The sequence below is a fragment of the Setaria viridis genome, chromosome 3 (assembly GCF_005286985.2).
Source record: "Setaria viridis chromosome 3, Setaria_viridis_v4.0, whole genome shotgun sequence".
Classification (NCBI taxonomy): domain Eukaryota; kingdom Viridiplantae; phylum Streptophyta; class Magnoliopsida; order Poales; family Poaceae; genus Setaria; species Setaria viridis.
This window is the reverse complement of record NC_048265.2, coordinates 5,085,835-5,147,679: the sequence shown is the minus strand read 5'-3', so window position 1 is coordinate 5,147,679 and position 61,845 is coordinate 5,085,835. Positions and strand designations below refer to the sequence as shown.

The 61,845-nt window shown below is 46.1% G+C and overlaps 6 protein-coding genes and 1 pseudogene across 9 annotated transcripts; 2 read left to right on the top strand and 5 right to left on the bottom strand.

Moving 5' to 3' along the window:
* Positions 1–1,511: 1,511 nt before the first annotated feature.
* Positions 1,512–2,808, bottom strand: LOC117847840 (uncharacterized). The gene has a single exon (XM_034729126.2). It carries the CDS (start codon positions 2,716–2,718, stop codon positions 1,789–1,791), a length of 930 nt encoding a protein of 309 aa, XP_034585017.1. The 5' UTR covers positions 2,719–2,808; the 3' UTR covers positions 1,512–1,788.
* Positions 2,809–11,030: 8,222 nt separating this feature from the next.
* On the top strand, positions 11,031–11,561 carry LOC117849693 (prolamin PPROL 17D). Its single transcript, XM_034731335.2, has one exon. The coding sequence runs from the start codon at positions 11,031–11,033 to the stop codon at positions 11,442–11,444; it is 414 nt and encodes a 137-aa protein (XP_034587226.1). The 3' UTR covers positions 11,445–11,561.
* LOC117849690 (uncharacterized) lies at positions 11,169–17,009 on the bottom strand. Of its 2 annotated transcripts, XM_072292586.1 has the most exons (11): positions 16,775–17,009; positions 16,136–16,672; positions 15,965–16,047; positions 15,405–15,758; positions 14,552–14,806; positions 14,238–14,480; positions 13,937–14,158; positions 12,814–13,378; positions 12,465–12,732; positions 12,012–12,133; positions 11,169–11,440 (listed from the first exon to the last, which is right to left on the bottom strand). In XM_072292586.1, the coding sequence occupies exons 1-9, from the start codon at positions 16,932–16,934 to the stop codon at positions 12,527–12,529; spliced, it is 2,625 nt and encodes an 874-aa protein (XP_072148687.1). In that variant the 5' UTR covers positions 16,935–17,009; the 3' UTR covers positions 11,169–11,440; positions 12,012–12,133; positions 12,465–12,526. The 2 variants fall into 2 exon arrangements, with proteins under 2 accessions (XP_072148687.1, XP_034587223.1); XM_034731332.2 differs by having other exon boundaries at positions 11,169–12,133.
* A 3,077-nt stretch (positions 17,010–20,086) lies between these two features.
* LOC117849691 (S-type anion channel SLAH2) lies at positions 20,087–26,512 on the bottom strand. 3 transcript variants are annotated; one of them, XM_034731334.2, is made up of 2 exons: positions 26,370–26,512; positions 20,087–22,288 (listed from the first exon to the last, which is right to left on the bottom strand). In XM_034731334.2, exon 2 carries the CDS (start codon positions 22,255–22,257, stop codon positions 20,356–20,358), a length of 1,902 nt encoding a protein of 633 aa, XP_034587225.1. In that variant the 5' UTR covers positions 22,258–22,288; positions 26,370–26,512; the 3' UTR covers positions 20,087–20,355. The 3 variants fall into 3 exon arrangements, with proteins under 3 accessions (XP_034587225.1, XP_072148686.1, XP_034587224.1); XM_072292585.1 differs by lacking the exon at positions 26,370–26,512 and adding an exon at positions 24,513–25,115; XM_034731333.2 differs by lacking the exon at positions 26,370–26,512 and adding an exon at positions 22,494–24,477.
* A 3,140-nt stretch (positions 26,513–29,652) lies between these two features.
* On the bottom strand, positions 29,653–34,078 carry LOC117850177 (uncharacterized; annotated as a pseudogene).
* A 6,685-nt stretch (positions 34,079–40,763) lies between these two features.
* Positions 40,764–41,593, top strand: LOC140222331 (arabinogalactan protein 16-like). The gene is made up of 2 exons (XM_072292584.1): positions 40,764–41,126; positions 41,268–41,593. The coding sequence occupies exons 1-2, from the start codon at positions 41,012–41,014 to the stop codon at positions 41,372–41,374; spliced, it is 222 nt and encodes a 73-aa protein (XP_072148685.1). The 5' UTR covers positions 40,764–41,011; the 3' UTR covers positions 41,375–41,593.
* Positions 41,594–42,299: 706 nt separating this feature from the next.
* LOC117849525 (ubiquitin-conjugating enzyme E2-17 kDa) lies at positions 42,300–45,511 on the bottom strand. The gene is made up of 5 exons (XM_034731099.2): positions 45,354–45,511; positions 45,126–45,212; positions 44,460–44,587; positions 42,837–42,941; positions 42,300–42,656 (listed from the first exon to the last, which is right to left on the bottom strand). The coding sequence occupies exons 2-5, from the start codon at positions 45,193–45,195 to the stop codon at positions 42,513–42,515; spliced, it is 447 nt and encodes a 148-aa protein (XP_034586990.1). The 5' UTR covers positions 45,196–45,212; positions 45,354–45,511; the 3' UTR covers positions 42,300–42,512.
* Between the last annotated feature and the right edge of the window lie 16,334 nt (positions 45,512–61,845).

The following is a 61,845-nucleotide window of genomic DNA, read 5'->3' as shown; positions in this document are numbered from 1 at the left end:
CATAGTCTTTGTGGACGAGACGACATCGAGATCACCTGCTCTGCTCCCTACGAATGCAGCGGCATTCTTCAATGTCTTGCACACCATGTACTTCACCGCGACGGTTGCACAAACATAGGTCGTTGTCTTTGCCTTCGGAATCAGGGACGATGAGCAAGTCCATGGAGTGATCGTCGTCCTTCTCCGGCGCGATGACCTGCAAGCTCTCATCCACTAAACCTGCATTGACGAACGCCGGTGCGATGACCTTTGAGCGCCCATACATGGAGCCTGCGTCCATGGTGCAGCTAGCAACGGCGCGCAGCGAGCGAGAGAGGGGCGAAGCAGCGCGCGGCGCGGTTTAAAGAGCAGCGGGGAAGACGAGAGGGCAGTGTGGCGCGGTTTAATGCTGCCTCGGGAGCGAGCACGTCCAGCCTCGGGATCGAGCTACGTCAATGCACGCGCGAGGGCAATATAGTTCAGAATGGACGGAAATTATGAGAACGACCTGTGATTTGAAATCGGAAGTTTCTCCTGGACCACCTCTAATTCGAAACCGGAGGGAGTACTATGTAGTATGTTATGGCTAATGGCTTGCTTTTCTTTTTCTCTCCTCTCATGCAAAAAGCAACAAAAGGAAGATACTCAGGTACTGTACTGTAAATGCATGCGTAGAAGGTAGGTACAGGTTTCGAATATGGTCCACACGGCGTGCACACACCAAATATGGTCCATGTCAAACCACCCGTCCACCCCCTATTAATTGATAGTAGTAGTAGTATTTGAGAGGATATACGAAAACAAATCCGGAGAGAGAACGTGCAGCCTCCGCCACCACCTTTCAAAACTCGGCTTGAAGCAAACACGTCTCGTTTTGCAATTAAAGTTTGAATGCAAACCTGTCTGTACCAAGCCACCGGTTTTGGCGCCAGGTGCTAGGCGCTTGGAAAGGAACAGGCACCAGACTGGGAGGCCTCATTTATGTCGTCGCCTCTCTTGTTCTTGTTCACGATGTGATGGCAGGGGATCTGATGCGTAGGCATGGAATGGAGAGCTCGGCTGGATGTGGATTGGCTCAAATCCCATGGAATGGAAGCTCGAGCTAGCTCCTAGCTGAAACTCTGTGCCACCTTGGGAGCCATACTCTATTGCTATCTTCAAATTCCATCCACATGCTCTTTCTCTGTTTCATGCAGGTCATGTTTCCATGTTTCCCTGAGACTCTGACGACCCCTTATAGCTACCGTAGAATCTTGCATCAGCACTGGTATTGTTTTTGAATCAAGCTTTTGGTTTTTGGAAATGATTTGAACTGAACTTTTGAATTGAAGTTGTAAACATACTAGCTAGGCGTGCCAAGAACACAAAAGTTGTCATACTATTGTCGCAAACATGCATGCCAGAATTTCCTGAGACTGCACCCGCCAGGATTTAAAGGTTTCAAACCATTGCTGCGACTTGAAGCAGTACTACACTGCTTCATCAAAATTGTCATTCAAAAGTACCCAAATTATATATGCCCAAAAAAAGAAGAAAAAATATGTATGCCCATAATAGAGTCTTATTTAACACAGAGGATATTGCCATTGGATCAAACTTTCAAACGTGATAATCAATCAGGCACAGCCAGGCAGCCAGCCATCAAGCTTGCTAGCCTCACAATCAAGTACAGCTACCGTCTCATGCTCATCAACAAGCATAGTTAATACTCCACTTAACATCCCAACTAACCACTCTCAGTATGACTGGCTCCTACGCAATTAAGTTCAGGCGCATGCACTGGATCCAACTACGCCGGCGACCGCCCGGCTAGCCGCCGTGGAGGACGACCCATATGTCGGAGAATGCCTGGAGGATGACGGGGTGGAAGCGCGGCGCGTTGAGCGACAGGTACGACCGAAGCAGCCGCTCCAGCTCCGCCGCGCCGAACACCTGCCGCCCCACGATCATCTCCACCATCGACTCCCGGAAGTCGCCGTACGGGTCCCGCGACCGCTTCACCACCGCCAGCCCCCTCCGCACCTCCTCGGCGGCCGCCGCCGTCGTCGTCGTCGCCACCAGCGGGCGGAACCCCGGCTCCCTCACGGCGCCGGCTCCGCACGCCTCCGCCACGCAGCTCGCCGCTGGCCGCCGACAACGCCGCCGCTTCCTCCGCTGGCGGCGGCTCTTGTTCGTGGGTGGTGGCGGCAGCTTCCTGGACGTGTAGAAGCTGGAAGAGTCGGAGGACATGAGGCTTTTCGAGGACATGAAGGCCTCCGTGTCGCCGTCGCCGTAGCAGTAGTCGTCGGTGTCATCCTCCTCCTCCTCGCCAGAAGAGGTGAAGCCGTAGGGGTTGGACGAGAGCGTCCTGACGCCGCCGGCCTTTTCGACGACGCTCTTGGAACGCCGCCGCCGGCTGCCGTGGCGGGAGGAGGAGTTCCCCTCCTTGTCGTTGCTGCGCGTGCGCTCGGGAGGAGGGTGGCGCAGGCGGTCGAGAGCGGCGGAGAAGGGCTCGGCGCGGGGGACGAGCTTCAGGGCGCTGGCGATGGTGTAGTTGGCAGCGGTAGTGGAAGTGGAGGAGGTCGACATCGTGGTGATGGTGGTGGTAGTGGCGGCAACGGTGGCCGTGAAAGCCTTGGAGGTGGACGACGTGGAGCTGCAGGGGGAGCGGAGGAGAGAGTTGGCCGGGCGGAGCAGCTCGGCGAGGCGGTCCTTGAGGCGCCGGCCGCCGCCTCTGCTGCCGCAGTCCATGGATTGCATGGAGGAGCTTGGCTGCTTGGGTGGGTGACTCTCGAGGGGTGGTGGACTGGTGGTGATCCAATTCGCCGCGCGCCGAGGTTGGAGGCAGATGCTAGTGATAGTGAACAACATCCCAACGGTATTTATAGCCAGCTGCACATCAGGCCGTTTGTTGGGCTGATCTCGGTGCACTGTTAGGCCACTTCATCATGCTGTGAGCGTACTAGAAGTGGGCCGCGACCTACTACTGGGCTGAGCTCCGTTTTGTCGAGCCCACCCTCTCAAAAAGAAAAGGCTGTGAGGTATTTGGACCTTCTTCTGTCCGAACTTAGGGTGGGCCGCGAACTACAACTGGGCTGGGCTGTGGGCTCCGTTTTGTTGGGCCTATATGCCTGATACTGGGCCTTCCCGGTCCATCCCCTAAACCGCTCGCTTAAGATGGCGCGAACCCCTCTCAAAAAAAAGAAAAAAAAAGATGGCGCGAACCGCCCGCCAAACGTCGCGTCCCGTCGCGCGCGCGGCAACTCCACCAGGCAACCGCCCGCCGTCCGCCCCCTTGGCGCCGTACGTATAGTTACAAACTTACAAATACCCTCCGCGCCGCCGCTGTCGTAGGCCAGGCGCTCGCTGCACGTGTCCACATTCAGAAATGTCGCTGCCCCACGCATAGTACCCTCTCCATCGGCCTCCGCATGCGCCGCCCCTGCAGCCATGTCCGACGGCGACCCGTACGACGCTGACAGCGACGTCGACCGCTTCCTGAATTTTCCTAGCCCGGAGGATCATCCGTACGGCTTGTCTGAACCGGAGGGCACTGTCGGAGGGCCTTTCCAGTATGCGCCGGCCACTGAACAAGCCTTCCCGGCGGCGCCACAGACGCTCCCGGCGCCGGCCACCGAAATCCATGGCCAACCGCCGCCAGATTTTGGCTTCCAGTTGCCGGCAACTGAAATCCATGGCCACCCGGCGCCGGATTTTGGCGTCCAGTTGCCGGCAACTGGTATCCACGGCCACCCGGCGCCACAGAAGCAGAACGTGGCGCCGGAGGCGCCGGCAATCTACGGCGCCGAGCACTATGAGACGGCGCTGCTCATGAACGGCGAGCACTATGAGGCGGCGCCGATCAACAACGCCGAGCACTATGAGGCGCCGGCCATCAACACTGACGACCATCATATGGCGGGCATGTACGTAGAGCCACAGTACGAGGAGATGGCCATCGACGTCCAGCCGACGCACATGCTGGCCCCCGAGATGCAGCAGGGGTACGGCATCCCTGACCCGACGCTGAGGCAGGGAGACGGCGTCCATGGCGACCACTATCAGTACCACGCACCGATCATGGACGCATATCACCATGTGGCGCCGCCGCCCATCAACGGCGAGCACTATCAGCCGCTGATCATGATAGCCGAGCACCATCAGGTTCCGGCCATGGACATAGGGCAGTACGAAGCGATGGCCGTGGACGTCCAGCAGACGGCGCACATGCTGGCCCCCGAGACGCAGCAGGCGTACGGCCTCCCGGACCCAACGCCGATGCAGGGCGACGGCGGCGTCGACGCCGTGCACTACGAGGCGCCGCCCATCAACGCCCAGCACTACGAGGCGCCGGCCTTCAATAACGACGAGCGCCATCAGGTCCAGGCGATGGCCATTGAGGACGTCGTCGAGCCGCCGACGCACGCGCCGGCCCCCGAGATGCAGATTCCACAGGCGCACGGCGCCTTCCCCGACCCAACGCCGATGCCGCAGCAGGGCGGCGGCGGCGGCGTCGACGGCGCGTCTTGGTTGGAAGGCGAGAGCATGTTCCCCCCTCCAAGCCCTACTATGTGCAGGATGTTGGACGAGCTCGCCGCCATGCTCCAGGCAACTGACGGCGCGGAGGGCAACGCCGGTGGTGGCGCCAAGGCTGCTGCGCCCGATGACGACGACGACGACGTGGGCCCCGCCGATGAGGAAGTCACTTTCAAGCCCATCGTCCCAGGCCGGCTGGACTGCGCCAGGTGCCGCTCCGTCCGGGAGGTTCTTGCTCTCCATGGTACGTAAGCAAGCAAGCATGCATCATGGTTCTTTACATATACGCACATCATCTTCCTCAGATTTATATTCCAGTAACGACTTGCTATAATGCATGCACCGGTGCATCAGGGGTGTCGAAGATACATTTCGCCGTGCACAGCGCATACCCGGGGACTTACGATCATGCGATCATTGATCGTATGATCATGGATGCAGACGGCCAATTCCGCACGAAAGTGCTGCTGTATTTAGAGTAAGTGGCTCGATCGATCAACCACATTACTGTGCTCAACACACAAAAAAAAGGAAATCACTTCTTATTGCAGGTAGGTGGTAACATCATCTGGTTGTTTCTTTTTTTCAGTCTCCGCGGCCGGAGGCACGAGTGGGTGCAGAATTTCATAGCAAAGAGCGTGGAGAAGATGAAGACGAAGAACGCCGGGCTGGTGCAGGACACATGCGGCCCCAGCACTAGCTACGGCGCGGCAGCCGGCGACAACAACATCAGCGTGCCACACCCGAGCGCGGCAGTCGTCGACAACTATATCACCGCGCCACAGCCGAGCAACCATGGACATATGGAGCTCGAGGTTGGCATGTTGAACAATTTACTGTCGGCCACTGCTCCAACTGGTGAGAGAAATGAAATTCTAAAATGGATTATATATTGGTTGTTCATAATATCCATGCATTTTTTTATATTAAGGATAATCTCCATGCATATATATGTATATGAGTCTATGAACATTGGTATTGCATGTGCAGCTCATCAGGCAGCAACTCCTGAAGCTGCTCAACCTGCGCAGGCGCAAGGAAAAACTGATGCTCCAAATGTATCTGAAGCAGCAATAATCCCTGAAGCCGCTCAGCCTGCAGTCACACAGGCGCAAGGAAACACTGATGCTCCATCTGTAGCTGAAGCAGCAATACCTGAAGCAACACCTTCTGAAGCTGCTCAGCCTGCAGTCACACAGGCGCAAGAGAAAACTGATGCTCCATCTGTGGCCGAAGCTGCTGCAGCCCCTGAAGCATCTCCTCCCGAAGCCGCTCAGCCTTCAGAAAACCCTGATGCCCCATCGGTAGCTGATGAAGCACAAGTGCCTGCAGCCGCTCATCAGCCCGCAACCGATGCTTTGGACAAATTCCCTCCTTTTAACTGGGAGGGTTTCAAACCAGATCATATACTCGAATCCTCTCAAGTTCCACCGTACGATCCAGCTTCCGGTGTCGATGTGTTGATGTACCCAAGCATGCAGGAGCACCTACGCGTGGAAGCTCTCAAAAGGGAGGAAGGCAAGAAGCTCTCCAAGATGACCGTCCAGGACACTCCGGACTACCTCAACATTAACGACGATCATCTCGCCAATGCGCCCAACTTTGCATCAGCATTGTTTAAGCTCCTTTGCCAAAAGGACCCGACGTATCGCATGTTTAAGCGCAGAGTATGTATTCCAAATTCATGCATTATTTGAATTTATAAATTTATGGTACTGGATCGGTAGCTAATTCATGCATGTCATCTGCTTGTTTTGCTGCCCCAGGTTAGTGGTCTCAACAGAAAGATCAAGAAACTGGAGCAAAGTGCGACCAAGGTTGGCACGGGTGGGCTGTTTAAGATCAAGCAGAAGATGGAAACCTTCAAGGGCGAGAAGCAAGAACTATATGACGTAATCAACAGAGGTATGCAGGAGCTGGAGAATGGAAGGCGTAACGACGGTGCTGGTCCTTCCAACCGTCCAGGTCCTTCAAACAGTGCGGGGCCTTCCAATGGTGCCGGTCCTTCTTCAAATGTTGCTGGCACTTCGAATAACAATGCCGGCACTTCAAATGTTGCTTGTACTTCAAACGACGGTGCCGGTCCTTCGAATGTTGCTGGTACTTCAAACGAAGATGCCGGTCCTTCAAATGTCGCTGGTACTTCGAACGAAGGTGCCGGTCCTTCAAGCACTGCCGGTCCTTCCAACGTTGCTGGTCCTTCCGGCACCAAGTAACTAGGACGATGGCTAAACAATGGTACGGTGCAGTGAGAGACGCTGAATAAAGATTGCACATTATATGTGGTGTTTATTTAATTTATTTGGATTTTATACCGGTCTGTAATAATGTCGATCACAATACTTTTGCCGATTTATGGGAAAATTGGAGCTTTGGTTTCGTGCATGGTTCGTAAATAATGATGATATGATCATGATAAAACTTACGAGGCAGACCTTATCTAATTAACTATAATCAGAAAATACTTCGTTGCTTTCTCTCTTGTGCCTGTGTTTCATTTGCAGAATTCATCTATTTCTTCGGTCGAAAGCATCATCATCATCATCTGCCCTGAAGCTACATAAAAAATGGCAAGCTTCATCTTCCTCAGCATTCAGCAAGGTGAAGACTAAATCCTAACACTTCCAATTCTCATTGATGATGGATATAAATTTCCTGTAAAAATAGTTTTGTGTATAGAATAAAAATTACAGTGCTTCATACATAGAGACTCTCCACTACATCAACATATCATGTATGAAGTTCTTTCATTTGATTTTCTATCTGGTGTTTAGCAACCACCATAATCTATACACAGTTGCTTCAATATTATTCTGACAAATATACTATCCCACACCTATGTTAAGTTGTATGCCATGACCAATCACATATACTATAACATATGGAGACAACATTTGCACAAATGTAACTTAAATGTTTGTTAGATTAATACTGTAGGAAATAGAGGCAGAAATTAAACTTTTAGTTTTGTACATCTTTAACTCCCACTAACGGCCATGCCATGCTGAACTAAATTAATATAAAGAACCACATGTCCTTTCACGTTTACAGTTTAGTGTTGCTCCTTTCCCAAGTCTTAACTGTGGATTTTTTCTATGCAATCCCTGAAAACCAACCGTACACAAGTAAAGAATAAGCCAGGCCATCCTATAAAAACAAAAACCAGAACAGTTTGGCCAATTGTCCATAATATCAAATCGATCATTTTCTTCTTTAGTTACTAGTCTAGGATTAATGATCCTTATTCAATTATTACGTCAACCATTTCCATGTGCACCTCAATGCATAAATGTCATTCATGTCTCATGTTTTCGTTGATTATGTGCATGGTTAACTAATCCTCCTATATATTTGTACCACCTTGAAGCGCATTATTTACAATTTATTTTTTCCTGATCCGTGGCATGGTAAAATTCGTGAGATGGCACCTATGTTTGTAGGTGTAAACTATTCATGGTAAAATGATGTGGTGGTTTACCACCTAACCGGTCACATGTCAACAAAATATTCTCATAATTTATTTGGTGATAATCTTGGGGATGTGATGAATTAGCAATGAATTTGGAAAGTATCCCTTTTGCAATTTGACCCTTAACTTGATGGCCATTGGTTTGGTATATCTCTTTAATAACTGGCTTGGTTTCAGATTTTCTAGAGTTTTAGGGGCTTATTTGGAAATTTACAGAGCTTTGGGAATTTATGGGATTTGATAGAGCTTTGCAGGGATTTGACTGCATGCCTAGCCTCATTCCAAGAAATATATCTTATCCATCTTTTATGTGTCACTGTAGCCATGAATGGTGGAGAAGCTTTTGAAGTACATGATAACAATGCATGACTGAGCCTGAAAATTCTTATATTTTGTGCCTGATCATGTAATGGGTCATGTTGCACAGATACCACTATTAATTTTGCATGCCTTGAGGGTCCTCGGATCAATGCGATGAGACTATGAGGGTGTTTTACACTCTACTGCAATATTAGTGATAATTTTTTTTCGTCATCCTTGCATTGAGCTTCCACATCGTGGTATTCGTGACCAGTTGTTTAGTCACAAGAAATATTTTGACATGAAAATTCAATTTATTTTGTACATTATCCATGCTTTGTAGTCTGATTTGTGACATTCCACTCTACATCAAATGACAGAAATTATCATCATACATATAATGTAACATACACATCTTGTGACTATAACGCATACATACATTTCATGATGATAAAGTAATTGTCGTGAATGTATTACATCCTGTGACCATTTTCTAAACATTGTCACAAAGTACATTCTATATGACAGATTCTGCAACAATTGTGTGTTTGTGTGGTCCAAGAAAAACATCATTATTATGCATGATATGAAGAAATTGCATCACTTTTGTGACGATAATCCATCATCATAGATTAGTGGATTATCATATTCCTTATAATGTTATGTATGTATGATCATGTAACCCTGCACACGAACATTTACGAGGAATACATGCACTCCTATATTTTTAACTGCATGGATGCATGGATGCTTAATTGTAATCAAGGAGTTTGTGGATACCGGTTTCTATGAGCTACAATTGCATCGTTGCAAGTTCTACGTGTTCATAGGACCGCTTGAACATCATTAACCTTAAAAAGACTACCTAGAACTTAATATTACATTCAGCCACATATCTAGTAGGGAATGCAATTGTTGTCCTTTTTTCCTCAAAGGGGTCAAGCGAGAGAACTCCTGAGTTTGCAAAATCCTGCGAGTATTAGATACACATTTGAATCCAATACGCACGTGCATTATATTTTCCTTATGGGTATGTCTAAATATAAAATCCACTTCACTCTACATATTGCCTACCTAGGTGCACTCCCGAGTTTTGTGTTATCCAAAACATTTTCCACTTAGACAGGCAACAAAAGAAGGGCAGAAATGTCCATTTGAAGCGGTGGTAGTTATGTTTAATTTATGCACTATTCAACATTTTCGACATTATCCTGCCCTATAGGCCAGGAGTAAAATGGGTACCCCTAATACCTTAATTAGGGAGAAAAGAGAGCCTCCAACAGCTCCTCCAATGACACCACAAAAATACAACGATGCGAATCCCGGATTCGTCGCTCTGCAAATTTTCGCGAACCTTTTCCTCCCCAATCACCCCACAGCTACGTGTGGCGGCCGCTAAGAGCTTGAGAGTTGACAGTTCATGAACTAATCCAAATAAAAACATAGACTATCCATGAACGAAGAAGCCATGTGTCCAGAATACAGTGGCAGCTCCCTAGCCTGGCAGTCCATCTCCGGCAAGAGGCGGATGAGGCGCACGTTCTTGCCCGCCTTGGTCGGCCTCAGCGCGGTGGTGGTGACAGAGGCGCACAAGCTGGGGACGCAGGATGGAGACAATGGCGGCGCTGGAGATCGCGATGAGGGAGAAGGTGATCGTGACGGGAGGTGGTCAGCCCAACTAATGTGCCAAATTTTGAGAAACTCTTGGAGTTGCTCTAATACATCAGACCTCTTCATCTTTTTTAGCGACTAGGTGGTGATTAATGTCCTACATCTACTAGGCTGATACATCTTGCATGTCTCCCTGCCATGGCAAAGAGATACCAATCCATTAACTTATTTAACTTATTCCCTGACTAGAAATAATTTTAAGTTCTATTCATGATATACATTTTCTGCGCCCGGTCTTCTACAAGCTCAGTTGAACCAAAACCTGGCAATAACTTGTAGAATATTGCAATCGTAGTTCAGTAATATAGAATGTAACGACCCTAAAAATGTAGAGGAAAGTGAATTATTCACCTAAAGCTTGATTTCAGAGGAACTGAGTGCTCAGGAGTCCGGACAATGCTCGCCATGCACTCTCTTCGTCCCAAATTACTATTCGTTTTAGCTTTTCTAGATTTGTAGACTTTGCTATACATCTAGATATATGCTATATCTAGATACGTAGCAAAAATTATGTAGTTAGAAAAAGATAAAAAATTTGGAACGGAGGGAGTACGTTTTGGCAAGTCATGTCAACTATACTATTATGATTTATCTCAACAGCTTCCGGAACATTACAAATCTAGTTTTCGGAAACGAAAGAAAAACCGTGGGCTAGAGGGAAACGAGAGTAGAGTTTTTCAAGCAGAACAGTTCAAATGCGTGAAGGGAACCATAGAAGCCATAGCAAGCTATCTAATCAGAAGCACCTCAACAAGTCAAGTACAGTGACGAAATCGTGTGAAGCTCTCCATGCCGTTCTCACGTGCTGTAAAGTAACTTTGATGAACATTCAAGTGCACCTTTATTTCCAGCTATTGCAACATTCCAAATGTTCAGTTAAGTAAGCATCCAAACGCAATGACACCCCACGCAGAGATAGCAACTTAGCAAAGCAAAGCAATGCAAATGCACAAGCAAAAGCAAACCCAGAACGCATTCGGCGTGCCATCACCCTTATAAATAACCCTCTCATATGATCCTCTAGCACCATCAACCATCAATTCCTTCACATAACATAGAAACCAAATCAAAGTAGCATCCTACAGGAGCAGCCGGCATGAAGATCTTCATCGTGCTCGCTCTCCTCACTCTCGCAGCTAGCAGCGCCTCTGCGCAGCAGCCAGGCTACTATGGAAGCCTGCACCCATGTGGCGAATTCCTCAGGCAGAGGTGTCCCGCGGTCACAGGGTGGCCCTACGCCTGGTCGCGCACATGGCAGCCAAGCAGCTGCATGGCGATGCACCAGCAGTGCTGCCTGCAGCTCAGGCAAGTGGAGCCGCTCCATCGATGCCAGGAGGTCTGCAGCTTGGTTGAAACTACAGTACAGCAGATGATGCTGCAAGGCTCCGAGTATTATGAACTTCAGCATGCTGCTCTGGGTGCCAAGAACCTGCCGGCCATGTGTGGCATTTCACTGCCCAGTTACTGCACCACTCCGTGCGCCATCGCTGGTGGCGGTGCCTGCTGCTGAAGAATCATAGAACAAGTAATAAAGTGCTGAATCATCATGTATGGGCAATGAAATCACAATAATATCAGTTCAATAAAATCTTTGGTTCTGGCTGGCCCCTTCCCTGTCTTCACTGTGGCACACAACACAACCCTGATGCTCCGTTTCTTCTGGTTAGCTGATAACTAGGTTGTCTAAAATTCAAGAAGATGCAAGCTTTTTTTTAGATAATCGAAATAAACATCCCGGCCTCTGCATAGTGAGAAAAGGCTGAATGTTTTAACCCACCACAAAATATTAATCGGTTGTATTAAATGTTCTTCAGAAGATTATTAGCTTAGCAATCTAATGCATATGGTTAAGTAAGGATGTCCTAGTATGGCAATAATGTAATACTGAGATAATTCGTAGTTGAATCCTTCAGAAGGAACAACAAATTGAAAAGTTGGTGGACTTGCTCTTCAAAAAAAGGATAGCTGAAAATTGTAGCTTGTTTTTTGTTTCATCCTATTCCTCTTTTTTCTTTTTAGAAAAAGCAGACAGCAAGATGGCAGAACTAATAAAATTGCACACATAGAGATCACTTGCCTAGATTGTAGATTTCAAGAATTTATCCATGTAACCATAACTTGCAAGGATCAAAATAGTACTCTGTCCCCACTTCAAAAATATACCATCATATTAGTAGTAACACATGAATTCCATTTGTCCTGCATCAGTTAAATGAGTTTTATTAGATTTACACTATCATGTCAGAGAACTGAAACAATGATAAGAACTGACCAAATAATTATATTTGTTATTTTGTTCTACAGTCTCGAACAAAAGAAATATGTATCTAATCATAATTCCTTCAGGGCAAGCATAACTGTCACCATAATTCTGTACAAAAAATTATCTATATAATACTAGTTTATTTTATTCAGAATAACATTATTGCACAGCCATGTAAAGGGTCACAGCTCATAACTAGGCAGTATACATAAGGATAAGCAAACACAATGCTACAATCTAAAAACACATGAAGATGAATACACAAACCTGCATGTGTCTGCTTGCCTTGCATCAACTGGCAATGCTTTGCTTCTTGTTTCTACAGCATTTCAGCATTTTTGTTTATTGAATTTGAAGAACTGATGCAACAGTCTATGAACTTCTCCATAGTTTTGAGCACAAGAGAGTCGTGCTTTTATCCATTGAGGAAGCTTATCAGTTGGGCAGGGAAAACTCTTGCTTGATGAAGCCTGTGCATAACGTGAGTCAACCAACAGCATTGCAGCATAATCATTTATGTGCCTGATTGCTCTGCCTGCAATTGTTTCATCTTATCATATAAGAAAGTATGCCAATAGTGAATAAGCATCACAAATGTTAAAGTGAAGCAGCTTACCAATAGATTGATTCACAGCTTTCATGCACAGGTTCTCATAATACTCTCTTCCACCTTTAGTGCACTTCCGTAATATATCATAACCAGGCTGAAGTTCACATTCTTCATCATATTTTCTCCCTGAGGCCTTATCATCTCCAACCAAAAATGAGCTGGAAATAGTTTCGATATGCTTTATCGTCTCTACCAGCTCAACGTCAGAGGGACTTGGATAAGGCAAGCCAACCATTATTACACAGCGGCCCATCCCATCACTGAAGTTTATGCCTTCAGAAATCTTACCACCAACAACGGCTAATAAAAGTGCTCCATTGATGCCTTGGCCTTGGGAATTTTTACTACAGGATTGGATTGTCTCCTTGTATTTGTTGAGGACAGACTCCACATCAGCACTGTTCCTTGGTTCTCTGAAAACATGTTTCTTTTTACAAATCTTGGAAATTGTGCCTGCAGTCATCCATGCATCATATACACGCCTTTCATAATCATAAGAAGAGAAAAACATAACAACGCCCTCAGGCACAACTGTTACAATATTGCAGATGAAACGTCCAAGCTCTTCAATCTGCAAACACAAGCAAATAAGAATGAGCACAAAGATAGTGCATTCAAGTAGAACATATTGCACAAGGATCAGGAACGAACAAAGCAACAAAAGAAGCTGCAGATAAGCTGCACTTTAAAAATTTCAGAAAAAAAAGAATTTCGCTGTTATAGATAAGTGTAGATGGATAGAATGAAGCAACCATGTAGTAGTTATATTTCCAATTAAAAAACAAAGAAATGAAGGGATAAATAAGGAATTATGCAAGTGCATTCAACAAAGATTAACATTACAAGGTAATGAAACAAAAAGAAACACAGGTATACAAAAGCAACTCATAAATACATTTTGCAGCAGAGTTTATATAATCCTGGATTGCTAACGATAGACAAGTTGACTAAGGGAGGGTACATGTTGTAATACTGCCAATTAAACATGTTTTAATTGATGATTAGTGGAAAGAAGATGCTCTGCAAAATAAATACATATAAAAGTAAATACATACAATTAGTATTTTCATAATGTATGCTAGAGTGGCAGAAGCTAGGGGACGTGATATATGAGGCAGAAAGTGCAAACCATGGAAGGAGAGCTCCTTGAATTGTAGCTGAAATCAAATGTCATGCCTGAGGGTCCACGTGTAACTGCTATTGGAAGAATACTCTCAGGAGGAACAATATGGCTGCACGTGAAGAATTTTATATCAGTTGGTGGTAAGCTTGGACACAAGCGTAGCCTAGTTTCTTCAATAGGCTGGAGGGTTCCACCAGCCAGGATAACAGCATAAGCATCCCGAGTGACCTGCAAGAGGTAAGGAGCAAAAATTCATAGGTAGCTACAGCATAAACTTTCGGCGACACAAAAAGGCAAGGTGTAGTACCTCTGAAAATATTTTTTCCGCACAAAGCATCACAAATTTAAGATATGCCTCTTCAGGTTGTCCACTGAGCTTTTGCTTTGCAACAATGATTCTTCCATCATCATTGCTATTCAGAAGGGAGCGCAGAAAGTCAACCAATGCCTGGAAGCATGCTATACTGCTTCCTTCATCATGTTCCCGCTGGAGATTGAACTGATTTACACCATCTTGGATGCTAGTTATCTTGTTGGCATATCCACTAACCTGATAAAACAACAGTCAGATGGCATGTGCATCGGGCAATTGAATGAGTACATTGTGGAAGAATTCTTCACCTTGTGAATTATATTGCTTTCTTTTACATACTGACAAAGTTTTACTATGTTTATGTTATCAATGTCAAGCGAAAATAAGAATTGGTTTATGGTCATAGAAGACATAGTGCTGGCACCATCCTGATTGTTGATCAAAGCTCGTAGGAAAGACCTTGTTAAAACTGTCAAGGTCTGGATGTATCGTCGATTCCCAGCTCCCAAAACATTGTCAAATCTATTAAGGTATGCATCCAGGTGGGAAAGAACTGCCTTCAACTGCAATCCAAAAGGAAAATGAATATCAGGAAGCAAAGTTTGGAACATGAGAATCAGATAATGAAGTTTGTTTTCTGAACATCACTATTTTCGTAATTGTAAGCAGCACATTACAGAAGCAATGCTACAATCCCAATTTTAGGCTAGGGAAACACTAAAAAGGCCAATTTAGAAGGAATGCTCAAGTCATGTACTGACTGAATTTTGTTTTCAACATTAAATTCTGAACATGAACCGGACAAGACCATATTTAGAATTTTATCATGTGCCATACAACCATGTCGGCAAGCCACGGTAAGTTTCACCACTGAAGGATCCTCCTTGTTTAGGACCCCTTTATATGCCTAAATTCCTAAATTCCCTTTTTGTGTTTTGACAACACTACTGAATGTGCATCAGGATACAAAACATGGAGCTATATGACATTTGTCCTAGCAATGAATCGTAAATAATAAAAAGTGTGGATCGTAATAGATATTTATGCTTCTTGAAAGAAATGGAAAGCAATACGATTGCTAGCAGATACAGATATCTACCACACAGAGCAAAATACTATTGCCAGATTGCGATGGAAAGGTGAATAAAACGTGAGAGTAACCTGAGATGATGTAATCTTTGAATTGTGCATGTTGGTCAGGGAATCAGCTAAGTTGTGAGCCTCATCTATGATGACAACACTGTTCTTCAGATTAAGGCCAAGTGATTCTCTAGCAGACTTCAGTAACAAAGATTGATAAGGAAGGACTACAAGGTCAGCTGAACGGACCATGTCCCGCGAACCATAGTAGGGACATGTTCCGATCTTCTTTCCTATATGTGCGAAATCCTCAATGTCTAATGCACCCTGGTTTGACACTTTGCTCCTGAACTCTTTCTGTAGACTTCTATTCCTTAACATTGGGCACCCACAAGAGTTCTTTGCTTGGCGCGCCTTTCTTTTATCATCCTCAACCTGCATATTCATGGCCATCAAATGAATTAGTAGTAATCAACCAGGTTGGATATTGCAGCAGAGTTTTAGCGTCACCTAAACATGAAAAATTGTTAAACAATAATTATATTCACCACTCAGGTGAAAGGATAATATGTAATGACTGTCAGGAAAGCACTCCAAACAAGTAGTACAAGCAAATAAAGAACCAATCAAGATCACCTGACCTTAATTTTGCTGCTCTTCTTGTTCTTCTGCAGTTCCAAGCACCTCTCATTAATCCGGTTTGCACTGCCCAGCTTCAGAACATCTGCAGGCAAACACATCACACATCAACTCACTCACACACAGGGGCGCCTCCTCAAAGGAAACACAGCAACTTTAACAGATCCCCTTACCCTTGTTGATGCACAAGTTCTTCCTGGACCCCAAGCACACCGTCCTGATCCTCCCTGCAAACTCCGTCCTCTTGAGCTCCCCCACGAACTGCGAGAGCTGCGAGTGCGTGCGGCTCGTGAAGTAAACCTTGGGCGTCACCTCCTCCTCCTCTTCCTCATCCAACTCCTCGCCATCGCTACTGCTGCTATTACCGCAATGTGCACGCTTCCCCACCCCGTGCCTGGCGCCGTCCTCGCCGTCGCTCTCGTACTCCTCCAGCAGGAACTCCCCATCGTCGTCTCGGGCGCCTTCCTCCCCAAATCCGTCGGGTTTCCCCGAACCCGCCGCTTTCCTCATCGCCGGAGGCTTCGGCTTCTTCTTCGTGCTCTCCTTCTCCGGCGGCAGCGGCGTGAAATCCCGCATCCAGTCGGGCTCGTCGTCGTCCTCCCCGGGGCCAGCGCCGCCGCTGGGGTGGGCCGGCGCCGTAGCGGCGGCGTCGCGGCGGTCGAGGAGCCACTGGAGCGCGCTGCAGATGATGCTGAGCGTCTTGCCGGTGCCTGCAGGGGGGCATCAGAAAGGGAGCGAGGCCGGTAACCGTTAGGGTTTGGCGGTGAGGGAGGGAGGAGGGAGGATGTGGTGGTCCGTGGTCGGCGACTGACCGGTGGGACTCTCGAGGAGGGCGAGGGCGCCGGGGCCGGAGGAGAGGGCGCCGTAGAGGAACGACATGAACTCCGCCTGGATCGGGTACGGCGCGAACGGGAACGCCGGGAAGTCCTTCCGCGGCGGCGGTGGCGGCGGTGGCGGCGGTGGCATTGGCATTTCGGCGAGCTCGCGGCGGGCGCGGGAGACGGCAGGTGCGTTTGGGGGTTTTCCCGCGCGGCCGTCCAATGATGGTGTGAGTGGCGGCGGCGGATGCTTCTGGGGAAGACCATGTAGAGATGGAATGGGCTGAATCATGAATTGGACTGGGCTAGGTTTGGGCCTAGCCTAATTGTAAGGATGCACTCAAAGGAATTTCTGCAAAATTCCTGCTTTGAAACTTTCTTTCCTTCCCAAATTATGTTTTTTACTCCCTCTGTTTTCAAACTGTAAATTATTTTAAGTTTTCTAAATACATAATTTTTACTATATATTTCTAGAAAAGCTTAAGATGACGTGCAATTTAGGATGGATGGAGTATTAATAACTACTCCACATTCCCAACCCCTCCGACTTTGAGGCATTTTGGCAAAGAAGAAAAAAGATGAAGAGGATCACTAGAGAGCCATTTTGCAATGGAATTTAAAGCGCTCGTCATTTTCATGTGTTATGGTTTCTCAACTATATTTAATTTAAAAAACGTCATGTTGCTGTTATTTATTCAAGCCAATGATCACATTAGCCCTGCACTTTTGTGGCAAAAACAGCACTCAAACTGGTTATGTGGGCAAAGAGTGCATTCACGCAGCTCTCCATCAGTCCTCTCCCCGTGATACACACTGAATATATAATATTGTACAAGCATGGCGTGGCACGTCTGAAGTGTCAATTACTGGAGTATCATTAACATGTTCACTCAATCAGAAGGAAAGCTAGAAGGTTTTCATGGCGGAGAGCCGAGACGCGAGGTCCACCTCGTGCAGCAATCCCCCGTTCCACCTAACCTTGCGCATCTCCCTCGTCTCCATGTCGAGCACCAAGAGCACGTCGCAACCGCCAGAACGGCCATTAGCTACATTGACTCGCAAGAACTCCGCGCCACTCCTCTGGTCCCCGAAGTTCATCAGCTTAACCTCACCCCTAATCTCGAATCCATGGCGGCCCCCCGGGTCCAACACCGACCTGATCGGCGCCTCCGTGTCTACCAGCGCGTGCCGCTCCCAAACGGGCCAACAGCAGCTTCCAGCTGCCGTCCGCACCCAGAGCGAGACGCTCATCTCGTTGGCGACGAGCAACGTCAGCCTGCCGTCCGGCGTCGCCCCCAGCTTCGCCTCTAGCAAGTATGTATCCGCGGGTCGCCGGAGCCCACAGGGGAGCCCGACCGTCCCGGGCGCGCCGGTGACGACGTCGTAGGTGAACACGCTGTCGTCGCCGCTGTACATGAGCCAGTGAACGACGCCGCGGAGGACGACCGCCGAGTTGAAGGTGTCTGCGAGGCACCGCCCCGTCCCGCGATGGCTGACGAGCTTGCGGGGCCCCCACTGCCCGCCGCCGGCGTCCGACGACGGCGACACGGTCTGCACCCTGACCGAACTCCCGAAGTCGAGGAGGCTGGTCATGTCCGCCGCGAGCAGCACGAAGGGGCAGCCGATGGCGCCGTCGGCTGCGGTGACCACGACGTACGTGTAGACGGCGCCGATGAAGGGGTTCCAGCGGATGTCCGGCGGGAATGGGAAGACGGCGCGGTCGCCGGTCATGGGGTCGTACACGCACAGGTCGGACCGGCGCTCGGATCGCCGCCGCAGGTTGATCTCGCGGCGCTCCAGGACGGCGAGCCCGCCGCGCGTCGTCACGACCTCGTACTCCTTCAGGAGACCGGCGGCGCTGCGGCGAACGAAGGGAGCGAGGTGGTTCTTGGCGGCCGGCGTCTTGGGGTGGGCGAGGGAGAAGGCCCTGCTGCCGCCGAGGAAGCCCACGAGCCTGGGCGGCACGACGCCGACGCCGTCGGGCGGCGGTCGGCAGACGCTGTGGATGAAGGCCGGGCTGAGGATCTCCCGCCGGAGGAGCTTGCAGGTGGCGGCGCACCGTACGACGGCTGCGACGTCGGAGCGCGCGGCGATCTGGAGCACGACATCCGCCGGAAGCGCCAGCAGATGAGCCGTAGCACGGGCATGTTCGGCGGCGTTTGCGTGGTGGCATCGCTTATTACCACGGTAGATCATAGATGTGTGCGAGGCGCTCGGCTGATTGAACCCGCACGGTCTGGGCGTGCATGCAAATCCGAGTAGGATACGGATGGCCGCCCGCCAGGACAACGCGAATACCATGCAATCGAGGACGAGGAGGGTTAGCTCCAGTGAGGTTTTATCTCTGGGTTACACAAAAATGGAAGTGCTCCTCACAAAAATATTATCGCAACAACTTCATAAATCACGTGGTTTATATGAGTTTATTATGGACTGTTGCTACCGAGTCTAGGTTTTTTAAACAAGTGAATTAAATAAGGAAGCACCAAAGAATCAAGAAACCAATATGGTTAAGAAATTAGCAAGGCATATCGAATTCTCAACGAAAGACACATAAGCCTTCGCCACAGACGCCATGAGATCCGTGCGGTGGACTTGTCAACATCCTCAAGCGTTGTAATGGATTTCCCGAGCAGAGTACAATGGGATTGATATGTTTGGTTGTGATTTAATGGGCCAAAACTACCTTTAATCTACGAGAAGCTGACCCTGAATCGGGACAAAATCGTGCGCTCGTTGAGCCACGCCAACAGCGAAGCTCGTCCGTTGGATCCTTGGCCTGGTTGAATCGAGCAGTTGCAGCACGAGCTCAAATCTTTCACATCCGGTGTGTCCTCGCTATAGAACCATGAGATCTTTCTCGAATCTTAACATGTTGTTTTCTTCTATCCATCGATCACTTAAGCAACTTCAAAATCAATACACTGGCCCAAACAAGCGGAGAGATCAATACGGTACCTGCATGTAGGGCTGTAGCAGTGTGGTCAATGAGAGATCATCACTCACCTGCCCCTGCAATGCAGTCAAGAGGCCCACAGTACTTGCCTCAGTCCTCCTCTTTGGTTTCTTTCTTTCTTTCTTTCTTTACTTCAGTTTTCCACCACACGACAGCATCATTCAATTTTTCCTGCTCCTGCAATGAAGTCAAGGCCCAAAGGACTCCCAGTACCAGTACTTGCCTCAGTCCTCGTTGGTTTCAGTTTCCTTGAGCTGAGTCCCCCACAGCAGCATCATAAAAAAAATTCAGCTTTAGGGAGGGAGATATTGGGATGCTAAAGCAAAATGACATTGCACGGATGCATAATCTTCCACGACAATCACCCACCATTTCATACGACGCAATACACTCTGTACATGTAGTAGTTTTACCGAGTACTAATATAGCTGCAATCGATCGATCAAAAGCTCTTCCTCCATTTTATACACCACACTAAGCCAAGCAGGCAATCCGAGAACTGCCCCCCGGAATGAACGATCCAAGCTACCCAAGAACCCGGTCGCGTCATGCCCCCACGCACGGCGTACGTGAAGCTCGGCGACTCCGGCGTGCATTCAGCTCGATCCGGCGGGGTCCATCACTTGGCGCCGGCCTCGATGTCGTTGCTGCTGTTGGTGCTGCCGTCCTCTCCCTGGCCCTCGTGCAGCTCCATGATGGGCTTCATCTTGCGCTCGGTGATGGCGATGGAGATGTCGTTGGGGAAGAGGTTCCGGAGCACGAAGGCCTGCACGAGCGTGGTGGCGAAGAGCGCCGTGACGGTGAGCATGGCGATGGCGGAGAGCGCGACGCAGAGCGCCTTGGTGAAGGTGTTGTCCACCTCCGTCGAGTACCGGATGGAGGCGATGGCGGCGCCCGTCATCGGGAACGTGTACGCCCACCACGCCAGCGAGAACCTGAACCCGCGGAAGAAGTTGATCCGCACCGCCAGCGACGCGTACAGGAACATGGCGATGAAGTAGGCGACACGTGACCCGTAGCCGAACTCGCCGGTGATCTTCGCCCACGCCATGCACGCCACGCTGGGCGCCGCCACGAAGAGGAAGAACACCGGGTGGAGCTCCTTGGGCAGCGTCTCGTTGGTGGGGAGCCGCTGGTACAGCGTCACGAACAGCACGCTGTAGTGGGCCAGCCCCACGGAGAAGAAGAAGATGGGGCCCTCCTTGAGGCCCATGGACGCGCCCAGCAGCGCGCCCACGAAATTGCCCACCACGGACAGGTGGTTGGACGGGTTCGCCACCTTGGACAGCCGCCGCTGCCCGCCGGACATCCACTGCCCGTAGATCTTGAGTTCCAGGATCAGCACCGGCGCCATGAGCGCGTACCACAGCCACCGCGGCAGCTCCGTCGCCACCGACGGCGGCACGCCGATGGCCAGGAAGAGGCACGCGATCCACGGCGCGAAGAAGAAGTTCACCCTGATCGGGTGGTAGTACTCGCGCCGGACGGCCTCGAAGAAGAAGGCGATCTTGAGCGCGTACACGGCGGCGGTGGCGCACATGAGTGCCACGGATATGCACCAGAGCACCAGGTTCACCTTGGTGCCGACGTGGAGGAACATGGTGGGAGCCGACGTGGCGATCGTCTTCCACAGGATCGCCTGGCTGCTTACCCCCAGGCAGATACCGAACGCCGACACCGGGAACCGGAGCAGGAACGGCCACGTCTTGTCCGACGGCAGCACCAGCTCCTCGGACGACTTGAGCTTGTCGAGCTCGGGGCCCTCCAGCGCCGCGAAGAAGCGGTCGACCTTGGGCAAGGACGTGCTGCGGCTGGCGGTGATGGCGTCGTCGTCGTCGTCGCCGTTGCCGTCCTCCCCCTCCTCGCGCACCTCCGCCGCGCCGGCCAGGTGGGTCAGCTGCCGCTCCAGCTTCCCGGAGAAGGTCTTGAACGAGTCGTAGCGCTTGTCCCGGCTCATCGACCCCCTGCTACCAGCGCGGCCCGCCCGGGCGCTGCCGGGGCCCGCGGGCTGGCCGCCTGGGATGGGCTGCGATCGGAACACCACCTTGTCCGGCTGGTGCGCGAACCGGACGCTCCCACCTCCCTGCTTTTCCTGCGGCTGCTGCGCCTCGCCGCGCGCCGCGGCGTTCGCCATGGCCTGCCTCCGGAGTCCGTCCGTGTCACCGCCGCCGTTCGGCCCCACGGGGATGGCCACGGGGACGCCGAAGCCGCTGGGCGACGCGGGGAGGCTGATGGAGCCCGGCTGCACGGAGCGGTAGCCTGGCGCCTGGAACGGGGAGTCGAGCGGCGGGAACACCACCTCGCTGCGGCGCGGCACGCGGTCCAGCGGCGGCACCCCGGGGCGGGACGGCTTCTTGGGGCTGGGCAGCGGGCGCGGGCTGGAGGTGGCGGCGGCGGCGGCATCCTGGGGCCGCGGGCTGGGCGTCGGGGTGAGGTCAAAGCCGGGCAGGTTGGAGACCTCGACCTCGGCGAGAAGCGGCGGCACGGCGCGGGGCGTGGTGGTGCCGTTGGCCGCCTCCATGGCTCACTCAGCTGACTGTCCTGACTGAGACCTGCGCGGCGCGCACAGAACAGAAATACACAATCAGCACACGTCTGGTGTGTGTGAGGAGACGAGACCAGCTGAAAACTCAATCAAGTACTTAAAGAGAAGACAAACAATGAGAACTCAACAGGAGGGGAAAAAAAAAGTCGTCACCGAACTGTTGGGAGGAGCAAAGAAAAGATGAACAACAGAGGAACCATCTGTGAACTTACAAGTGTCGACGCCCCCAGCTGGATGATGAATGGATTTGGCAGGGCGCTAGGACAAATCCCAATTGGTTTGATCGATCTCAAGCTCAGCAGCAGAACATTTCCGATGAAGAAAAGAAAGCGAGCAGAGGAGAGGAGGTAGGGAGACCGGAGCATGTGCAGGCAACGGGTTTGGAGCCTTTAAAAATGGCCAGGCGTCCAGAGGCGCTGGTGATGATGATGATGGCCAGTAGGCAGTAGCTGCTGAATGGTTGCATCGGTGGCAATGGCACTAGCAACAGAAGCTGAGCCTGTTGGCTGAACTGGGACGGTTGCAACAAATGTGCGTGTCAGCACAAGATGCCAGTTGTGGAAACGTGCAACAGGAAACCAAGGCGTCCGTTGCCTCTGTTGCGTGACGGTACACTTGTGCTACACCTGTAATCGATGGCCTGATCGAGCGTTATATAAGAGGAAGTCGTAACCAACCTTTCCCTGGTATTCGGACAGAAACTAACGAGGTGACGGAATGCCGCGGGCGTGACACGAAAATATCGGCAGGAGATCAGCTAGCTAGGTGATGCACTACTCGTTCCAGGTCCAGTTTGCTTGCAGTCGTGTACTACGATTTAGATGGGCCTCCGATCAATTTTACAATAATCATAGGTACGGTTCAACTGTGTGATAGCAAAAGGCAGCAGTTAATCAAAATCTTAATGAGAAGGATCCCCTTTAATCCTTTATTGCGATAGATCGACAGGAGTCGTTCTCACTTGGTTGTGTATGCATGGGTGGCCAACCACGTATAATCAGATTAAGGCGCATGCACCTCAAATTCTCTTACACACAAGCTAAAAATGACACCAATATAGCATCTTTTTTCTTGTTTAGGCTGCAGGGCCACCCTAAATTCGTCTGTGGATGTCACACCGTTGAGGTAGCAAAGGACAAAAACACCACACCATGGAGTGCTATACTCTCTTGTGTTTTGCATATGTATAAGCAGTGGTCAAGTGCTAAGATGGCCGGTGACGGCTCGCGTCCAATGGCCGATCCAAGTGCCATGATTCCAACTCATGAGCGAGGCTCTTGGCGGAATGGGAAAACTCGTGGCGGCGTATGGCTGGAAAATATGCTAAAATCTGGCACTGTACGCCTCTAGCTTGGCATCGGAGGTGTAGGTGGCAGTGGCGCCGCTCCCGGGCCGGCCGGGGACCCACCGGCGAGGACCAAGTGTGGACGACAGGCCATAGAGGGCTGTGTACGGTGCGGGAGCGCACCAGGTGTGCATGGAAACTTCAAATCGGAGAGGAGGCGGCATGCGGCGCGGCGGGCCAGCAGGCAGTCGCCATCGCCTAGGACGCGACCGACCGAGCATGGAAAAGGCTTCATCGTCGGCCCCGGACGGGCGGACGCATGCTAGTACTACAGTAGTAGGACAAGCAAATGAAGGAGCTCGCCGTCGCTGTCGCCGGATCAAGTCTCGCCGCCGCGACCGGTTCGAGCGGAGCAGGTCGCAACTGGTGATGTACGGAACTGATGTCTGGATCGGTCGGCCAGCCACAGAATGTCTCTCTTGTGCAAAGCATTTTAAAACAAACGAGGTCAAAATCAGAATCGACCGACCTGCTGACCGAGCGGTCCATGCCATGGATGGTTTAGCTGGCCTCACGCAGGATGCTGATTAGCTGGAGCAGTAAGGTTGTCGTCTGCGCGCTTCGGCAATCAACGTAGACGACGGCACGTAATCCACGCCGTAATCCGCGCCACGGTCCAGCGGAGTTCCAATCACACGCTCGCGCGCGTTCGGCGCGTCGCGGTCGGACGCGCGCGCGCGCCGCGGCGGCGGCGGCGTGCTACCCGGCCAGCTAGCTACTAGTACGCCGAGAGTAAAATAAAGCAAACCGTGTCTTCTCCACGGCGTACGGCCGCCGCGATTAGGACCGATTAATTAACTACTAATCGCCCGGCGTCGAGGCGAAGGGGATAACAAGTATTCAAGTAATTGACAAGCAATCCAGCGGAACGGAGGCGGATGCTAACCTGGGAGGACCGGATCGGAATGGAGATGCATGCGTCGACGGCGGCAGCCGGCACGCGATGGCTTTGCCTGCAGGGGGGCTCGCCGCCGGGCCGGGAGGAGCAGCTGGAGCTCGAGCCACGGGCACGGCGCCCCCCACGCTGATGAACTAATAATGTCGCGCGTGCGTGTTGCTTCGCTGGATTGGGACGCTAAACATGGCTGCCTTGCATTGCATACGCTGCCTGCCTGGCCACCCGATGACCTGCACACGGCTTCTCGATCGCCTCCTTCACAACTGTTCCTACGCTGGCTCAGGCACGGCCCGCGGGTGAAACCACGCGTCCCGTCCGTCCGTGCACTGTGTAGTACTGTACCCACGGTGGTTTCCGTCTGGTCACGAGCGTGTAACCCGTGTGATGATCTGGATCTCGGATCTGACGGTTCAACAAGTCGGAATCATCGTGAATTCGTGTCATCTTACTACTTGCTTGGAAGGAAACCAAAACCGGACACGGTGGGGGAACGAAAGTGCAAGGAAAACAGCTAGGTGACCAAACGGAGAGACGGCGCAGGGCCACGTGGTAGGGGCACGCAGCAAGGATCGCCGGAGATTTTGTTCGGCGTGGGGGGGGGGGGGGGGGGGGGGGGGGGGGGTCGTCGTCGTCGTCGTCCGATCTGCGCCCACTGGCACGCCGCGGCCCGTTGGTCGTCAGGTGATAATAATCGGCCGGCAAGCGAGGCGACTGACGTGGAATCCCATGCATGCACGTCCGCCCATCCAGACGCAGCCAACGCATGCATGCGCGTACCAACAAGCAGCTCCTGGTTTTTCCGTTTTGTCACGCAGCTCGCACAGGCTCCAGCTACCTTGACGCGCCGTCGCGGCAACCTCGGCCACTAGCTACCAATTCAACAAGAGTTTAGCCTCCAGCCTCCTCCTCTTCAAATCGTCCGAATTTTACTGGCAACTCTCGATCTGGAGATACGATCCATGAGGATGCGTGTGCGTGGCCTTGCCTGTGCGCGTCTGACTTGTGCTAAAAAAAATGTACTTTACCCACCTGTTTGCTTTTGGAGCATCAATCTATCCACTGGTGTGTACTTGCAACATGCATGTGGCATGTCTATCTATCATCTATCTATCCACTGGGAGGTGCCGGGCATTGTCCAGGGAATCCTATCCTCCGTTCCTTCCCTTTTTCTCGCTGTGAAGTGATTGTTTCCTCGGCGCCAGCGGCCACCACAGGATTACTACTCTCACCATATTCCACGGCAGAAAGATGCGAGCATCATGTGCTGGCTACCTCTACATTTCGTTCCTGTCGTGTCTCTATTTACACTAGTACGTAATGGAGGTATTACATGATGCTTTACTCAGTGGACAATAATTGTAATATCCCGTGGCAGCGATGGTTGATATTTTTTTCTCCTTTTTTCCTTTCCAGAAAAAAAAAGGTACTGTAAAGTTTGTGCATGCTGCAGGAAAAGTTGTGGCCAATTTTTTGGAAAGAAAACACTTATTGGTTAGCCAGTGGCCTCTTAGGCTGGCTGCGCGTGTACTTGAAACTGAACCACGACACGGCCACAAAAGGCGCAAACTAGTACGCTCTGTCGTGTGATCAAGTTTACGTTTCAAGGCGCAAACAGTACTAGTAGCAAACAGCAGGAGCAGAGGAACCCAGTTAAGGCAGCAGCAGCAAAATATAATTTAATAGCAAAAAAGGACCCAGGAAGCTAGACATCGCGAACAATGTTTATGCTGAGAGATTAAATGGGCATCTTACTTATTAATTCGCACGGCGGACGGCATTGCAGATACTGGCATTACCAAGAAAGACAGAGAACACAGAGAGGGACAGCAAGGTCGACGAACTCACCTGGCTGGAATCCAGTTTAGGGACAGCAAGCCTGAACTGAAGTGACGCGGCGGCGGCGGCGCTGCTGATCTTTTGGGGGTGGTGGCCACTGGGAAGTAGAGTATTGGAGAGTGATGGGTGCGTGCCTGGAGGTGGACGTGTGCGTGTATTTATACGGATCTCTCGGAGGCCTCTGCGCACAACTGGAACTGGAGGTGTTCCTTCCTCCAGCTTCCTTCCTGGCTCCTTCTTTGGCTTCTCTCTCCTCCTCCACAGCTATTTCCACGAGAGGCGGCGCGAAGCCACGCGGCGATCAGCTCGGTTGCCCCTCTAATCTAATCCAAATTATGAGCGGATTCTGCCACGCGGGACTGATGAAACGGTACGGACGTACGTACGGAAACAAACGGGTTAGAGTAATCATTCAGGTTTACTATATTGGAACCGATTACTGTACCTCCTCCTCCGTTTTGTCTGGACGCACTTCCTGTAATTTCTCGTCGAGATTGGGGAAGGGAAAGGGCTTTCCGTATGCATTATCGTGGATTTTGAATCCAGCTAGATTGTGGGATCTGTTTTCGCCAAGAAAAAAAAAAGATTGCGGGATCTGGCTTTTGAAAGCTTTATTTAGTTGATCCAAAAGATTAGCTTTTGGTCCGGCTTTTACAGTTAACATGTAAGTAGCTTTTACCATCCAAATGCACCCTATATTCATGGTACCTTTTATCCATTATCCATTTTTAGCTAATTAATTTAGAGAAAATACCGTAAATCAACACTTGGTTCTTGAAGTAATTCCATCATCCAACATGCATGTGCACTAGTATATCGATTTCAGATTTAAACAGGAACCACAGTGGGAAAAGAAGAGTTGAGTTGTCCCAGTTCATCCTGGACTTCCACTAGTAGCAGGAGACTGGTAAGTAATACAAGCAAGAGCTCTAAAAGTAATGCCAAATTGAAGTACGATAAGCTATTCCTTAGTGGCGAAGGTACAACTGATCTTTTTCTAACAAAGATCCTTTACGGATTATTAGCCTATGAGTATGCACGGTTATACTATGCGAGCTTTTCCAATTGATCCCTTTGTTAATAATGGAAGCATGCGGACTATTTTTGTTTTGCTTGATTAAATGGGTTGAATATATGCACATTTGTTCACAGATTCAGATGACACATGTTTATTTCTTTGCAATATGCCGGCTTGAGCAAGATTCATGAAAGAAGATGACTATCAAGATCACTATACGAACTACCTTTTCTCCACGTTTTAATTTTTCACTCAAAAAAGACCTTACCTCTCCCACACTGTTGAAAGAAAGCCTGACTATGGCTTCAAAAAAAATATGAGATGATCTAAACCCTGCAAGCATGTTACATGCTTCCAGATTCCAATAAAGTTTTTTTTTTGTTGAAACGATTAGCTAGACTGCTACATATAAATACAATTAGCATGTTGTATACGGAGCTTATCGTGCCAAATAAGTTTTCAGTGAGAAGCATGCATGTCAAATAAACAAAGTGGCAGATAGCATCTAGATCTTACTTGTAACATATAGTATTCTTGGACTTATTACAGCTCATTAGAGATGGCTACACGGCAGAATATTTTTCAGGCGAAGGTACTAACTCCATCAATTTTGTCTTGTAGTAGTTTCATTCTCTTGTCTCGTATGTAGTTTCATTGCTTGTCTGAAATGTCAATTAAAAGTGACCAGATTGAGTACTAAATATTTCGTAAAGTGGATGAAAACAAAATAAAATTTATTCTGTTGGTCTTTCATGTTAGATATACTTTGTTCTGGTCATACAAAATATGTATCAACACTTAACACTTGATCAATACCAATCCATAGGTTATATGCTGGTATCTGCACTTAACTGGAAACTAGTAATTAAAAAAAAGTATGGTTTAGCTCTATTCTCTTATGGTATGACGTGCCTATGGATGGTTCGGCTATCAGACATGCTTGTAGGGTGGAGCGCGTGTGCGTGCATTCATGATTCATGAGACTGTGTCCGTGTTTAAAAAGCATTTTTACATCTGATGCAAGTGGTTACAAAGATAAATAATATTGTATGAAGCATGGCATGTCATTGACTCATGAGCAACTGGACAAGAGGGAGAATTTTGCATGATCTTAGAACCTCTTTTGGAGTTGCAGACGTATTTTCCCTTGTAAGTAAAACAAAATGCAGATAATGCCAGTTCAAAAAGAAATACACACTTCTTCGATGCAAGAACTCGAATCAAAATATCATGGTATACTTCAGTTGTGAACAGCTGTGGATAACTGCGATGGTTAGATAGGCAAAGCAGCACAAATTAAGCAGCATCACACAAGAGCTGGCACATACACGAAAGGGACTAGAGCGGTAGAGCCTGTAGATGGAATTAGCTTGCAGGCTTGTCCCCCAGCTGATCGCTGCATTTTGACCTTCCAAAGTCTTAGTACATAATTGTGGTAACCAGCTGTTGACATTCTTACAATATCGATATGAAATTCATGGTAGCAAAATATCTACATACGGCTAACGAGTTTTTATGCCAAATTGGTTACTGCTTACTTGACGAAGAATACGTGACGTATGGGGTCTCTTCGAACAATTTATCTTCCTTCAGGTTTGCAGTTTAGAGTTGTTTATTGCTTGAGAAAAAGACAAATTAAACACAGGCCACTGCAAAGGGTTGTTCTTCTGAGTGCCAGAATGATCGGAGTTGGCTTTCATCAAAATAGTGATGTCTGCTGACAGGGACACTAAGCATTTTTTTTGATAAATGCGATTAGCACTAAACACACCTGCGACAGCACAACGCAAATTGAACTTCATCAGGTAACCAACCACTTCGAAGGAAAAAAAAATGTGTGGTTACACTTCTTAATCGTTATTATATATCCCTGAAGTTATCATCTTTCACCAATGAAGTGTAGTGGATCCGATTTTTACTTCACACGGAACTTTGAGAGAATTTTGCATGATCCTCCAGGAAACTGCTCAAATACTGAGTCCTCAGTGACATAAATCACACACCACCATCCAAAGTTCCAAGAGTGCGAAACTTTCCAGCCACTATCTCCCCATTCGTGCCCCCGACCAGACAGGCTCCTAGTGGGCATGGCAGGACGTCCCCATTCCCTTTTGCAAGATCCAACTGAAACCGACAGAATCCACTAGGAGTTTACATGGTGCTTCTACGTGAATGTTGGCTTAAGATGTCACCCAGGCTCGCCTTATATGCCAGCCACTGTACCCTTATGTTTCAAACCTCGCACATGTAAATATAATCTTCGAAACGTTGGAATTCATGATGACCATAAGTTTGTATTTGTGTGAAGAGGGCTTCAGGATCTTACAAAGGTTGCACACCATAGGAGACACACCAACGATGTTCAGCCTGATTTTACAAAACTGAATTGGCAATGACAAAAGAAGCTTACAAGCGCCGAGATCTAAAAAGAAATGATGCCAATTCAACCACAGAAATTTCATTCAGTCAATCAACTGATAGATCATAAGGGCAGAATATGCCCCCGAAAGATGCTGAGTTTGTGGACCAAAATCATGAGTGCATGGAGATGTCTTTTCGTATTGACAACAGGAGCATCAAGGGGCTGAATATATGGAAGTTTTGTTATGTCTGATAGCACAAGTGTCCCAATGTTTCTTGAGTGGACAATGAAATCTGTGGTCATTTTGCTTACTTTGCCTTCTTCATGAGAGTTGAGGTCCGGAATTTGGCATCATCCTTAATGAAGCTCCACCAGAGATATGTGAGTGGAATGGTGCTCGCATGCCACAGTGAGTGGGCATCCGCATAGCCCATGTACGGAGGGAAGTCGTAGAGTTCAAGAAGCACCGCCAGTGCTCCTCCAAAAATAACCATCCAAAGCTTGAGTCGTGATGGATGTCGGGTTACACCAGCCCAAATTGCCCACGTCAGAAGTTGAACCACAGCCATCACCACACAAACTTTCATGTTCCATCCTGATAAAAAAAATCATCAGATAGATGCAACCACTTTGTGTGAAGCAGAACTGAAGAAAATCATTACTATTCACAACATCTTGTGATGGATTTTATTAAGAAATATACATCTGTAAACAAAGGTGGCATATATGGTTGTTGTAATACAAAAGACTTGGTAAACTAGGCAACGCAGATTGCTAAATCTATTAAAATTTAAAAAGAAGCAATTGATATAAAAGTGAGATTGATCTTTGTATGGGATGACAAATGTTTAGCAACAAATGAAAGCAACTTTACCATAGTCAAGCTCATAGAAGTTAAGATACAATATATGTGTTGTAACGAATGCCAAAATAGGTGCTGCAAACATCACCCTGCTAGCCTAATCTTTGACACTGAAAGTCCTTAGCAATGAAAGGATTAAAGAGTACCCAAGCAGGGCGACAGCTGCAGAGTAGTCCAATTTCTCAGACAAGTCAATATCTCTTGCAGAAAAAAAGATGTTGAAATTAGATGCCACAGATTATAGTAGTACATGTATCTCTAAGTTTCAGAAAATATATATTGAAGGCTCTGGGCAACTTCATACCTACTATGGAATATAGAGCTCCAGAACCATGCATTCATTGTTAAGATTGCATAGATATGCCATAAGCTAGTATATTCATAGCAAGTTCTCTTGGTCTGGGGTCTAATAGGCAATTTGTAATTCACTAGAAGAAAAAATGAAATCCAGCCAGTGAAGTGCATAAATAGGTTGATTGCAGATAGTGCAGCTGAAAGAGGTTCCTGATGGCATCAGATTTAGTTGAGATGTCATCAAGAACTAAATGAAAAAGTTGTTTCACTCAGGAATCAGGATCACGTCAGCACAAGACATACCTGGAACACAGAAACACGTAAGAACGGCCACTTTCCATGATATTTAACAGGACTCAGACCAAGTGATTGCCGTTCCCCTTCTCTCTGCATCATGCAGAGATATCGACAATCTGTCCTACAATTCAGTTGTTTCCACTGCATGTAAATTTGTTCCTGGTTGTACCAAGAACCACCAACAGATGTGTTGTTCTCTTTGGACTGGCAGTGGCTGATGATATTCTCCCCAATGATCCCTGTAGTTTGACACTCCCTCACGCAGGTTCTGAATGTTCATCAGCAGAATAAAGATTTCCATAAACAATGGTAGTAAGTGGAAGCAATTCATCACACTCGCAGTAAATGGTAGTATGTTAGCACGCAACTAGGATGGACAGATAATGTTTCATGAAATCAAATGATGTGCAATATTACAAAAAATCACTTTCAAAGGCCCAAGAGCGATATTGGTAATAACGTATGCAAAATGAAAAGAGCCTACAAGAAATATATACTGCAAAGACAGAATATCACCATAAAAGGAAAAAGGGGTTCTAGTACCTTTAAGCATATCTCACATGCATCTATCTAAGAAATTTGGAGATTACAGCACACATCATTGACTGAACTTTGGCAAATAGCCTAGCTAGGCTGCTGTAAGCCTGTAACTATGATTTGGTTCAGCAAATGCATGGATTGAACTTCAAAGCCAGCTTTACAGAGCTTTCTTTTAGTCATCTAACACAGACAATATTTTGGCCTCCTGGTGGCTGCCTGTACTATGTTTGGTGTCTGTAACATATTTTGTTGCTTAGGTGTACAAAGGTGGTCACCTGACTCAACACTCAAGCAAACCTCTCACATCAATTACTCACATTTCAGTAATTGCATATCACACCCCACCTTGTGGATGCTTCTTTATCTTTTCTTTTATTACTTCTCAATCGGGAACTGGATACATATGAATGGTGACACTTTAGTCTGGCCAGGAAAAATACATAAAAAATTTCTGGCATTCTGGCAGCACTTTCTCAGGCACAATGCTCAAACCTCCAACCAAACAGGCCCACACATAAGCTAGTGCAGTTACCAACACAACATACAACTCATAAGGTCCAATTCAATCTATTCAAACCTTACTGCATTCTCACAGACTAGCACAGATCAAGAGTAATTGGTGCAAGCCAGGATCTACAATAAGTTGACTATTCTACAAAATCACAACCAAGCAAATGGGAACATTAGTGTAAGCCATAACTGCAAATGGCTGGACTGGTTAACCCCCTGGGACAAATAGACCAGACGTGCTGAAGGCTGAAGGTTTTGAATTAGCAAGAAATGACAAATGAGTATATGGTGGTTAACAAGGAGTTTATGACCTCTCTCCCTAGGAGAGCATTGGGTATTTAATATTTATATGTACCTGCATGGGTACAAAATGACTCAAAGTCTCTTGGCGTGCTCCTTAAAGTACCAGGGTGGCAGGGACAATTTTTTCCCCGAATCCCGACTAACAGTCACTATCAATAACATTGAGTCATTGACTTATTGAGTATAACCTACAGGGATTTACTCTGATTTTAATCCAATTCAAAGGGCTAGACAATCGTTGACTTTTCTGAACGGTTCCAAAGGTACCAAAATGCTTAATACTATCTATATATGTACCTCTGAAGACATCAAAAGGATGAAAACTGTTATAATCTGTCGACAGTATAAATGTGAAAATTACCCCCTCGGTCCCTCTAGATTCTAGAGCAGTAAAGCCATACTACCACTTTCGACTTCAGCTACGGGCTACAAGAACACTTTGCCACTCACAGTTTGCGAAAGACCAGGTATTCACATCACACCACTCAAGTGATTTTCTCATATAAATCATAGAGTACGATAGGAATTGCAAATCCAATATATTAGACAAGGAACAAATAAAAGGGTTGCCATAATAAAGTAAATTCGATGTGCATAACCAGCTAAGCGCACCTAATTCATAACATTCCACCAACTCCAAACAAGAAATCATTGAGCGCAAGTTTCTAGTTCCCCAAGAAGTGTTTTACGGTTTGCTAGGACCCACATGCTGTTACAATACCAGGCAATAAGCCCTGTTCTAGTAAAATTAATTTAGTATTGCTTCACATCTCTTGTCATAGGATGACACGCCTTCCACTTGTCATAGAAATTAGAAAGTGAGTTACTTAACTAAATGATGAGTTGGTGACTTACTACAGAGATTGATATATTTTTTTTTTACTTTAGGAGATTTGATCCATTTTGGAGGAGGCCTTTCAATTTGGAATATGTTTCTTATGTAGCCAACTAGCTACTACATGGGATTAGCCATCGACCACGATTCAAACAGCAACGCATCTTAAAGGATGAGCGGACAAGCAGTGATATGTCCTGTCCAAGATTTATGGTAGCTGCTAACTACTAGGATTAATGATCAACAAGAGTCCAACCATGAACACATTTTGTCTGCACAAGAACTACTGAAATCCCACAGACTAGTCAATGTCTGCTTGACGACTTACCCGCAGAAAATAATTCACGCAAGAATAATGGACGCTGCTGGAGAAGTCAAAATTCATGATCCACAGAAAGATGCGTCTCACCTGTACCGCGGATCAATATCCCCGCGGCTGGCCTCGACGGAGTCGAGCACCAAACCAAGAGCAAGAAAGGAAGCCAACCGAACCACCCAGGCGCTTCCACCCATGGCGGCGGACGCGCCCAGATGGGGTCCCGCAGCGATGTCCGTAGTTAAGCCGGTCGCCGCCGGTATTGGGAAAGAGTGGCGCAAATCGTGGAGGGCGGAGGCGGAGCGGTGGAAACGGAAGGCGGCTGCAGTGGAGATCGCCAGCGCTGGGGAAGACGGGATAGCTACCCGTTAAGGAACGCAAGCCGGGCCGGGCCACAACCAGTTTGTGTTTGGTGGGCATATTGGGAGGGCCCAATCATGTCAGGCCACCGAATTTTTTTATTTTTTTATTTTTTTAGCAGAAATAAACAGTCGAATGAAAAATTTGCGGTGGTAAAGGAGCATCGCCGGTTGAAACAGCGGTAGAGGGACCTACTGCCAGGTGAAATGGTGGTAAGATCCCGCATGCAGCTTACCGCCCCCCTCGTCCGGCGGGCCGCCCACGAGATGACATGGCGTGGGGTTTCAAGACTCTTTCGCCGCTTCAGTTGGCAGAACTGGCGGGCCGTCATTTCAAACGGCAGAAGTGAGGCCCTTCCTCCAAATGAGCTGGCAGGACCAGCCGTTATAAAAGCGCGCGTGCCTGCTCAGGGTGCTTGCCTCTTTCTTTTGTGCTCGCTGTCAGAGACAGATCGAGAGCCAGAGAGAAGAGGAAGGGAGGGGAGGGAGGGAGAGGAGAAGGAAGGAAGGAAGGAAGGGAGGGAGGAGAAGGGAAGGAAAGAAAGAAAAAGGAGGGAGGGAGGAGGGGAGGCAGTGGAGATTGAAGGTCCGCTGGTCGTTTCATTAGAGATATTTTTTGTAATTCCTTAGTTTAGTTAGTTTAGTTAGTACAGTGGATAGATCTAATAGTTAGTTTAGTGGATACGAGACATAGGAGACATAGAAAAATGTAGGTTAGTTAGTCTAGTGCATTTTAGATATTGGAAAATGTAGCTAAGTCAGATTAGTGAATTTAGCTTAGATATTTAGTTGATAGTGGACATAGGAAAACATAGCTAAGTCAGGTTAGTGGATTTAGTTTAGATATTTAGATGACAGTGAATTTAGCTTAGATATTTAGTTGATAGTGGACATAGGAAAACGTAGCTAAGTCAGGTTAGTGGATTTAGCTTAGATATTTAGATGACAGTAAAATTACTTTGTTGATTTATGTAGATTAATTTTAGATGAATATTATTTGCAATGCCAGGGTTATATTATGTATAGGTATTCAAGATGTAGTTGTTTCAGGGGTAGTTGGAATTATTAGATTTAGTTAGAACTTTTGTTCTTATCGCGTATATTGACCTGCTTTAGGGCTACATTAATGTAGTAATATTTTGTACCTATGATAGTATTATGTATATTGACTTGGTAAAATAAAATGAATTAGTTCGTTAGGTTTAGGTTGGACCGTATATTGAAATGTAGGTATCGTTCGAGTTAACTGATTTTAGTTATTGAGAATAACTTGCACTGTTTGTGTCATGTGTATTGGCAGGCATGTCGGAAAGTTCATATTTCCAAGTGTTCTATGGTCCGGGGGAGGTTAGATATGACCCAGAAGAGATAGATTTGAGTGGATTTTAGTCTTTCTGCAAGCATTTACCAAGAGCAAGAGAGAGGACTTGGGAGGCATATGCAGGTGGTTTTGTAAGGATTTCGGTCTTGATAGAGATCAAGTGGATGTGTCCGTTAAGGCTGTAGTGAGGAGACGACCTGACATAAACTTTTAGGAGCTGATCCCACTTGAAGGAACCTAGAACTACCGGACTTATGTAAAAAGTTGCACGAAGCACGGTTTACCACTCATATGGTATGTTCAAGTGTTCACGAAGGCTGGGTCTAGCAGTCAGATGGAAGAAGATGTGGGAGGTGCTAAAGTTGAAGTCGAGAAAGGTGTGGAGAGTACTGATGGGCAAAATGAAGAAGTTCATGAAGATGGGGTAGAAGAGGGAGATGCAGAGGATGATGTTGCAACCCGTGAGCCAAATAGGAAGGCTGATGAGGGGGAAGACATGCTTGAGTTAGTTGAGTAGGTGGAGAGGGAAGAAGAAAAGGCCAATGGTGCTATGGATGATGACTCGTTGAATGAGGAAGATGCTTACCCTGTCCCGCAGAACTGGTCAGCTTATGACCATTCCGCCCTACTGGTCAATATAGGGAAAAATATCCCTTGAGAGTATAGGGAGAATGAAGTTTGCGTGGGTGCTATGTACCCCAGTGGGGATGAGGTGAAGGCAGCTGTGAAGCGATGATCCACTTTATCTTTGCAACGTCAGTTCAGAGTGGTGAAGAGCAACCCGACGGTGTATAATGTGTGCTATGTGAGAAGCAATTGCCCATTTAGAGTGCACGCATATAAGGAGGTGACTAGAGTGGTTGAGCACCAATGCTTGCTGGATGAATTGGAAGGAACACATCGCAATCTCACTGCTGATTTTGTTACTCAATACATGTATTCTCACATAGTGGAGCATCCCAACTTTGAGCCCAAGTGGATTGTTTGTGCCATAAAGGAGAAGTTCAAGTACAAGATTAGTTACAACAAAGCCTACTAAGCCAAGCAGAAGGCGCTGGAGATGAAGTGGGGTACGTACGAAGCATCGTATGACAACCTCTCTCTCCTGTTTCACACCATATGCTAGAGAACCCAGGAAGCTACTGCGACCTAAAATCCTATCCATGTGCTCAGTTTCCAGGCAAACAGGTCCTGCAACGGTCATTCCTTGCCTTGGTTCCTTGCATTGAGGCTTTTCAGCGATGTCGCCCAGTCATTTGTATTGATGGCACATTTCTAACTGGAAGGTATAAAGGCACAGGCTGCCTACCCCCATTCGTCCTCTCCAACTCCTACTCACGAGCCCGGTACGTCTTCTCAACCACCCATTCGTCCGCCGTCGACTGTCCCACCAGCACCGTGTTGGTATGCCCTCCCGGCACGTCGACTGTTCCGTAGTACGTGATCTCGACAGGTACGTGTTCGTTACTTTCTCATTTTCCATTGACAAAATGTTGTCCAATTTCTTGTACTAACTTATAATTTCGTAACATAGCCCCGCAGATATACCAAGCTTACAGTGGAGCGGCGCCATCTACAGCTCCTCCGAGTACAGAGCTACAACACCTCGGTGCGTCGTGAATGCATGCTTTCTATTCCACTTTAAATACGAAAAAAAACTTACAATAACATTTTCTTAGTTCCATAACAGGGTTCACAGACTGCGGAGGAGCTTCGGAGTACTCCGTCGAGGAGGAGGGACAGAGGTCGAGCTCAACATGGGTGGACGATCTTTTCAGATCCGACCCTGACGAGCTTGGTCCTTTGCAGTTAGGGGATGCCCCCGTGCGTACTACACAGGGCGCCACCCAGGACTTCACGACACCACCTGCGGCCGCACCAGGACGTCCGCCTCGCGATGTTGCCCCTCCGGAGTCCTTCACGTACGACCAGTACCAGACCAGAGCAGCGCAGCGGGTAGCGAGGCGTGGTTATGGTCGCGGTGAGCCTCATTTCAAGCGAGGACACATTTAGTGCATAGGATCTCCTTTATCTTATGTAGGCTGGTGCTCTTTTAGATTTGTCATGTTGGGCGACTCGGATGCCATTGTACTGTTGCTTATACTGTTATAACATTTCATCTCCTTTCATCGAGTACTGAGATTCCACACTATTCCAATTACACTACTCTGCAGCAAGTACAATACTCAAATAGTGGTTTCCACTATTGATGTCAACCCTCATTGAAAAGCATACACTACACACTGTTGACGTGAACCCTCACTGAAAAACCTACACTATATACTGTTGACGTGAACCTCACTGAAAAGGCTACACTATAGACTGCAAGGACCCTGAACATGATACCTTCTCAGGTGGATGGGACTCCACTTACACCTACGTTCCTGCACCTGCAAAGGCTATATGTACCATTTCTCAGGATGATTGAACACGATGACGTACTGAGCACATGGGAGCGCAACGCGTCTTCATCTCAGCACTCCTTATATTGAACCCTCCTCTCCCAAATCCTTCCACGCCACTGAGCACAAGTAAGACTCCCATATCCTTCCACGCCACTGAGCACGAGTAAGAACTAGGGCATCCGCAAGAGGGAGAGGTCGTGGGAGGAGGGGAAGAGGAGGGGGTGCTCCTATTCCAACCATCACTTGGCCAGGTTCTTTTGGCCCAACGGAGTATGAGGCACCCCTCGATGAGTTCCCTCTGGTGGACAGGGCTAACTACGCCCCTCCAAACTCCCTTAGGCTTCATGATGACCGCCAGGATGCGTGGCCAATGTGTCACCATGGTGTGGTTTGTGTCATCCAGCTTTATGGGTTGGTGAGTAAAGTTATTACTTCATTGCTCTTTCTAAGCTTCTCGTGTTTCAAACTAACATCACGTTCAGACCTATCTTGATGAAGGAAACTGCCGCTACACCAAGTGGGTTGATCCACCACTTCCTAAGCCAACTAAGCAGTACATACACTACGTGAAGTGCAAGATCTTTGACCTGGAGAGTAAGGTCGAGGATCTTCAGTCCGAAGTTGACGCGAATTCTTGGGCGATTGATATCGTAGGTGACTTGATTTGCACCGATCCATGGTGCAAGTGCACCTACCACCACAACAAGGATCGTCCCTCGTCTCCGCCATCCTCTGGGGTTGCTGGCTACTATGGAGCTTGGCCGTCGCAGTCCTCGTAGAGCCATTTCTAATAGGAAGTAGACATAGCTTTTTCCCTAGCTATTTTAATTACCTAAGGCATGCTAGATTTAGCAACATGCCACTTAGTTTAGAAATTTCATTTGGATCCATTGTAATGTCGCTGGAAACAGCTATGTATCTAATGGTCGGGAGTTAAATCATTTTCAATTATTTCGTTCAATCACTCTACTTCTCTCAAATTACGAAGTTATATATTGCAATGTAACTACATATTTCACTTCTAAAAATATCATACAAAATTACATGAAAAATAACTTATCAAAATTAAAACAGAGTTATAACCGGTTCAAACGGCTATAACTCCGCTATAGCCGTTTGAACCAGCTATAGCATCCTGCAACCTGCTAATATCGGCTAAACCTAGCTAAACCAAGCAGGGGGAGCCTGCCGCCACTTGAAACGGTGGAAGGCTAACTACCACCGTACGAAACGGCTAAAGCATGCTACCGCCATTTTGTACGGTGAGAAACGCATGTGTAGCGTTGCGGGCCTCCTACCGCCAATCCAACCGGTGGAAGTGGACCTACTGCCGTTTCGTACTGCGGTGTAGGTCTGCAAATTTTTCGTTCGACTATTTATTTCTGCAAAATCGTAAAACAAAAAATATAAAAACAAAAACATTATCACGCGACCAGTGCTGACTTGGTCTCACGTTACCAGTAAAGGACTTCAATTCAAAGGGGAAAAAAGGAAAAAAAAAAAAGAGGAGCTTGCTAAGCAAAGGGATTTTTTTTTTTGAAAACTATTGAAAGGGTACCCAGCGGGCTTCAGCAACAGACTTTTCACATGGCAAGTACCTCGTAGTCTCGTACATAACCTAGGAAGCCCAATATAGCAGCAGCTCAGTCAGTCAGATGGCCAGAACCTCGTGGGCCGTTTCTTGGTCGTGGACCGCCAATCCCTTTAGTTTTGCAGCGTGCACAAAGTCTATATCTATATATCTATATAGACAGTAAAACCTATAAAGTTAGAAATACCAAAATGATCTACAATTTGGATGGATACCGTATGATGCATGCGACTGGTCAATGCCTCAGACTCTGAAATTGTTCTAGCATCTGAGCATCTTTCCCTGCGTGGTTCCATTTGTCGGGGATCGCGCACGTTCGATGACTTAAGTTGCCAACACCTGTTGTCTTGTTGCATGTTATTACTGACATTTATCTTTTTTCTATCTGCTATGTCAAATGTTTTTTTTTGAAACGTATATGTCAAATGTACTTCCACTGAATCATTGGTATGGGAGGGAGCGTATCAGCATTTGTTTGTTGGGCCGTCCATTTCCCAGATGACTGCAGTTTGTACGCGACCGGTCAAGTGGACAGATTCGTGTTTCAGACGGTTGCTTGCCGCCGGAGGTCGCGACAAATGGAGTGCTCACGGCTCTGGAACATTTCTGGATCCATGGAATTCAGTAGGAAACAATGAGAGCAAGTGCCAGCCACAAGTGCAAGCAAGATCGTATCGGAGTTTCACCGGGATACAGGACCGTACTCTGTTCAGGATGGAAGGGTCTCTCTTCCTTACTTCCCCATTCCTATTCAGATTGTCATTTATGTAGTATTTTCACTTTTCAGAATGTTTTCTGATATTCCATTTTGTACTTGCAGCCCTAAAATTTAACTTGCAACTACTCCCTCCGGTCGGAAATATATGACGTTTTGAATTGGAGGATTGAACTGTATGCAGGCAAAAACTTGATGTCTCAACGTCATTTATTTGCACAAGTATTTACGATTGGAGATAGAGGCCGGATATCTCCAAGAGTCCGGATGTTTATCCATTATCAAAAAAAATTCGATTAGAGATGTTAGTTCATGGCTGCGAAGCATATAGAGGACAAACTCTGGCGGCAGCGCAACAGATTTGCACCTCGGAACAACAATTAAAGTTGTGATCATACGGCTGGAATGAATCGGATTCGGCGGCACGTCTAAAGAATTATGATCTGCATTCTGGAACATTTGTGCGTCCAGATCGATGATGGCAAGGCAAAAGGCATCGGAGGCTGCCTGCCAGCCACGGCCAGCCTCAAGAATGGGATTCCAGACTGGCCGATCCCCCTGCAAACAACCCCCGCAACGGTCGTGCATGTGCGCGGGCCCCGCCGCCGGCGCAACACGCCATGGCAGTCCCAGCGAGGTCCAGCGGTGCCGTTCGTTCTAGAGAGAGAAAAAACACACACAGAGAGGAAGGGAGAGAGAGAGAGAGCCGTTGCCGCTAAATTATTACGCTCTGGAGTCTGGACTCTAGAGAGAGAGAGAGAGAGGGAGGGAGAGGCGTTTTAAAGGGGGGAGAGAGGAGCGAATGCACATGCGTACAAGCAGAGAGATAGGCGCGTATCCCTCGGCCACAGAGATTTCTTCTTGCTCGTTCCTCTTCTCCCTCCCCCCGAATCACGCGCACTCCCATCCCATCACCAGCCGCCATGGCATCAAGAACCACTCCTTTCGGCCTCGCCGTCGCGGCGGCGCTCGTCTTCGCCATCGCCATGCCGGCCCTCGCCGCCGCGCAGGCCCCCGCGCCGGCGCCCACCAGCGACGGTGAGTCACCTGACACGATACAGAGCAGATTTACTCCTTGAATACTGCTCGTCCTTTGCTTTGCTGTAGCTTCAACTATTACATTTCGCCCCCAGATAATTTTCCTTAGCTAAAGGAATTATGCCTGATCTGTTTTTGCAGGAACATCGATTGACCAGGGCATCGCGTACCTGCTGATGATCGTGGCCTTGGTGCTCACCTACCTGATCCACCCTCTCGACGCCTCCTCCCCGTACAAGCTCTTCTGAGCAGAACAGAGCAGAGTTTTTTCCTTCCTCCTTTTGGTAGGGTGGTAGTGGTGGATTATTTGAGGCATCATTGGTGGTCGGTCGGTCCGTATTCATTTGTGATGGATTCTATTGGGTTTTGCATGTGTATAATGTTACTGCTACTTCTTCATGTACATGCTTTCATGTCAGATGTTCCAATGGCTGTCAGATGTATTGCATTTTGGAGAGTTTCGGAAATCTTGCTTGTGGTGTGCTAGTGTATTTTTGCAGGATAGTCAAATTCTGAACTCGCCATTTCCTGCTAGCCATCAGTTCGGTGTTCGGGTCAGGTTGGATCAGATCGGCCTTCTGCATTTTGCAATGCAGTTGCTAGCGACAAATAAAGAAAAACTCTCCCTTTTTTTTCCCCAGAAAGAACAAATAAAACTTTACCTGTTTGTTCTGAGCACAGGGTCAACTGGTCTAATCTTTCAATATCTTCTGCGGTGCTGCTCTTACAAAAACAGGCTACCTGTTGTTCTTAAGCAATTTAAACCCCATGTACTGCCACGGTGTTTGAACTGAAGAAGCAAATGAACAGGCTATCAGGTTTATCTTTGCAAAAGTAATCTACTAGAATGTTTTCCCTTTCGAGAATGTTTTCCCTTTCGGTGCTCGAGCATACCATAAGTATAAGCACGCCACAGTTGTAGCAAGACTACATTTACCACACCAAAACAAAATCAGATCCAAAACGGAGGAGAGGGATCGGCATCTTTCGCAAATTCAGTACGAACAACACTTTGCACGGCAAACTGGACAAGGAGGCAGTTCTTTGCAGGCTTGCAGCAAACGCAGGCACCATCCCCAACAGCTTGCAGGGCATTCAGCAGCCGCACACCGATAAAACGTGGTGTGCAAATCACACCTTATGAGCAGATATGATGAAACAATATGCCATCCATGTCAAACATGCAAGCATGTTTATTAATCTCTATTCATCTGTTGAAACCATGCTAATGCATATGCATATATGTTCATAGGATGCGCAACAGTAACCATCGACCTACGACATTTGTTGCTATTACAATACCCAGAATCATAGCATAGTAGGGATAGGTCCATTAGTATGTTATAACGGATTCCCTGCCTGCTCCTGTAGGTCTAATATAACTGGCTAACCCATTGCATACTTCTGGGTCCAGCTCCTCGCAGTGGTCTCGTACTTGCTTCGGTCCACCTTGTACATGTGAGCTATCTCTGGAACCAGCGGATCATCTGGGTTTGGATCCGTCAACAGTGAACAGATTGAAAGTAGCACCTAAAACAAACCAAAATAGTGGAAGTTAGCAGGGGCAGATGAGGTTGGTTTCCTATGTACCTCAATCTACAGTAACAGTAGAAAACATATTGAAAAATGTCCTACACATACAATTTTTTTTTGAGAGCATACACATACAAATTTCATTGCCCAAAGAGAAATTAAGCTGAGGTCAATCACCTTGGAAACAGTTAATGCTGGGCTCCACTGCTCTTTGAGGATATCGAGGCAGATGCTTCCATTGCTGTTGATATTTGGATGGAAAACCTTTGTCTTGAAAGCAACCTGCAGCATCAGACATACTTTCAGAATAGCACGATATATTCCATCCATGATCGAGAGAGAAGGGATTGATTAAAAATATACCACAGTAGGATAATCAAACAACAGTTTGATCAATTGTAGCTACTGCCCACTAATCTATTATCTACAGGAAAAGGAAATTTCCATATACATTACCACTAGACATAAAGCAGCAGACTGACCAAAGAAATATGAAAATAAAATTAGCTCATTAGTAGACCTAACAACCTAGTATTCCCTCAATTCATCTTTACACAGGCGTATTTTGTTTTGTTGGGAGAACCCTTTGACCACAATTATCCTATCAATACATATTTTTTGCGATACAAAATTGATGCTACTAGATCCGTATTCAAAATTACTTATGTATCACATGAATGACATATTGATAGGGTAACAATCGGCCAAAGCTTATCCTAACAAAAAAAACACCTTGTAATTTGTAAAGATGAACGAAGGGAGCAGTTCCCATCCATAGGTGGAGTAGAATGTAACAAAAGGTGACCAGGTCAAGAAGCAGATGAAAACAGATCAACCAAAAAAGGTAGAGCGAAATACAATGTACAAGGACAATGTGAATTAACCTTATTAATCTTTAGTGTTTGGATTCTCTCAATATCATGTATACTAAAAAAAGACATCTATTAGACTAATCCTTCTAATCCTTACCATCAAACTTCACTATAGCAGGGTAAATCAGGCAAAGAGAAGAATATAGGGTATAAGTCATGCGCAACAAAACAAGGTGATGGCATATAAAGGATACAGTATGGCTGATATTTTCTCACTAGAGTAGAAGAATCCCACAAAATTTTCCTCATATGTTAAGCTAATACAAGCCCTATTAGGGGTCCATAAAAATGTGCTGGCAAATCAACATCAGAACATGATAACTTCAAAGATCCAACATTGTAAATTCATAATATATTAATATCCAAGTACAATGGAACTTGCAATGCTCAATGCCACTTTCTGATGGAATCGTACAATAAATAGGCCCTCTTTACAAGTCCTGAAAAGGTTGATGATATCTTTGTATGTTTCCTACATTTCTAGTAGAAATAGCGCATAGCAGTAAAGCTGCCCCTCGATTTAGCATTTCAATTTTATATGTAAGATAACCACGAAAACCTTCAAATCTTCTAAGCTACTATGCCATATCACTATTTCTGTTGGATACTGATCTATAAACCTAGCACATGCAGAGGAAATCCTACCAACCAATCAAGTAACTGCTTGGTACAAAGTTGAATTTCAAGATAGCAATTTAGTAGCACTATAATAATGAAGAAGACAGGTAGAACATTGGTTATCTGGTTACTGCATGAACTTTACATGTTTGTCATGCATAAATATTAAGACACAAGATTGGAAAACTTTTTTATTGAAACTATGAGCTGATGCAAAAAAAAGGGGCAATGATAGAGATGAAGAATTAAAGATGGGCACCTTGTTCATCTTGAATAAAATTTGTGTTTGTTTAAACTAATTTAGACTTGCCTTTGGTGGCTTGAACGGATAATCCGGAGGGAAGTGGATAGAAACCAGAAACACACCACCTGCATAGGGACTATCTGAAGGGCCCATGATGGTTGCCTGCCAATGGAACATATCCTCTCCTACAGGACCTGGAATTAAAATGATCGCTGAACCAATTAAACAATAGTAATCTATATAATCACAATAGCTCATAATTACAGTCTGATCAAGCATGCGGCCACCCTAGATTATCTATAAAAACTACAAAGGGAAAAAAGTTCTTTCATGGAAGTGTAAATTTGTGCACTGAGTTTTTTTATAATTATTTTATGAGCAGGTGAGAAGCAATAGCCATATTTGTTGCAATCTTATTGACTTAATAGAGCCACAGAATTAAAGATACGCAGAACTAATGTTCCAATAACAGCATGATCTTTTCTTGGCTGCCCTAGTAGGGAAGGCGACTGACCAACATCTAATAGAACCATCAATCTAAAGGACAGAGGAACTTCAGCCACATCAATCTAAACCGACTCTCCGTGCACATAAGAAAACGAGCAGGCTAGCCCTTTGTTCAGTCATACAACGAACCAATCGACCACACGAGCAGAAGCATACACATAGTCCAGAACGCTCTAATGCCGTGACCCCTTCCAATCAATAGGTGGTGGAGAAGGATAAACTCACCTGCGCTGCAGGATGTGGGGGGATCCTTCTGCAGGTCCTTGAGCTCCTTCAGGATCCGCTTCGACGCCATCGCCGACGACTCAAGAACTGCGCCCCAGCCGCCGATTTAAACCCAAACAAGGCAAAATATACACGCAGAATTCAATAATCCATATAAATAGATGAAGATGAAGAAGCAAGAACAGAATATGACGGGTTCGCGGACCAATCGATCGATCGGATTATGACCTGGGGGAGTGGAATCGGCAAAGAATTCCTTGCGGGGCGAGACACGCAGGGCCGGCGGGGGCACTCGGGTCTCGGGGGTTCGGCGAGAAGCGGAAGAGGATGGGGAAAGAGAGAACCTAGGAGGCGTGTGGGCCCGTGCCTTTTCTGTGGCTCCAGCCTCTAGAAGCTTTCCTTGGGACCCACCTGTTGAGGCTGAACTATGGAAAGCCCAGATGCGAGCCCAGTTGGGAGACCCAGCTTCTTCTTTCGGTCCAGTCCGTGTACCAGAAATAATTTCGGCCTTTCACATGATTTGAAACTACTCTCTTCGCCACTTGTTCTCATTTATTGTTTTATATATTCTGTTTGGCATGACTTCAACTTCAAACTCTAAGTGAAGTTGAGTGGAGCCAGCCAAACATCCCAACACTACCTTTTTAGCAGTGGAGTCCCAAATTATCTTGACGAAGCAACCTCACTTGCAACTGCATGAACCTCAAATATGAACCTACTTGTGAAGCACCTTTGCCACCGGTTACGCGTACCGGTTCGTTCCTGTCTGCCCCTCTCCTCCCGATCTCCTCTCCCCGACTCACCTGGCAGGAGCGCCGCCGCCGCCGCCTGTCGCCTCCCCACTCCGCCCGCCCTCCGGCCAGGCCGCCGCCCGAGCCGCGCCACCTCTTCCCCGCCCCCGGCCCCTCCCGAGCAACCCCCGCCTCCTTCCCCTGCCGCGGACCCTGGCGAGGTGCTTCTACGCAAGGCCGAGAATCTCGCGCACGCCGCCGGCCTGGCAGCCGCGTCCTCGTCCTGTGCGGTCGCCGCCGGTCCCGTCCTGCCCCGCCGTGGACGGCCCCGTCCAGCGCCGCTTGATTGGCCGCCGGACCCCGTCGAGCAAGCCGCCGGCCCGGCCACCGCGCCCTCCGCGTCCCGCACCTGTCCTACCCCGCCGTGGCCTTCTGCCGCGCCTTCCGCGTCCCGCACGGCCATCGCCGGTCCCGTCCAGTGCCGCCTGCCCGGCCGCCGCACCCCCGTCGCGCACGCAGCGCCCTCCCCATCCCGCGTGGCCGCCGCCGGCCCGTCCTGCTCCGCCCTGGCGGGGCCGTCCAGCGCCGCCGCACCCTGTCGCGCCCTCACGTCCCGTGCGACCACCGACGGCCCCATCTCGCTCCACCATGGCCGGCCCCGTACGGCGCCTCCAGGCGAGCAGAGGAACAGCGGCTGGATGAGACTCCTCCCAAGAAGAAAAAAATAGAGACAAAGAGAATGACAGATGGGGCCACTAGTTGGGCAGTAATGGCAATTCACCTTGAAAATGCCTTTTTTAAAGGTTGGACACCCTCTGAATCAAACACCCCCATTCGTCACGTCACAACCAGAATGCGCAAAAAAAAAAATACACTATGTGGAAATATGTAAATTTGAGGGCTAAAAGTTGACTGTTTAGATCCATCGCTCGGATGCTATGGTTGCGTTGAGCTCGTTGAATCCATTTCGTTTGATTACTCATATATCTCGTTTGGAGTTTCTAATTTCCCTTGGCCGGCCCACCTATCCTTTCTAAACCCTATACCCCCACATCTCCTACCCTTGCGCCGCCACTCCCCTTCTGCCCGTGATCCAAAGGGGAGAGAGGGAGAATAAGAGAAGGGAGAAGGGGAGAGATTAGGGTACGCCGCCGTCGCCCGTTGTCGTCGTTCCTCTTCAAAAATTGGTTGGACTTCCTTTTCTCTCTCTGTTTCCCCAATCGATTTTCCTTTCCTCGCTGTTCATGGTGGTGCCGCCATTTGGGTTGCAATTTAGGTGCAATCGGCAGGGCTGCTGTGTCGTTCGTCGCTAGGGAGAGGAAAATGACCAGGAGTCATCGTTGGGATCGCCTCTGTCGCCGTTGCTCTTGCTGTTTTGAAGGGGAAACCCTAGGTGAGGCATGCGCCCACTGTAATCCATGTTTTCCCTAAGATTTCAGATGTTCTAGCACGTGCGTGTAGTGGTACTCGACGCCGTTAAGGGCTAGGGTATAGTTTTGCCCTCGTCACTGTTTTCAGCATGTAGTCAATATGCGCAGTTTTCACTAATGTCTGTTTTGAGTCCTCTTAATGGATTCAAAAAATAATAAACCTATTCATGAGCTGTAGAAGATTTTCATAGCTTTTCATAGCCTCAAAGAACACTACAATCGGAGTTAAGACCAGGGAGATATCAAAGTTTTGATTCTGACTGTTTTTCAGACTCTTAACTATGCGCAGAATCTGTTCTCTTGAAGGTTAGGCAAACCTAGCGATTGAATTGGACTTTTTAGTGGTTCGAGAAGATTTAGACAATTTTATAAGGTTTTCAGATTGGTTAAGTGCATTTTCATATGAATTTTGGAGCTCCAAATATACATATTTTACTAGAACCATTCTGCAGTTGTTGTCAGATTTTCAGTATGAGGTTCATCTTCAGATTAGCCTATGTTGATGATTTTTTCTCTATTTATGGATCACTAGAAAGTTGTAATTTCTGAAGTTATCTTTCAGATGGCACAAGATGAGAATTTTTAGCCATCACAATTAAAAGATACAAAAAAGAGAAGCAACAATATTGCTGTCATGTCTAGTTTTGCGTGTGGTTTTGTGAGGTTGTCGGGTTCAGGGTAGGAACACTTTGAATTATGTTTGTTTATGCTTGTGTGTTTGTGTTAGTGCTGAGTTATGTTTGTGAACAGGTGGTGCGCCTTCGGATCGTGCTTAGCTCATGTTCTTGGTCTTCGGTGAAGGCAAGTAAACTAGCGATGTGGTCTAGATGCTTTAGCTTTGTTGTTTGATGAATTGCCTCCATTTAATTTCAGTACCTCATACTAACAAGATAAATATGAAATTATGGTTTACATTTTATTTTTTTCATAGCGGAGTGGTCCATTGTGTTCAACAACGGAAGTTCGATACTCATACTGAGTTATAGTGACATGGAGCATTTGGGAAATACAAATGGGATGTGATCAATTGAATACGGTGTCATGATCCGTTTGTGAGCACTAAAGCTTGAAGTTTTTATAGGTTCGTTCCCAAAGGACAAATTCAATGTTGAGAGATTAATCTTTGGCAAGCCTACCATGTTTAGCATGATGTTGCTTTATTTGGAGACATATGAAGTTAATTCACTTAGCCTTAGTGTTGAGCACCGTATAGAGCTTACTTTAAGTCAACAACAAATGGCGTTTGGATGCAGTTCTATGTCAATGTAAGTCTACTGAGCTAGTGAAAGATGACATAATGTTTTTTCGTCTCCTTTGACTGAGCTTCAGTTGGCAGAAGGTCTAACGCATCATGGCTTAGATGCTGGAGGTGCTAATGTGGTGCAACGATTGTTACTCTCCATGGTTACTAAACTAGGATCCTTCCCTTCCTTTGCAATTGTCGATCAATAGGAGTCCTTGTGAATATATTCCTATTTCTTATTACCTAGATGATGCTGAGCTTTTGGCATCTCTCTACTACTATCCCATGGAGTACTTTGAGATTTGTAGTTGATTTCGGTTTTGGAAAAGTGTGAAGGAAGTTTGATCATTCAGCCATGTTTTCCAAGAAGTCAAGACTTGAGTTTTGAAGAAAATCTCCCTAGAGCTTGGTGCATGTAGTGATTGGTGGGTTTTGCAGATGTTTTGCACTCATGCTTTATTATAGTGTAGTTTTGATCTCTTTGTGGTGGTTGGTCTTTTGTGATCAAAGTTATGAGTGGTGAATTGTCTTATAGAAGATGTTACTAAAGTTTGGCAATAATGTGCTCAAGGCCTACCGAACTAGCTACAAGTGGAGGTTCTGTGACCAAGAATTACATTAGAAATTGTAGCATCAAGTTCTCCACCCTTTTCAATAGTACTTGGCATAGCACGTTGAGATATAGCAATGTGGTTGTAGCCCTCACCTTCTTCTTTGGGGATGTGTGGGTAGAAGTGAATTCATACATTGCATTGCATTGCATTGTACCATTCAATATCATTATGAAGTATTGTTGTGAAGTATTTATTTATCTTACTACTCGAAGATGTGTGGTGCTTCTTTCATAATATTGATTCTTAAATTATTGCGTAATATATTGTGATTTAAATAACTTGGTTGAAGCAGTTTGCTTGCTCATACGCTTTTCCTCTCCGCAGGTTCTTGAGTTTGGAGGGTGCTTGGTTGGATGGGAGTAGCAGCACGTGTGTGCACACTTCTTCATATATATTTTGGACATATGTGTTGTAATAAAAATGTTCGGTTTTGAAGTCTTTACTTAGCTTATAATCTCTTTTGGATCCAGTCTGTAAGATGTTCTATCTAGATGATTTAAGTTGCTTCCATGTGCTCTATTCTTTTATCTTTATTGCTATTTTTTTATGTGTGTGCCTGTATTAGCTGTAACGTAGTGTGGTAACGCTCCAGAATGTTGCTGATATTCTGGGGTGTTACACATTAGCTCCAACTCCATGTGAAGATTGCTCTAGCTGGAGTTTGGAGTGGGAGCAGAAAATTGTGGAGTTGGAGCCATGCTAAATAGGGCCATAGAATCCATGTTGTTAAGTATATTTAACTATAGATATCACGGTTGCTTATATAGTCAATAATAATTCCTCGTTCCAAATTATAGATTTTTATAATTTGTCCTACGTCATATTTGCCTAATTTTGATCAAATTTATAGAAAAAATACATTAACATTTACAACATGGAATAAGTATATCAATATAAAATCTAATGAAACTAGTTTGAATGCATTTTTTTATAAATTTGATCAAAATTAGATAAATTTAACTTAGGACAAAGCTATAGCAAATTACAATTTGATTTGAAATAGAGAAACAAAGAAAGTAATATACTATGTATGCCCCAAATATATATATCAACAGAAGGAAAATTGTAGTCTTTCTAGTAGAGTAGTACTCCCTCCTACTCCAAACGCTCTAATTTTGATTAACTTATTTTAAAAAATATATTAATATCTATAATACCAAATGAATGCACTATCAAGAACATTTTATAGTGGATTTAATGAAATATTTGAATACTGTTAGTGTTGATGTTTTTAATGTAAATTTGACAAGTTTAATTAATTTAGAACAAATCTAAAGTACAGGGAGAGTAGTTGGCGTGTATGGCCCCAAATTGACAAAGTAAGCAATGATTAAGTTTGATATTGACTTTGGTCCCACACCATTAACTCATCACAGTGACAGTAATTGACAGGTTATGTTGAATAATTCTTTTTTTCCTAGAGGCCAGATGTGATAGTTGAGTAGCTAGAAAAAGAATCCAAATCCAACAAAATGCACCTCATAAACTAAAATTGAAGTCCTGGATTTATCTCGCCCGTATAAATTTGTGCTTCCTCGTCGTCCATTTTTATCATTTTCTACATTAGCTGTCACATTTGTTGTTCCCTAATTTCCATGATGATGGATCACTGATTCGACAGGGAAGTCTAACAGTATTCAACATTCGTGCTAATACCGTTCTGTCGTTCCTAGAAAAATCTTCATGGCTGCTAGCTAAGAAATGGTCATATCATTATCGCAACTTCTAGTGTTGACCCCACTAAACTGAGTTTTTATAAGGTTTATTTTATTTTCTAGTGTTGACCAGATCTTATACCCTTCGTCACATAAAAGAAAATGAACATTATAAAAAAAGAAAATATAGAATAAAAATCACATGTCACGTTCTTATCCATTTCATGCCACCTGTTGCTCATCATTTATGGCTATCGTCTTCTTCCCGGAATTGACAGCCGAGTCATCTTCCCGGCTGCCATCATCTTCTCTGTCGTCCTAGCTATAAAACAGCTTCTCAATTTCAGGAAGCTAATATAGAAAAGCACGCAGACTCGCCAAGAAAAAAAAAATCACCAAACAGTGTGCAGGAATTGGAGATCTGGGCATGGAGAGGAGGGGTAAGATGACGGAGATAACTGTCGCCGGTCCCGACGTGGCGCCGGCGAGCGGCAGCGTTGGCGTTGCCATCTACGAGGTGAATAAGCAGGCGGGCAAGGAACCCAGCACACCGGGCACGCCGTCTCCGGCCACCGCGTGGCGCGGCAGCGACGGCAGAAGAGCTGAGGGTGACAACGTGGGACCGCTGCCTGGGTGGAAGGTGGACTGCCTCTGCGGGGAGTCCAGCTTGCCGCCGGCGGTCAAGGGTGGCTTCCTCTGCTTTTGAAACACTAGCTAGAAAGCGTGCGTGCAATTGCTGTAATAGTATTTGGTTTCTTTGTTGTACTAATTACCAGTGCTTATTGTAATGGGTGATGCCAATATGCCATGTATATACTACTTTCTTTTTGCTGGATGGTTTTATCATGCATGATTTGCAGATGTAGTAAGAGTGGAAGAATTGCTTATATGGTTTAGAAAGGTGCCACTGCTGAAGCTTTCCTGGGTTCGCTTCAACAACACACCTTTCAGAAAATCTTATTGAATTTAATGTAAAATGTTCGATATTAGAGTCGAAAGAATCCGTGGGACACAACAAATGAAATATAGTACAGGTCCATCTCATGTTCAAACATTTGTCTTTCTCGGATCACCAATTTAACTTTTAAGTTTAGATGGATGGCAGTCTGACCAGCCTTCGTCTTATTTTGCTTGAAGAATTATGTAATCCCAAAGTGATTTGTGTTTGTGAATTGAGCATGTAGAAAACGTGACTTCATAAGCCTACAAGAGACCAAGACTGTCCTGCAGACCTGTCAGTTTCAGCACCGGAGGAGTAATTAGCCAAGAGGAACTTCTATCGCTACTTTTTGTAAATCAGAATTCAGTCACGGAGGGGGAGAAACGGTCATCTGCCGGAGATATAACCGTGAACAAACTTATTTCAAAAAAAAAAAAACCGAGAACAACTCAGGGGTGTTCGCCGGTGGATGGCGCCTGCCGGCCGGTTGCCGGTGGGTCCTGCTTCATTGTGAGAAGCAAACACAGCCTGGGACAGCCATACGGCAGTGAGCCGTATTCAATCTTGGCTCTCCTTGTGCAGTCGTTGCCATTCCTTGTGCCGCATGTCACCAGTGATAATTACTTCCTCCATCCTAAATTACTATTCATTTTGATTTTTCTATATACATAACGTTTATATATAGATAGATATAGTATATATTATACATCTAGAAAAGGTAAAAAAATAAATAGTAATTTGGAACAGAGCTAATATTAAGTTTGGTGATCGGTGGAAAGTGGGATTAGAGATGAGGTGCCTTTGGGCAGAGTTGGGTCGACATTGGTGATGGTTTGCCGCATTGCCACCAGTTGGGGCATTGGAGGAGGTGAGGGTGTGATAGAAAGAAGCCCCAGTGTAGCCGGATTACGGCTCTACGACAGTGAGGAGCTGCCGCATAGTACATCAGACTGGTGTGGGGTGGATGTGTTGAGAAAAGGGCCTGGGCCAAAGATGGTGTGGATCAGAAACGATCATTGCGAGGAAGCATACAATATCATGGGCCGCTTCGGGCGTACTGTACTTTACACGATCCTGTCTGCGTAGCTAGGTTTGGCTGGTTGACGACAGAGCGCCGACCAAACGGCTCCTATGGAATCTCTCTTTCCTTTTTTACCCAAGCAACTTGAGCTGTGGAAAGAACTGCAATGTCATATTCCAATTCCATGTTGCGGCGGCAGCCATGATTAGATTTTTAATTCAGCCCAAATGAAGAGATCCAAATAGACATTGCATGCGTTCTTTCTCCCTCTGGCTAGAATTTTGCTCAGGGTTAGTGCGCCAGGCATTATCGTGAAAGTGTGGTACTATATCCTTTCAAAAAAAAGTGTGGTACTATATTCAACCGCTTGGAATGTGTGATTTTGACTTATCTCCACCCTTCCTTTTTCTGATGCCAATCAGGTCCTTTTAGTTAACGGTCTAAATTCAATGAACTAGAGTGGAAACAATGTTAGCAAAAAGGACTTTCAGACATGGTTATAATGTTGTCATGATCTGATGCTTGATTCTCAAATGCCAGCCGGCAGGATAAGATAATTTTTATATGCACAGAAGATTAAATAAAGTTTGTTCAGGACCAAGATCGGGGATGAGTGTAGGCATCCATGACATACAAACGCAACAGGAATCTGGGAACTAATGATCCTAGTACCAAGCCCCATTACTTTCCCCCGTTTAATTTTCTCTTGTCATTTTGGACATCATCAGCATGGTCTAACACTACGTCAAAAATGATTTGTGCTGATACATGAATTTTTAGTTGTTGGCGGGTCTAATTGCCACCCGTCAACACAAAAGACATTGGAGCCGGCACATTAAAACCCGCCAGCACAGATGCATAAGCACCCGCCAACACAAATGGCCTCCATTTGTGCTGGCGAGTGCTTATGTCACTCGTCAGCACAAATACATTTCAATGTACATTCATCAGTAGGGCCAAAAGTATTTAGTTAGCTAAAATAATTATCTTCATATCACAATATATTTTTAACATATATTAGATTACATATGTGTTGTTGTGTAGGAGTTTCAAAATTTTTAGAAATAATTTACTATTTTATAAGATTTAAATGATTATAAGCGTGTTTATTAAAATTAATTGATACTTGAACTAATTTTTTTCACAAATAAGATTTAAAATTTTAGAAAAATGATGTTAAAGACATATATTCCATTTTAGCCTAAACCACGAAAGTACACGAAAAAATCACAAAGTTTGTTAGGTATATTTGTCACTTCTATTTAGACTTTTGGTGAAAACAAATTGTAAAAATATCTAAATGTGGTCTGAAAATTATATAAGTCGGTGCAAAATCATTTTATGAGTGCACTATCCTATGATAAAAGTTTCAATATATTTTAAGAACATTAGACCATACATTATTAACAAATAGTTACATTACCTTACATTGTTTCATAGGACTCAAGTTAGACTTTCAAACTTGTGAACTAACTTGACAAAAAAAAATCATCGTACATATCTCAATATAATTTGTTGTATTCTTTTGTAAGAGTTGTTATAATTTTAAATGAATCTACTTGTTTTAAAAAAATTAAAAGTAAAGAGAAAAATTAGAAGGCTTTGTGCTGGCAGGTGCATATGTCACCCATCACCACAGATGGAAACACCTGCCATCGCTAATGGTACCAGATTTGGTGGGGAAACAAAAATTCCCAGTCGCGAAGTGTCAACGAAAAAAATTCACGCGCAGGCTTCCCTCTCTCTCCCTTTTATCTCCCCCCGTTCTCTCCTATCCTCACATCTCGTTCCTCTCTCTGCTTTATCCGTTTCCTTCCTCCGCACAAGGCCGGCGGCGGCAACGAGCAGTAGCGGTCGGCGTGGAGTTCATGGCAGCAGCGGCACGTGGGCGCGGAGGTAGAGTGCACGACAGCGGCGACTGGTAGGTGTGGAGGCGGAGCAGCAGTTGGCGTGCGCTAGAAGAACGGTGGCGTGGAGGCGGAGTCCATGGCAGCGGCGGGTGTGGAGGCAGAGCAGTGGTCGGCGCGCGCTAGAAGAGCAGCGGCGCGGGCGGCTAGTGGAGGCGCCAGCCTGTGGAGCTCGTCATCCTCCTTCCTCGTCTGGCTCCGTCGTGTCCTCTCCGGTAATGCTCACAAGTCACAACAAAGTGCAGGTACGGCGTGCAGAGTTCCACGGTGGCCGTGGGCAAGCGCAGGGGCCGGGAAGCTTGCTTAGATTGACTGAGTTGCTTGTTTGCTCTCTGGTTTCGTTTTTTTAAAAGAATCTCTAGTTTCATTTTTATTCTCTTTTAGCTCCTTTGTTATCGGCCATTAGCCTATTACGATGTGCAGAATCTTTTATTTGCTTGTAGCCCTCAAATCCAAATGTATCTTCTTGGAAGAGATGTAAGTTGCAAGATTTGTTTGATTTGTTTGGTAAATCGTCGATCTAGTATTCTCTACCTCAAGGGATCTGTCGGGAACAAATACCATTGCATCCCGTTGCCACCCTGACGCATGACGGGCAATATGGGATGCAACTTTATTTTTGTTTTCCTAAATTATTAGTACTAGCCGGTGGAAATGTATTCTGTGGTGGCGGCTGACTTAACTCGTCCACCAGCGCACATGCCTCTGCGGTGGCGGTCATGAACCCGCTAGCAGAAAGGCCGATTTCTGCCAGCTCAAGGTTGCTGGCGAGTGCGAAACCCGCCAGCCAGCATAAATGTTTTCTGGTAATACATATCTTTGACCATTACTTGTTTAATGCATTTTAAATTTGTTGACGTTACGAAAATATATTCTCTTTTAAGGGTATTCCCAGGACAAATCTATTAATTACTCTCATTTTAATGTGATGAAACTTAATACTTTCATGTATATGAATGGTCAAAGTTTCTAAACTTTAGCTGCGTAGAGCCCAATAACGACAGCCGTCCATTGGTCTAAATCCAAATTAAACCCTCGCAGACACCGTAACAAACCTCTATTTGATAGTACGTGTAGGGTATATTTCATAATGTATGGAGAGCCGAACTGTGGAGATCCAATAGAATTAGTGATATACTGATATTCCATTGAAGTCGTACAAAATTATTTGCTTTAGGTAGTTTTGTTGGCCAGGAAGCTCTCTCTCCTCTCTCCACCCAATAGCGCCATATCTCAGTTTGCATATTTACTTTTATAATTCAATTGCAGCTGCAGTTTGAGTGTCTATATGTGTACGTTGGAGCGCCCCGTCGTGGCGTCATCTTGGGGCCGGGGGTGGACGAGTCCCCGTGCTCCGGCACGTCGTAGGAGGGAAAGCAACCTGTGAAATAAACTAAGGCACAACACATATCCTCTTCATAATTTGTCCGTAAAAAAAGACATGCATATTCTTCTCCCCTCGGTTACCGAGAGAATTAATATGTATTATTTGCTTTGATAGGGATTAATATATAATTAATGTAGACCTTAAAGTGAATAAGATGTCTTAACCCACCACTTTTTATAAAATACTAACATAGATTTGCAAACAAAATTTTATCCTCAATCAAGTATGCACAGACACACAGTTCGGGCAAAGGCCTGCAGTGTCCAGTAGAATTTCTTGTACAAACATATAGAACCTTTTCTTTTAGATACAAGGAATCGGAAAATCAATCTTAATATTATCTTGGCATCATTATTGGATGCACACAGTCAAAATTTCTCTACTAATGATCCTGACCAGATCAGAAAGCTAAGAAGTCATCGTGCAAATGTTGCATATCTTCGAATAAAGTAAAACAAAAGAATTAGCATAGCACCAGATGCCTGCCACCGAAAGGACGACGCTCATATGCGTGCAACAATAGAGCTGATATTCTTCACCAATCACCGCCTTCTACTTCTAGCACAACACCACATAGACAGGCGTTGTGGTTGATATTCTTCACTACATAGCACTAGGACAGCCTTTGAGCCGTATAGTTAGCTGCATGTCTGAAAATTATCACTTGGTACTCACTGGACGAAAGGAGCCGCACTCATTTCAGCAAAGTGTCTGCAAAGGTTCTCGGCGAAACACGCCTGCTCTGAACATGCTGAGCAGCAGCCAGTAGCAGCTTCAGAATGGTTGTCAGTAAAATAAACATATTCCTTTGCTAGAATGGTAAGCAGCACACTTTCTCTGCCATTTCTAACCATAAACCGACAGCCGACAGGGATAAGGCAATGTATCGCTACCGCGCAATGGAAACTGGGCAGTACCTTGGTGGTTAGTGTTGTGCTTGTGGGCACTGCCGCACTGGGCATACGGTCAGCCCGCCTCAAGTTCTTGGCTCCATGCTGGTGTCCACTGTTTTTACTCGACACTACTAATGCCCACTAGCTTATCTATATTAGGAGTACACACGCTAGTGCCCACTAACGTTCCTTGTGTGTCCCCTAACGTATGCACATGCATGGTGGTGTGTGAGTGTGATCTGTGTTGAGTGTTTGTCTATAATGTACCCTCTAAAGAAAATGAACAGGAAGGAACATACACATGGCAAACGGGTCGTCTGATGTCTAGTGTATATAGTTTACAAATCAAAATATGTAATTGTATGTTTTTACTGCCCTAGGATTATAAATGCAATTCCACTCATGACATTCTTCTGATGAAGATGAATATGTTTTCTACCATTCGTTTAGAGTGAGTGGGAAGTAGTATTAAGAATACTTAGAGGCATGTTATGAAATAATTTGCCACTATAAGGGCCTCGTATCATCAGCTAGCCATAAAAAGGAGATGGGTTGACAACACCAAGGATTCAGAGTTTGTCCATCAATATATATGAAATTTACATGACTTGTTTTAAACAAATGGTAGAAAACATAAACAAAATATAAATCCATCATTTATCTTCTATGTGACCATTTTGATTATTTCCCAATGTATTCCTTGAAAAAAAGAGGAACCGATAGGAAATTTAAATTGATTACAACACATATATCCCATTCATTAGTTGTAAATGTGAATTCAGCGTCACGGACACGGTGTTTTTTAAGACGTGCATAGCACATTTTTCATTAAGAAGAAGAGAATTACAATGATGCAACTTTAGGAGAGACCCCAAAGCGCAGAGTTACAAGAACCATCACCTACGACCAACAGCAAAAACACAACAAAAGAAAAAACAGCACCACCACCACGCTAAACACGACCTAAGACGCTTGAAACCTGCAGGAGATAAGGACACCATGAACGCATGCACATCACCGATTGCCTAACAACCCGAAGCTAGTGGAGGTAGAGCGAGAATATCATGCAAGGCGATGCCTCGGGAGGAGCGACACCAACGCCGCCATCCTCCGTTTGTCCACGGAGGAGCATACAAAGTATATGATTGTGTATATGATTTCCGAGAGTGGGGCTAGTTGGGGATTGTCACATATCTGTATCAATTGTTAATGGGCCCACATGGATAAGTATATTATCCATGCCGAATGTTGTTAAGAACTGGCATGGATATGATGTATCCCTCCTGGTTGCTACCGAGAGCCAATACATACATTAATGATAGTTGGCAACATCGCAGCCTTGCTGACGACCTTACTCTTGTGAGGCAGTCAACGTACGTTGTAGAGACGGCAGCAGGAGAGTCCCATTTCATCTGAAGGCCGAAGTCGCAAAGCAATAATGTAACAAGTCATATGGTGATTGGCATATATCAAGCAACACATAGCCTATTATTGACATCATGTTCAGTGATGAATTCCACACACCATCTCCAAAGCTGATCAGCAGCCCATGTATATCAGCTCTCCGTCTTCCCTTCTCTGCAGCAATGCCTAATGTCTTGTACCCAAATACCCAATAAGCTATGTGGTCAAGAAAGTCATAAGCTAGGTTTGTTATTAGGTGGAATGGAACAGCAATGAACGATGATGAAAACATGAAAGCTTTTATGATTCCCTAAGGCGCATAGGTGGAATATAATTTTATTAGCTAGATGCCTAGCAAATACATGAAGATCACTTTGTCTACATTGCTATGGGTTTGCCGAAAACATCGTTTCTCGTATGAATAGGAAAAGAGGTACTTCGCATTTAATATTCTACCATATATTGGTTTCACTAACAACCTTTCACTACTACAGAAAGGGTTATCACCAATGAGGTCATCAGAACCGGCGGTGATACGTTTTCACCTGGCAGTGGTAAAAAAAACAACTTTAGTATCCATCCCAAAAAACAACTTTAGTACTAGTTTTAGTATAAACCGGCGGTGGTAAAAAAAACAATGAAAAGTGTGGAGTTCATGCCTTTCTACCTATCGTTGTTTTCCTTATTAACCAGTTTAATCTGTGTGGTATATGGAATACTTGGAAGGGATCCCTATATCATGGTTAGTATATATGCAACCTGGCTTTACATTGACTCCACTATGGTCAAACTGAGTTACTGACCAACTTGTTTTGTTCTGAAGGCACCAAACAGCGTCGGGTGTTTAACTAGTACTCTTCAGTTGGTTGTATATTGCATTTATAGCAGATGCAAGGAACAACCCAAAACACTCAAGTTACGTTGAACAGATAAATGACTTAGAAGTAGCAACTAGTCATGGCGATGCAAATATGGACGTAAGCCTTAAAACTCGAAAACCAGCCCACTATTCTTAAGAAACCGCCTTCATGTTGTATTCCTGAATCGCTACATCATACAATGGTGCTATTTAGATATTTGACTATACGTTTCTATTCTGCTTTGGTGTTATTTCCCATGATGTATTCTCGTGGAGGAAGTGCTGTGTTCGTAAAGAGAGCCAAACCATGGTGATTCAATAGCGTCAGAGATATTTGGAGTCGTCCTACAATTTTTTGTGCTTGATGTAACTTTGTCTCGGCTAGGTAGCTATCTCCCACTACATCAGAAACGATTTGTGCTAGCACCTTGATTTTTGGGTGCTGGCGGGCATGATTGCCACCCGCCAGCACAAAAGGTCCATTGGCTAGCAATTAATCTAGTCCCGATTCACATATTTCAAAACTTTTACTAACCCACTTATATTTTCCATAAGAGTTATATAATTCTTCTTTTCAATTTATATCTTATTAGTCTCTTTCTTTCCTTTTTAATGCAATTGCAGCTTCTTGACTCGTATCAACTTGTGTTTTCATAATTGGGCCTGTAATATCTGGAACATGCATTCTATTGTAGTGAAATTAGTTGCAACTTGTAGGTTCATGCTAGCTTATAATCCATGTCACTCAAACATTGTCAAGATTAAACTAGCTTTTATGTGAAGTGGGGACAAGTATAAGAAAAGTTCTATGTATATGCAGGTTCGTTCCACGTGGGGAGTTGATCCACAAGTGGATTTTGGATGCAGATCAGATCTTACAGGACCCATAAGAAGAAAATAAATATTTTTCTCACCTCAACTTGATTGATGGGATAATTTCTAGATATTTCTTTCCATTTATATGGATTAAAGCGGACAATTTTATACCTTAACATCATTATGAAGAGGTGTCTTCATCCTACCAAATAAGGATACAATTCGGGTGAATTGTGTAATCTCCTGCATAATTTCTTTTTTGATCATATAAATTTTTTTGATGCTGAAATTTGAAAATCAATCTAACCTTTGCATTAGAGTTAAGCCCGGCTGAGAAAAAGCCTGAGATGTTTCGGGTCCAAAAGACATCGCCAAGCCTGCCCATGCATGAAGAGTTTTGGGGCTGAGGCTTTCGGTTTTTTTAAGCTAGCCAAGCCACCTATCATTTTTATGTCAAAAATAAAATTAAATAAACAGCTGGGCTGGGTCCAGCCCAGCCCAACTTTTTTTGAGCACCACGCTCAGCCCTAATGTAGCGTCGTGGCCCGGGCTTAGCCTGTCAGGCTCGGATTGGGTCGTGCCTAGTTTGTTCAGGTCTACTTTGCATCACTAGATGTGCACACAACCAACGAAGAGTCTGGTGAAGTTACCCCAACACAATCGTAATATGGGAAAAATTTCTCATAAATACTGAGGAAATACTGCACAAGGACCTGATCAACAAGAATCAGGATCCTGACAAGATCAGAAAGAAATTAGAAAGAAAGGCAGCATAGCACCAGATGCCTGTCATCGAAAGGGTGTGTTCATATACATGCATTGCAGATGATATTCTTCACGACTTCAACAGTCACCACATTCTAGTAGAACAGCTCATATACGCGCGTTGTGATTCATATTCTTCACTACTACATATTGCACAACGACATCCGTTGTGCCGTAGTGTAGCTGCATGTCTGAAAATTGTCACTGTTTACTCAATTGCAGAATGCAAATGTGCCATAACGAAAATAAAAGCTCCCAATGTAGCAGAAAAATAAAACTTCAGATGGTTACAGCATGACACGAGGAGCCGCGCTTATTTTAGCAAAGTACCTGCAGGCTGCTGCCCGGTTCCATGGGAGACACGTACGCTTACTCTGAGAATGCTGAGAAGCATCCAATAGCATCGGAGTAGTTATCAGAAAGATGAACTGTTCCTCGGTAAGAACGGTAACCAGCATAGCATCAGTTGTTCAAGGGTAATAATGGAACTGTTATTTTATTAGATAGTGATGCATCAAAAAATTTCATATTAAATATGGTGGCTTGATGACATGATATTATATTTTTCAGATCTCAAAAGGTAATCACGTCAGGGTATTATTGGCCAAATGAAATTTTGGTGCATTTCATCACGAGGAGCAAATAAAACACTTTGAAATGCCAGGGACAGCCAACCTTTTGCAAAAGTTGAGCTCATTTTCGATCGTAATCTTAGTATGCAGGTTCCATCAATGGTACTCTGAAATGTTTGATCCGCACCTGATATCAATGAGTCGTGTCATCAAGATTGAAAAATCTTATTGGAATCTAAGGAAACAGGGAATCGAAAGCAACGCGACAAAGGTTTTATGCGTAGCCTGTCAGCGTGAGCTCAAATGCGTATTATTGATATATGCCATCAGTGATTCTGATGTCCTTGGCCACATGATAAGAGATAACCGGAGACGGCTCGTAGGAACCAACAAGAGCCCCAGCTTGCTGCTTGATATGCTGGGTATTGGGCATAGGATTCGCTGCATGAGATAAAGTCTTTATCTCCTGGTACAAGACAATTG

Excerpts from the sequence above, each read along its gene's own strand:
- LOC117849525 (XM_034731099.2), bottom strand. The coding sequence starts at position 45,195 with ATGGCGTCGAAGCGGATCCTGAAGGAGCTCAAGGACCTGCAGAAGGAT. Across the intron at positions 44,588-45,125 it reads CCCCACATCCTGCAGCGCAG|GTCCTGTAGGAGAGGATATG; the intron begins GTGAGTTTATCC and ends TTTTAATTCCAG. Across the intron at positions 42,657-42,836 it reads CAGCATTAACTGTTTCCAAG|GTGCTACTTTCAATCTGTTC; the intron begins GTGATTGACCTC and ends GGTTTGTTTTAG.
- LOC117849690 (XM_034731332.2), bottom strand. The coding sequence starts at position 16,934 with ATGCCAATGCCACCGCCGCCACCGCCGCCACCGCCGCCGCGGAAGGAC. Across the intron at positions 15,759-15,964 it reads AGAAGAGCAGCAAAATTAAG|GTTGAGGATGATAAAAGAAA; the intron begins GTCAGGTGATCT and ends ATGAATATGCAG. Across the intron at positions 14,481-14,551 it reads AAAGCAATATAATTCACAAG|GTTAGTGGATATGCCAACAA; the intron begins GTGAAGAATTCT and ends TTGTTTTATCAG.
- LOC117849691 (XM_034731334.2), bottom strand. The coding sequence starts at position 22,257 with ATGGAGGCGGCCAACGGCACCACCACGCCCCGCGCCGTGCCGCCGCTT.
- LOC117849693 (XM_034731335.2), top strand. The coding sequence starts at position 11,031 with ATGAAGATCTTCATCGTGCTCGCTCTCCTCACTCTCGCAGCTAGCAGC.
- LOC140222331 (XM_072292584.1), top strand. The coding sequence starts at position 41,012 with ATGGCATCAAGAACCACTCCTTTCGGCCTCGCCGTCGCGGCGGCGCTC. Across the intron at positions 41,127-41,267 it reads GCCGGCGCCCACCAGCGACG|GAACATCGATTGACCAGGGC; the intron begins GTGAGTCACCTG and ends CTGTTTTTGCAG.
- LOC117847840 (XM_034729126.2), bottom strand. The coding sequence starts at position 2,718 with ATGCAATCCATGGACTGCGGCAGCAGAGGCGGCGGCCGGCGCCTCAAG.